The sequence below is a fragment of the Mytilus edulis genome, chromosome 1 (genome assembly GCF_963676685.1).
Source record: "Mytilus edulis chromosome 1, xbMytEdul2.2, whole genome shotgun sequence".
NCBI classification, from domain to species: Eukaryota; Metazoa; Mollusca; class Bivalvia; order Mytilida; family Mytilidae; genus Mytilus; species Mytilus edulis.
The window spans coordinates 104,912,181-104,984,269 of NC_092344.1; the positions used below are offsets into that span (position 1 = coordinate 104,912,181).

The window sequence follows — 72,089 nt, forward strand, 5'->3', positions numbered from 1 at the left end:
TACAATTCATTCTGATGACGGAAGTAAATGTCGAAATCAGGTGCTGCTGAAAGCGTCATAGACTCCGCATGTTTTTGCATGAAATCTTGAATGAAAGGTTTTACACTAGTCATTTCTGGGGCCCTTTATAGCTTGCTATTTGGTGTGAGCCAATGCTCCTTGGTGAAGACAGTATACTTTGACCTATAATGGTTCACTTTTTACAAATTGTGACTTGGATGGAGAGTTGTCTCATTAGCACTCATACCACATCTTATATCTATGTATAAGACTTTGAGTTGATAACTATCCTGTTGGATGAAAGAAAATATTGCGAATTAAAAGTCTCGGAGGCGAGAAGCTGTAAGTATATTGATTTTCTGTTACTAAAATGTGTAAAATATGAATAAAAGGGCAGTGCTATACCATTACAGCTCCCGGTTACAGCTATATTGAGATCTATAGTTAAGAACAAAGAACAAATAAGAGAATGATAAATAAATTGAAATACATGTACAAAGAACATTTGAATGAACAAAATGTACAATCCTAAAAAATTGTAGAATGAATGAAAAGAAGGTTCCATGTCCAAAGCGCCTATGCAACAGCCTGCATATATATTTATTCAGGACAAGTTCACTATAAAATCCAAAATGTTAGTTCTATAAATTTGGTGGACCGGCGTGAGAAGGACAAGAAATTTAGACTGCCAATGGAAAAGGGATGGTATATTAGATATTTCAAACATTGTGTTGTGCAACAAGAACACATGGACCCTTCAATGAGTTGCGAAAGTGTTTTCGTACGTGCATAGAGCATGATTGTATACATACACCAGGCAACCTCATGTCACTGTGTACGGCATACATCCAGTACAACTCTCTTTAGTTTCACTACACTGACAACATTTCAATTTCCCATTATAAAATAAAAGTCGCTGTCACAAAATATTATAAGTATGTTCAGTTATTTTAGATAGATGCATTCCACATTTTATTCAATAGGTTGCATCGCAATTGTGTCCCCTGTCCTTGTAGTGCAAATATCATTGGTAAGTATTTCTTTGAACGAACCAGAATTTATAATTTTAGTTAGTAAAATGGAATAGTTGGAATTGGTGTCTTTACAGCAGAATTTTCAGTTCTGTAGGAATTTGCAAAACGAATAAAAGGAGGTGTGAAGCATATGTATATGAGACAGATACCTAACCTCTTAGATGGAAAGGGGTTTGAACAATGACAGGCGGCAAATCTAAAATTGAGATTGGAAATGGAGAATGTGTCAAAGAGACAACAACCCGACCATAGAACAGACAACGGCAAAAGGTCACCAATAGAATATGTCTTCAATGCAGCGAGAAACTTCCGCACCCTGAGGCGTCCTTCAGTTGGCCCCTAAACAAATATATATACTATTTCAGTGATAATGGACGTCATATTAAATTCCAAATTATACACAAGAAACTAGATTAAAAATCATACAAGACTAACAAAGGCCAGAGGCTCCTAACTTGGGACAGGTGCAAAAATGCGGCGGGGTTAAACATGTTTTTTTAAATCTCCCCCCCCCCCCCCCTATACCTCTTGCCAATGTAGAAAAGTAAACGCATAACAATACGCAGAGTTAAATTCAGTTCAAGAGAAGTCCGAGTCTGATGTCAGAAAAGGTAACAAAAGAAAATAAACAAAATGACAATAGTACATAAATAACTAGTAGTTACTGACATGCCAGCTCCAGACCTCAATTAAACTGATTGAAAGATTGTGTTTTCATCATATGAATATCAGGCACAATCCCTCCCGTTATACCATCATAGAATATATGAATATAAATTCATGCCAAGAACTGTTTTTTAAATAAATGTGTTTAATTCCGATGCAAAGACCCTATACATGTAAGTGAATCAATATTAAAGCCAAAATATGCAATCTTTAATGACCTGACAACAATATCGTAACTATATCCCTTCTTAATAAATCTGTTTAAAGGTTTTGTAAGCTTCTGAGGTGAATACTGACATTTTTGTGCTTTGTAAAAAATATTACCATAAAAGATTGGATGTGAAATACCTGAACGTATATATAAGAAGTCTGCATTTTGAGTTATATTTACGAATGATGTCCTTGTACCGATGATAAAATTTAGTAAATGTTTTGACTAGTTTATGATATTGAAAACCCTGGTGTAATAATTTTTCAGTTATACATAAATTTCTCTCGTTAAAATCTAAAACATTGTTACAGACACAAGCGAATCGTACAAGTTGAGATATATAAACACCGTCAACTTCCGAAGCAAGGTTGTCGGCTCTCCGAACATTCCCGAAGTCCTGCGTTTAATTGATTGCCGAGTTTATGAGCTTCGGTCCTTGCTTGGAAGTTGAAACACCGTAAAATGGTGACAAGGGAACGTCGCCATCTTAAAATGGATAAGTTAACGATAGGAAATGAAAAATCATCTCTTTTATCATAATTTTTTGCATTAAGCTAACTGTTTGTGAACAGTACATGATGTGAGGCTATACTTTTCGGATGATATCGTATAGGGACTTATAGTTATAGTCTCAGCAAGCAGTTTGATCGACGCATTGGTACTATGTACTGAAACTAACACTATTAGTTATCTTGGTGTAATCAGGGGTGTACAGAATTTTACACCGTTGTTGAAAATTCATACACCCTGAGGCGCAAGGGTGTATGAATTTTCAACAACGGTGTAAAATTCTGTACACCCCTGATTACACCAAGATAACGAATTTATTTCTTATGAACAATTCCTTTACTCATTTTGAAACCAGGACGTAAAATTGTAAAAATGGTAATGAAAAATTTCCAGCGTAATATTATTTCAATGTCCATGTTGCTGCACATTGTCAAATACTTTTTTACTTTATTATTGGAAAAATACAGAAAATTTTTGTATTCTTTTGAGTTTACAAAAAAAAAAAAAAAAAAATATTTAAAAAATTTTTTTTTTTAGCATTTTCTTCTTTTCATTTTTTTTCTAAATTTTTTTTTTTTTTTTATTTATTTATTTTGGGACAATTATATATTTTTTTTTTTTTTTTGGCAAAATTTTATTTATCCCCGGGTGAACAAGGGTGGGGTGTTATTTACACCGGGGTAGTCAACCAATCAGATTGCAGTATTTTTGCTGCATAAGAAATAAATTATTTTATCTGTACACAGTCTGTCAAATTGTTTTGTAATATTGAATACTATAACACTTTGCGTGTTATATTCTAAATTCTGCAAAGTGCTGTTTTCATATTAGTAAAATCATTTAATCTTTTGAAACCGTAAATTAATGTCATACTGATATGAAGTTTAGCAGCATTGAAAGTTCTTGAACCAAGACAGGGACGGGAATTAAAGAACACATGGGGTAAATAGCTAGAACTAGCTCGTTCTTACTTCTACCGTTTGATTTGAATTTTCTACTTTTTTAACTCTTTTTTAACCTTGGTTTTGAATATAATTATAGTCTCAAGATTGTCATCAGTGGTTTCATTTCGTATTTAAAGGTTTACATTGAATTTTAGTATATATTACGCAATATTTGTCAATTTCTAAACTAATAACAGATCAAGTGTCACACTTACAAAATGAATAATAAATTGTATATGAGCCAATATCAAACACTCCTTTCATTTAATATCATCTACACACGCAGTTTTCTATAAAGCTATTTAATTAATGTATTTGTTCATTTAATACTAATACATTGATTTGACAGCTTGATAGTTCATGAAAGAGTATGCATTTTCTATGAAAGTATTGGGCGATTAGAAGACGTGATTAGAAGGTAAGATAGTAGTCATATACAATAAGACAATACTGACAAATTATCAACGGCTGCATTTTGGTCCATTTATGTATGGAAATACGTCGAAATTAGCAAGAAATGCCGAAAGAATCTTTAACGTTACAGATATTGTACCTGGTAATGTAGAAGTAAGTTAGTGTTACATATTTATTTTTTGGGCAACTACTAGTACTTTGAAATTCGTTGTCAGTAGTATCCATCAGGTAAGAAAGAAACGGGGTGTATACGGTTTTGTTTCTCTAATTTTTGTGCTATTTTCACATTTCCTGACCGGTGTGTGAAAAATATTTCTTCTCACTAGTGAAAAATCTGTTCTCGGCAAATGATTAGTCGAAATTTGATTATGACGTCTAAATGTTTTGTTTTCTTCTGAATTTTCCTATTCACCGTGTATCATCAGTACAGCGGATATAGGTACTATACCAAGCGGGCGTGATCGATTTTGACCTCACACGATAACGAAAACCTGTGTTTTGTTCACATAATATCAATGTGTACCTCAATTTAAACATAATTGTTGTTTTAAGAAATGATTTGGTCGTAGGTTGATGATTACATATGTCTCATTATTTTCCCCAAAACAAGAACGATTACCAAAAACATGTGCAAATACTTGTCAAAGAAGTTGGCACTCGTCTCATCCGATATAATTCTATATTCATTGTAACTCTTTTTCTGATAGAAGTGCGTGTGTAATAAGTATAGTTATAGTAATAATTGGCATTGAAATCTTTCATGCATATGTTTTTTTCGAGATTTTATTCCGAAAAGAAGCGTTGTGCACGGTGTTTAGCTGACCACATAAAGCCTTCTGTACGGTGCATAGTTAAGTTGCTGTACACCGTACACAAAAACAAAATTTTCATACTCGTTTATTACGCAAAAAGTTTCAAGGAATGAGTAATCACAGTTTATGATTAGTAACTATTACTTTTGCCCTGTATTAGCTTTCTTTCAGGTAAAACATGTAAATGTCTCAACAATTGTATCGAAATTGAAAGTTGGTGTTGACATTCACAACTATTTGCGCATTTACAAGTTAATTGTTCTTATAAGAATATAAAAGTTGTCTTATAAATAGGAAAAAATCGATGCGAAAATCATTTTGGAGCAAGAAATTCAGATGTTGAGAAATGTACACTGAATGATGATAAAACAAAACAAAGATTTTCGTTACAATGTCAGTTCAAAATCGATCATGCCCGCTTGCTTAGTACCTATATCCGCTGTACGATGTTACACGGTGCTATTGTGACGCCATGAAAAAAGGCGGCAATGCCTGATGACGTCGCATATAAAGAACACAAGTTTCTGAAAATCTTTGAAAAAGAAGGTTAATAATCAATAGAGAAACAGATTCCGACACCAAAACTCGTGTATTACGATATTTCTCCACTCTCGACAGTTAAATTTTAGTTATTTAAAGAGCTCGGCAAGCCTCGCGCTTTAAATAATAAAATTTAACTGTCTCGAGTGGAGAAATATCGTAATGCACTTGTTGCAGTGTAGGAATCTATATTTCTCCCTCTGGGAATCAAATATAAGTTGAGTAGATGTTATTCGTGAAGTGTTCAGTGAAGTGTTCAGATATGTTTATTCATATATCTGTTCCGCATTAGAATTCCCAATCGTTGTTTACGGGAACTTCTTTTACTGCTGCTTCTTTTATGTGTTTATGAAGCAACCCCAGTCGCTTCAGTTCGATATTTACATTGTATTAATATCGTCTCCATTCTATGACAACAAAAATCACTAGTTATCGAGTTTGATAAGTGCTAAACGCATCAGTGAATTATTAATTTGAAATATTGGTTTTATTATATACATTGCATCGAGGAACGACATTTGAAGGCAGACTATTTAATGAAATATTGGTTGTAATATTTACAATTGACAGGTTTGTTGCTACTTTTTTATTTCTTTTTTTGGTTACTCCATATTTGAACAAGTATGATAAAAGAAATACTATTGAAGAAGAAAATGATTGAAACAATTAGATATGATCTGAAAATTCAGCATAGTCTGTAAGAAATATGAATTTTCCCTGCCTTGTTCGTTTATCTAGAAAAATGTTTCCTTCTTTGTTTTTTATGAAAGTATTTTGTGTATTCTCTGAATTACTGTAAAGGACACCGTTCTTAAAAAAAATGGTCGAAATTAATTATTTCTTAATTATAATCGAAGATTCCCCCCCCCCCCCCCCCCCCCCCCAAATAGTGCTTAACTATAAGCTTATTTATATACACGTGGAACACATATATTGTCTTATTTTCATTATTTATATATTAAGCCGGAGTATAAATGCAAGAGAAATACGTTTCATATAAATTGAAGTGATACATGTATATTACGAATTGTAAATCTTTTCTGCATATTTATAAAACAAAATGAAAGCCAAAGAACATATTCATACATCTTTCGGCATTCACCAATTAGATGTGTTTAACACAGTCTTGTCGATCCTTCATATATGTTATATCCGTTTTGTTGATGGGGTTCGTGTTGCTTAGTTTTAAGTTTTTTATGATGTGTTTTATATATTTTTTGTTTGTCTTTTGGTCGTTTTATTTTCGTTTTCTGCCACGGCGTTGAAAGTTTGTCATCGACATATATGAGTTTGCTTTTCCCCTAAGAAACTTCTGCATGCCTCTCTTTTACACATACGTATAGGCCAACACCCAATAGACAAATAATTTAAGACCAGTACGTGATTCCCATAGCAACATTCGGTTTAACTAATTTTACATAAAGCTCATACAGCAAGCTGTTCAAACCATTTGCAAGAATGAGAGAGAAATGATAACTTTATTTTCATGTTGATTATATCCTCACTATATTAACTAGAACGCCGGCTTCTGAATTTAACCACAGGGGTAATTCGGGTATAGAAACATGGCCACCTTGGTCAACTTCAGACTTGGGAAAAAATCTTGCCAAGTGGGACGTCCGTTTTACTGTACATGAAGTATCAGGTACCTTTGATCAGATCCCTCCCGTAGAGAGAGTCACACTTAAAAGAACCCTTGCAACAACTCGTTCAGAGATTCCTAGGTTACATTCTGAAAGGCAAAATGTCCCCTATCCAACATAACTTTGTTTTTTACAGTCCACATTCCCCATCCTTTATCCATATCGTCCAACCTTGCAGAGTTTACATATAATGAAACGTTTTGTTATGAATATGCGGCATCAAATAACTGCCACTGGACGTTTAAATGTATTCAACAATTAACAAATCTTTTAAATTTATAATCCCTTTCGCTTCAATGCAGAGAACGTGCCATACACTGAGTTATATTTGTCAGTTTCTTCAAAGGTTATAATTAGATTTTCCACTTTAGAAGCAAATTTTAAAAATGCCACGGTCAAAAGTCAGGGAAGATTTCGTTGTTATTTCAATGCTAATATATATATACTTTTTAAAGTTACATGCTCTCAGAATAGTCCAGATTGTCTGTTTTTTTTACGATTGACCTCTGAAGATCGTCAGATCAATCTTGGACAATATTCTTTAGCAGCTCAGTGCCCTCCCTCCATCAACTTGAGCACAAAGATTGACAGCATTTTGATATGCAAAAATACCAACTTGCATAACATTTTAAAAACGAAAATGTAAAGGTTACTGTGTATTCTTTCCAATTAACGCTTTTGGACAGGCAACCTAAAAGGCAATATCAAATTTTACAAATTCATTTTTGAAATATATATCATATAATAAAATCAATGAGAAAATTCATTCATCCAATTAATCGAATTCTCTGTACGTGTGTCAATGGCAACACTAATGAAACTAAAATTAAAATTTCATTGATTTGTATGTAGTTTTTTTATTCAAAATGAAACATCATGAATGTCTCCGATATCCTGTTACAAGATACAGCATTGACTATAAAGAATAATTTAACAGTAACAATGTGATAAAACAGAAATATCTCCGCTGTAGACTTTTATTAAAATCGATTAGACTTTTTCACGCAATATTTTGCGCTGCTCGATATCATAACTTTTCTATATGTACTGTTTTGTGAGCTGTTGTTTGTCTATGCTTCTGGAACTTTTTTTGTCATGGAATTTAATTGACCACAAGGTATATTCTTTCTTTTTTAAATTTAAGTCATAGTTTGTTAGTGACACCAAATATTAGTATAGTAAGACTATACAAAGTAGTGGTGACAAAAATTTATTCAGAAAATACAAATTTCAAAACCTTAACCGCCACGAACGACAAACAGATTATAAGCATGATACAAACAGTATAAAAAATGGAAGTGCAAATCAAATATTTGTTCAGTCAGCTGTTTGCTTCTTTTGATTTGAAAGATCTTACTTGTTTGATAAGTTTGTTTAACGCTTATTTTTACGATATTCTAATGTTAATGTCTTTTTGGTTGTTTGATGACATTTGTGCCCTTATATTCTTTACAAATAAATTTTTAATCTTTGCTCATGAATATCACTTATTTTAGGTCTTTGCTGATAGTGTGTTAAACGTATTATCTGTACTTTACAATTCAGTCAGTGGCGAATCCAGAAAAATATTGGGGTGGTCCCAAATGAATATTGAATGGTATGAAAAAGGTTAAAAAAAAAACCTTCGACATTATGGAAGATCATGAATTTGGACAACACCATGCAATGCACATATTCCTAGGTAAAGGAATTTAAAGACATGTAAAACTGATTTTTATTTAAGACTCTATACAATATCTTGCAATCTAAAATAGCACAACATACAACTGTCATCTGAATTAGGCAAGCTGTAAAAAAAGTTCACATAAATGTTCCGAATCGGTAAAAACAGTTCTACGTAAAATTGTTCAAAATTTACTAATTTAACAAAGAGTCGTTTATCAGGTCATTCAACATCATGCGTCGCGGGTGTTTCCTTGCAAAGTTATCTATAATTTGTTTTATGTTTAGTTCCAAACTGTAGTGCACATGCATCAACGCAAGTCCGTTTAAACGCGATTGTCCCATAGTTGTTCTCAGGTTGGTTTTTAAAAGTGATAACTCACTGCTGGATCGCTCACATTCGCAACTCGTCACCCCCATGGTATCTATGGTATTTAAGATAACAGAAATATTTGGAAAGTCTGTTTTGCAACATACTTTCAGAGCACTGGCTACAGTTTCTGGTTTTGATAGCATTGACAGTTACAGTTCAGGCCTGAGACTACTATAACACAGAGATTGGTCACTACCGATAGTCTCAGTTCAGGCCTGAGACTACTATAACACAGAGATTGGTCACTACCGATAGTCTCAGTTCAGGCCTGAGACTACTATAACACAGAGATTGGTCACTACCGATAGTCTCAGTTCAGGCCTGAGACTACTATAACACAGAGATTGGTCACTACCGATAGTCTCAGTTCAGGGGTATAGAAAAAAAATGATCGAATTTTCTTATACTTTGCCAAAATGAAGGTTTTACTGTGCTTTTTTCAAAAAAAGGATAAAAAGTATTGGTCTAAATATAATATTACGCCATTACTCTCACAGGGACGGCGTAATACTTATTAGTCTCTCTTATATAAAATGTATATATTCATATTACGAGTCTAAGAATTTTACAGATAAATAATAGTAAAATCCTGTGGCTATCGCTTTATGAATAGTATACTTTTCTTAGTTAGACACCATTGTAATGGTCGTATCGTTATTCTACTAAGCTAAAATAAACAAAACCACAATGCATCAAAATGGTTATATAATATTGACGGTTGTCTAGTTGGTTAAGCTACCTACACATGTGCGACAAGTGAGATTTTAAGGTATATAATCTGCCGTTTTGAAGTACAAATATACCTAATTCCTCTATAAAATTGTGTCCACTTTTAAAGAATATGCAATATGAATTATCATTCAGTTACCATTAAATGTATCATTAATATCAAAAAGGTAATTTTACTGGCTTCCTTTTCACACCGTAAATAAAAGTACATTTTAGTTTATATAGTTGTGTTTAAACTAGAGTTTTTATTATATAATTAGTTGATTAAATGTATTCTTGCCTACGTCAAACCAGGATGTCAGTTTTGATATCGACATTTAAGTTTAAACAATTATTTTTTGTCGAAAGGTTTTGATTTTAAATAACGAATATATGTAATGTACATATATTTTTATTACAACTGATCACTATGAAAATAAACATTCAATATTGTGGTGTATTGAACAAACAGGTTAGCATTCTTTGGCACTTTGTCAATGTCGGATAGAGTTCGGGTGTACTTTGGTCATTTAAGTTTTTTTTTACGATAACGACGATTAACAGCATATTATGGCAAGCCGTTATGCTATTTATTCTTACTCAAGATATCTCTTAAACTTTATAAGATATCTTATATAGTTTAAAAGATATCGTATATAGTTTATAAGATATATCATATAGTTTAGAAGATATCTCATATTATTTATCAGATATCTTATATAATTGTCTTTATAAGATAGCTCATAAACTATATAAGATATCTTATAAACTATATGAGATATCTTATAAACTATATAAGATATCTTATAAACTATATAAGATATCTTATAAACTATATAAGATATTTTATAAACTATATAAGATATCTTATAAATTATATAAGATATCTTAAAAATTATATAAGATATTTCATATACTTTATAATATATCTTATAAACTATAGAAGATATTTTATGAAGTATATAAGATATCTAATAAATTTTAGGCGATATCTTATATAATATATAAGATATCTCTTAAAAATGAAATTATATAAGATATCTTGTATATTATAGGAGATATCTTATTTATTTTATAAGATATCTTATTTGTTTTATAAGATATCTCCTAAAGTTTATAAGATATTTCCTAAAGTCTATAAGATATTTTATATTATTCCATATTGGTATTATTTTAGTAGGTTTTTCTATATGAATTGGATTTTGAATAAAAAAGCATATTCACCTGAGAAAGTGTTATTCACCGCGGTAAACGTCACGCGCTTTTACATGCAACGTTATGGTGAAATGTTTCATGTAAAAAAATAATTGGTATATGTTTGTCATTAGATACATTTTCTTCTCTCGGACTATGGAATAAAACAATTACTGTCTTTTGTTTCGGTAAATATGCGGTTTTATTGACTTTTGAAAAACTGATATTCACTTCGGCCGTCGGCCTCAGTGAATATCATTTTTTCAAAAGTCAATAAAACCGCATATTTACCTCATCAAAAGACAGTAATTGTATATAGTTTATAAGATATCTTATAAACTATAGAAGATATCTTATGAAGTATATAAGATATCTAATAAATTTTAGGAGATATCTTATATAATATATAAGATATCTCTTAAAAATGAAATTATATAAGATATCTTGTATATTATAGGAGATATCTTATTTATTTTATAAGATATCTTATTTGTTTTATAAGATATCTTATTTGTTTTATAAGATATCTCCTAAAGTTTATAAGATATCTCCCAAAGTTTATAAGATATTTTATACCGTTTATATAGTTTATCAGATGTCTTATATTATTGTCTTTATAAGATATCTCATAAACTATATAAAATATCTTATAAACTATATGAGATATCTTATAAACTATATAAGATATCTTATAAATTATATAAGATATCTTATATAAAAATTGTTTATAAGATATATCATATACTTTCTAAGATATCATATAAACTTTATGAGATATCTTATATAACATTAAAGATATCTTATATAACATTAAAGATATCTCATATAACATTAAAGATATCTTATATAATATATGAGATATCTTATAAAAATGAAATTATATAAGATATCTTATATATTAAAGGAGATATCTTATATATTATATAAGGTATCTTATATATTATTGGAGATATCTTAAAATTAGAATAAATAGTAAAACGGCTTGCCATAGCATATGGATTGTAGAGTGTATTCTCCCCATTAAGAGGGCATGATGATGATAACAAAACTCAATCCATTTTTTCCGCTTCAGAAAAGCTAACTACAATACACAATGAAATCGTAAAGATGATTTTTATTTTTATTTCTTTCCCACTCCGAAGGATCAATGTCAAAATTTAAATCTGTAATGTTTATAAAAGTGCAATATTTTTTTTGGTACATTTTGACTCTATTGGATATTCCTGAAGAAGAAAGAAAAAAAAACACGGACAGAATGGACTTAAGGTGGTACCTAACACCTGAACTAAAATTAATTTGGCTCGTTTAATTTTCTTAAAAATTTGACAAATTAATTACTTTGACCCTTTAACAAAAATATAAAAAAAATCAAAAAGATGGAACTAACCGTTTAATCAGAAAAATTACACTGGTTATATAGCAGTTTGACAAACACTTATTTTTAAAACGTTCTGCTTATTTTACAGAGTTATCTCCCTGTAGTGTTAGGTACCACCTTAAATTTTGATACTTGAAGATTTTTGTACTAGACAGATTGAAATGATATCGATTTTTATATGATAAATATATAGGAGTGTATGCTGGTTGCTGCATGGTAAAACAGCAGTAAAGTATGTGGTATAATTGCATTTAATTTTCTAATATCAGCAGTAGTGGATTAGAGGTAAAATAAGCTTTTAAACTGAAGCATCGCTAACCTTAACTCTTTAGCTAGTGTGTATTCATAAACAAGACAACCTTTATATTTTATTAATGCAGTGGCGGATCCAGAGGGGGGTTCCGGGGGTTGGAACCCCCCCTTTTTTACGGCCGATCAATGCATTTGAATGGGGACATATAGTTGGAACCCCCCCCCCCCCTTTTTAAAATGGCTAGATCCGCCCCTGTGATAATCGTAATTTACATATGTGCAATGTAAGTCAAAGAATGGCTTCAATCTATTAGTATTCTATGTGCAGGTGGAATTGACAATTCATAGTGTTTAACAATTTGTAATGTTTCTTTTAATGCTTTTGTTGTATTGTTATCCTGAATGAAGAATAATTTAAATATTTTTACTATTTAAGGACTTTTGATATATGTACTTTTTCGTTGGAAAACAAATATCAAAACTTATTTTATGGATATAGTTTTAGTCCCTACTAATATAAAAACCAATTGCAACATAAGATCAAAGCAATTTAAAGCACGATTTTACATTACAAATTTCAACCCCGTTTAATTCATCGGTCAACGTAAACATTCGGTTTTATGAAAAGAATTAACAAAAGAATTGATACGTTTATAAAAGTTAATGGTTAGGACGGATTTAAAACGTAACATGTCTACGTAGGAATGAGGGAAGTTTAAAGTAAGCTTTATACACCTGGGAAGCTTGATACAGGTGTAGGAAGGCAGGTAGAAAGCAGCTCAAATTACAGGAGGTAAATAATGATATTGATTTTAAAGCATGTCTTAGTTAAAATACAAATATTTCACAATGGGGCGTTAATATTTAATCAAATTCAATAAAATAAACTCAAATTATTATCTTAATTTTCTTGTTTTGTAGAATTTATATTGATTGGAGTTGGTATGGAGAGGAAAAACCTATATTAAAGGAACAATTATTTTTTAATCAGTCTTGAACATGGCTTATATTTGTACACCACGTAATCTCAGTGATGCAAGATCACTCAGAAGGCTTATAGAAACAGAGGATCCAATTTATTACGGACTGAAAAAATTAAAAATAAGAGGAAGAGATCTAAACGAGTTGCCCAGATCTATATTTAGTATTTTGGAATTAGAAGTTTTGGAACTGAGTCCGGAGCGAGAGGCATGTCTTGATTTTAAACTTCCAAAACTTCCTCCGGCAATTGGAAAATTGATAAACCTGAAAGTGCTTATTCTGGATACCAATGAAATGCAAACATTGGCAACAGAAGTAACATTATTGGTTAGTTTGGAGAGACTTGCTCTGAGTAATAACCATTTGTCTAGCTTACCAAATGGATTTAAAAATCTAACAAATCTTAAAAGTCTACATTTGTCTAACAACGAATTTGAAGACTTTCCCCTCGAACTTTGTGATCTTGAAAATTTAGAATTTCTAGATATGTGTGACAATTTGCTTGAAGAACTTCCTCATCAGATTTCTAACATGAAGAATCTTCACACATTGCTTCTGTGCTTTAACCGCTTACGAACACTTCCCGACAGTATCTGTCAAATGACCGAGTTACGTTGTTTGTGGCTTGGGAACAATATGTTGCAATCTCTGCCTAAGAACTTTGGTCAGCTGAAGAATATTGACTGGGACTGGAGATATATTTCCTCGTTGCTGGAAGGTAATCCACTTGTTCGTCCACCAATAGAGGTGTGTCGTCTTGGAATGAATGCAATTGACAAATATCTAAATCGGGACATGGGAAATCTGACGACGCGCAGTAGTGCTTCGTCTGGTAATAGTTGGTAAACTTTTGCTCGTAATGCATATACATGTTATATACAATAATATTCTTAAACTTCTTAAACTTCTTAAACTTTCATTTTTCTGCATTTTTTTTACTATCATATTTCTTATTTTATTTATAAACGGATAGAACTTGAATATTATTTTAGTTTTGAGAGTCCAATATGGCTAAGAATAATATATCGGATATCTGTTTTTTTTTATGTAGAATGTATATATACTAGAATGAACATTGTATATATTTATCATAATGTTCGCCTCTGATATGAATAGATAAAAACAGCTGACTTTTGCAAATTACGAATATAGAGATAATTTTTATAAAGCAAAAAAATAAATTACACCATCAACAACACCAGAGAACTAACTAAGTTTAAAGCGAAGATTGCGTCCAGTGGCAAATATTCCATGCATGTTCTGGACGACCAATGCAAGGTTATAAATGTCCAGTGTGCGTTTTTGTGTTTTCTTTGATGCATTTTATATCTTTATTCTTCTGATGAGTTAATTTTCGTTCAACTGATTTGTCAGTATAGCCCGCCACATTTTATATGTGCCTGTGCCAAGTCTGGAGCCTGTTATTCAGTGGTTGTCGTTTGTTGCTATGTAACATAATTGTTTTTCGTTCATTATTTTGTACATATATAATTAGGCCAATAGGTTTCTCATTCGAATTGTTTTACTTTTGCCTTTCTGAGCATTTTATAGCTGACTACGCAGTATATGTGCTTTGCTCATTTTTGGAGGCCGTCTGGCGACCTATAGTTTTTAATTTTTGTGTCATTAGTTGTCTTATTGGCCATCATACCACATCTTCTTATTTTTATATACAAGGCATAGACTTAAATGGGACTATATTTTTTTTTCTTTTCAAGAACTGTTATCTGTTCGGAGGACAGGTTTCGCCAAGTAAAACAGAAATACATAAATGGTTCATTGCGTTCATAAAACTTTAGTATATTTTGTCTTATCTTCTCAATCTGTTCAACCATGATTTTAAGTTGATGCGTTTCATATCTTATGATAATGATATTTATTTAATAAAATGTATTTTACCTGTAATAAATTTTTGAATGACTTGTCAATTTGTCTTTTTTGTTTTAGCAACATATATTAAAACTGTTAGTAGTTTTATCACTTTATTTGGTATGTGTGACTATAAAAGCGATATGAATCGCCAATTAAAGAGTATTTCGGTGATTTGAATTGTCGATTAGATTAATATTAAAAGTTCAATAATTTAAACAAATATGTTTGTAAACAATATTGCACATAAGCTACTTAAATCTGAAGGTTAACGTCGGAATTAAAAGTTATCAAATAATTAAATACGTCAAAACAAAACAATAACTACAAATAAACAAGATTTGTCTACAAGCAAAGTTCAAACATAAAGCCATCTCTCCTGTATTCGATATAAAGAGCCCAGAACACCTTTAGTTCAAATGACAATAATTGGTACAGTCCTTTGTTTGTGTTGTTTGAAACTAAGAACTAATCCTCATATATATAAAAATCATGTGCCGAAATGCCTGAGCAAAATGCACCCTTATAGTTATGTACCATTGAAATATATTCACTGGTTGAGTGGACGTTTTGTTTTATTAGTGCACCCTAGTTATTCCGATATGATGGTATCCAATCATAAACAAAATGACTGCTGAGCTTAAATGTTTTCCTCATTGTATCACAGAACTCGGTATCAATAATTGAAAAGTAAAAAGTACACAAAACTCGACATAGACCGTCTTGTTTAGGTGGTTGCCCAAGCACTACGCACTAAAATGACAGTTCTCTTTTATGCTTAGAAAAAAAATTGATATATTTGTAAAGTTGAATTCTACGACATTTATCATCGAAATTCTGTTACATTTTCGTTGCACATGTATAGGTTATATGCAACTTGTTCTCAAATTAATGGGAAGCTGCAGAATGATGACGCCTTCGTCCACAAGTGACAATAAGTTCACATCTGTCCCATATAAATCATCATTAACAAAAGGCAATAACAAAAATACGCCACACACTTATCTTTATGCTTATTGGACTACAACCTGTCGATACTGATATTTTGGAATTGCACAAAGACATGCTTTTCTCAGACATTTTGACGCATTAACACTAAATCCATTGGATGTGTCCTGGTTGATTATTAAGAATTGGTTGGGAGGAAATGATCAAATAGTTATTTGCAATACGATTTGAACTATTCTTTAGGAACGGCGACTTCTTTAATATTGGTTGTATCTTTTGTCTTTTTCATGACCGTATTTTATGGTGTGGCAAGAACTTTCAAACTGTTTTACATTTTTTTAGGTGGAAGGGTGCACGCTCAATAACATGTGTTACTTCGCCAAAGTATGTATGTGCCAGTCTAAAGTTAGAAACCTATTTGTCAATGATTGTTGTTCAGTTCTATGTCATGTGTTTTATGTTAACTGTTTTCATAAAAAATCTCGTTTGAATTGTTTAACAATTTATTCCGCCCTGGCATTTTAGACCAAGACCTTCATATAGTGTACGGTATCGTATGAGTTTTGAAAATACAAGTCGGCGGTAGCACTGGTACAGTTGTCTCTATTGTTTGTCCAAATCGTTTTCATAGGTTCTCCCAGATCAAATGATACACTAGCAATGTTCTGCATCCAGGACAGTTCAGGTGTCTATATGACGATATGGATTGTCAACTTGCATGATCCGATATGACAATTACTTTTTCCATATAAAAATAAGGAGATGTGGTATGATTGCCAATGATACAAATATCCACCAAAGTGTAAATGAAGTAAATGTAAGCAATAATAGGCAACTGAATGACCTTCAACTATGAGAAACCCCTACCGTGAAGTCGGTTATTAAAGGTCTTGTAATGAAAAATATGAAACAATTCAATTGAGGAGACTAACGGTATGATTTATAACAAAACAATATACGAAAACAACCATTTTAGACATGAACCAACAACAACCACTGAACTACCGGTATAGGCTACTGATTTGGGATAAGCACATATGGAATTTGGGGGGGGGGGGGGGGGGGGGGGGTTAAACTAGTTTGATGACGCCAAACCCTCCCCCTAACCTGGGGCAGTGGTGTAACAGTACCACATAAGAACAAACTATAAAAATCAGTTAAAAAGGGCTTTACTCATCAGATTGATACAACAAAAAACATCTAACAAAAACACAGACTGTTTGAATAGTCTTTTTCATAGACTGCCTATCATGTTAAACATATACATATAGATTGAAGACCTATTGGTGGCCTTCGGCTGTTGTCTGTTCTATGGTCGGGTTGCTGTCTCTTTGACACATTCCCTATTTCCATTCTCAATTTTATATATTATCAAAAACAAATTGGATAAGGTATTTAAGCGAAACTGACTTATGAAGTTATGATAATTTTTCCCCATTTAAAACATTCAACAATCAAGATCTAATAGCATGTATACAAATACTATTATTCTACTTTTATAACTTGGACAGGAAATCGATTTTCAAAAGAAAAACTTAACATAGATTACAATGCGTTTGTGTCCCTGTGGTTATTTTAATACTATATATACATTAAGGAATCTTTCCGAACCTCTAATGAACTCAAAATAAAGGATATATCGTATGATTACCAATGATCAAACTATCAACCAAAGCTCATTTCACATGGATACAAGCAAATCGAGTCTCTGTGATCGTATCGTGATCAATATTATATTTTTTTACATAAAGAATTGGTAACATTTTGTAGTATATTGAGATTTGCCTTAGTATGACCAGAAGACCTTAAATGTCGACTTAGTATAGCAGGTTTGGCTTACAGTCAATACGGTGACAATTCATACGTTTAGGAAATGGGTCTCCTTATTCAAGATACAGTGTTTGTTGTTTTACAAGTAACTTGTTGCAGACTATGGTGTCTATACGTTTCTTCAATGTTTGCTTGTATCCACATGTAGGTCATCGACCGGGAGTATCCGTTGCTGATATGGGTACTCAGTATTTATTTAAAAGTCTTTCAGTGTGTGTTTCAACCACCCTGATTACACCCTTTTGATGGCGAGCCTTGCGTAGAATTAACGCACACATTCAACGCATTTTCGTAATGGTCGAAACATATGCGATTTAAGATTGAAAGTACACATATCGTGCATCAATATACTCTCGGATCTGTACTTAGTGTCTTGTGTGTGGTTTTTTTTTAGCTTTGTATCAATCTGAGGAGTTATGCCCTTTTCAGCTGAATTGTATAATTTGATTTGATGTACTCTGACACCACTGTCCCATGATAGGGAGACGGATCAATCATCATTCATTTGACCTCGCTGCATTCTGTATATGCCTGTCCCAGCATGGAGCATACAATTCACAGGTGGCCGTTTGCTACTGTATACCATATTTGTTTTTTTCTTTATTTTTTTCTCGTTTTAATTGTTTTACATTTGTCATTTCCTAAGTTGTGTACCTGCCGTATGCTGAACTTTAGTTGTTAACTTCCTCTTCATTTCGTTTCTGGTGGAGAGTTGTCTCATTGGTAATCATACTACATATTCATATTTTAATATGAAATCATGTTAATAATGATAGTAGTAGCCACAACATACTGGTATCTACGTAAGTAGGTTCATATATATCAATTCATATATCAATTTTAGCCAACGAGCTATTGTACTTGCATCAAAGTGGAATACAGAATTGCTCGAAAGATTAAGTAAAAAAAAAGTGTCTACAACTGAAATCTCAGCAGATTAAACAAATATTCTGAAACAAAGACCTCTTAGATCGTTTTGCATTTAATAATCGACGTCATATGCTCTAAAAGAGACATAAATAAGTTGATCTAAGTTATCAGGTATAAAATTCAATTTCCTAAAATATCACAAGTACAAAGAGATTATAACATTGAACCCAAGCTGGACATGGGGTAAGGATAATTTCATCAAACTTGTGCATATCCGAGTCATTTGTTTAAATATCGTTGCACTTCAGATATAAGACTGAAATTATCGTCTTTGTCACACTATATAACCTCTAAAATTAAAAACCACTTTATAGTTAACGTATGAAAACAATTATAAATTGTTGAAAAAATCAAGTCCTAGGTCTTTTGATAGTGTTTAATCAATTTATATACACAATTGAGCGTAAAGAGGAATATATTTCCCGGTGAATCAATTTCTCCTTTATTTAAAGATTATTATCATTATTAGGCCATTATAGAAAAATCGATTGAAATATTTGACAAGTAAAATTGGTTTCTATTCTTCAATATGATTTATCTAAGGATTACGCACTTGTGTTCTTTTGACAGTTTCTGTTTAGATTTTTTTCTTCGCTGGTAAGTATTTTAGATGAATTCTATATTGATAATCGAAATCTGAAAATAAACACTAGTGCTGGTGTAATCATTTAAAACAGTTTTGTAGTATAAACATGGGGAATTATGGTGTGATCACCAGTGAGAAAACTATCTAACTGAGACCAAGGCAACGAAATGATGAGAATCTATACTATTAAACGAGAAGACCTCATTTTTGGTGTCGCTTCTCTTCTTTCCACAATAAATTAATCAACACGCCTCTGTGTCCTATAGGTACAGTGCATAGTCGCATTTGTCATCCATTCATATGATTATTCAGATTGAGTTATTTTAGGAGAAAAACGAGAAAAAAGGCATCCGGGTATTGTCCCGTCATTGTACGAAATTTTAAGTCATATTAGACTTCCGGTTTGCGTTTTTCTGTATACTTTGAACATACATAAATCTACGAATAAAGTGTATTTTCAGAATTTTATCTGCTATCATTTTCAAGTTTACTATCCACGGCAGTCACAGAGTTTATTAAATAGAGAGGGTCTGTATACTATATCAATGATCACCATGGATCGATTTATAGTAAACTTAGAATTGAAAGTAAATACGCTTTATTTATATAGTAATGAATGTTCATAATATACAGATAATCCACAGGCACTTGTTTCTATCCATACCAAGGTCGACTATCCATATAAATAGAAGAAGGTGGCTAACGAAATTTTTTTTAGGTCACGACAGTCTCCGCTTGGGACGCTTTTTCTACCCTTCAACTTAATGCTAAAAATCCCTACCTTATATGAATCGATTCAGTGAATATTTTCCTTTAACACTAAACTAATTTCATAATCCCCACAGTGTTCCTCTTCACGGTAATCTACTCTCAATTCACTAAACCATGTCCAAAAGTTCAACTACCATCTTTCCAATGTATCTACTTCCGGTTGACATCGCAGTAAATTTATTTTGTTTTCATTGACTCAGTTTCTTTCCCCTAATTCTGATACGTTTTTTACCTCCAAAATAAAAGATCGATGAAATTCTTTAGAGTTACCATATACATTCGGAATTCTCTAGTATTATTTTTATCTGCTATCATTTTCAAGTTTACTATCCACGGCAGTCACAGAGTTTATTAAATAGAGAGGGTCTGTATACTATATCAATGATCACCATGGATCGATTTATAGTAAACTTAGAATTGAAAGTAAATACGCTTTATTTATATAGTAATGAATGTTCATAATATACAGATAATCCACAGGCACTTGTTTCTATCCATACCAAGGTCGACTATCCATATAAATAGAAGAAGGTGGCTAACGAAATTTTTTTTAGGTCACGACAGTCTCCGCTTGGGACGCTTTTTCTACCCTTCAACTTAATGCTAAAAATCCCTACCTTATATGAATCGATTCAGTGAATATTTTCCTTTAACACTAAACTAATTTCATAATCCCCACAGTGTTCCTCTTCACGGTAATCTACTCTCAATTCACTAAACCATGTCCAAAAGTTCAACTACCATCTTTCCAATGTATCTACTTCCGGTTGACATCGCAGTAAATTTATTTTGTTTTCATTGACTCAGTTTCTTTCCCCTAATTCTGATACGTTTTTTACCTCCAAAATAAAAGATCGATGAAATTCTTTAGAGTTACCATATACATTCGGAATTCTCTAGTATTATTTTTATCTGCTATCATTTTCAAGTTTACTATCCACGGCAGTCACAGAGTTTATTAAATAGAGAGGGTCTGTATACTATATCAATGATCACCATGGATCGATTTATAGTAAACTTAGAATTGAAAGTAAATACGCTTTATTTATATAGTAATGAATGTTCATAATATACAGATAATCCACAGGCACTTGTTTCTATCCATACCAAGGTCGACTATCCATATAAATAGAAGAAGGTGGCTAACGAAATTTTTTTTAGGTCACGACAGTCTCCGCTTGGGACGCTTTTTCTACCCTTCAACTTAATGCTAAAAATCCCTACCTTATATGAATCGATTCAGTGAATATTTTCCTTTAACACTAAACTAATTTCATAATCCCCACAGTGTTCCTCTTCACGGTAATCTACTCTCAATTCACTAAACCATGTCCAAAAGTTCAACTACCATCTTTCCAATGTATCTACTTCCGGTTGACATCGCAGTAAATTTATTTTGTTTTCATTGACTCAGTTTCTTTCCCCTAATTCTGATACGTTTTTTACCTCCAAAATAAAAGATCGATGAAATTCTTTAGAGTTACCATATACATTCGGAATTCTCTAGTATTATTTTTATCTGCTATCATTTTCAAGTTTACTATCCACGGCAGTCACAGAGTTTATTAAATAGAGAGGGTCTGTATACTATATCAATGATCACCATGGATCGATTTATAGTAAACTTAGAATTGAAAGTAAATACGCTTTATTTATATAGTAATGAATGTTCATAATATACAGATAATCCACAGGCACTTGTTTCTATCCATACCAAGGTCGACTATCCATATAAATAGAAGAAGGTGGCTAACGAAATTTTTTTTAGGTCACGACAGTCTCCGCTTGGGACGCTTTTTCTACCCTTCAACTTAATGCTAAAAATCCCTACCTTATATGAATCGATTCAGTGAATATTTTCCTTTAACACTAAACTAATTTCATAATCCCCACAGTGTTCCTCTTCACGGTAATCTACTCTCAATTCACTAAACCATGTCCAAAAGTTCAACTACCATCTTTCCAATGTATCTACTTCCGGTTGACATCGCAGTAAATTTATTTTGTTTTCATTGACTCAGTTTCTTTCCCCTAATTCTGATACGTTTTTTACCTCCAAAATAAAAGATCGATGAAATTCTTTAGAGTTACCATATACATTCGGAATTCTCTAGTATTATCGAATTCATTCAAAATAGTTTCTGACTTTCTGATTTTTTTAATAACAACAATAAATGTACTTATTTCGGTGAAATTTCATCTTTAAAAATATATTGATAATGAAAATAATAAACTGGTAATTTTACAGAATCATTTCGTTTTTAAAAAGATAGCATTCTGCCCACAACCGGAAGTAGATACATTGGAAAGATGGTAGTTGAACTTTTGGACATGGTTTAGTGAATTGAGAGTAGATTACCGTGAAGAGGAACACTGTGGGGATTATGAAATTAGTTTAGTGTTAAAGGAAAATATTCACTGAATCGATTCATATAAGGTAGGGATTTTTAGCATTAAGTTGAAGGGTAGAAAAAGCGTCCCAAGCGGAGACTGTCGTGACCTAAAAAAAATTTCGTTAGCCACCTTCTTCTATTTATATGGATAGTCGACCTTCGTATGGATAGAAACAAGTGCCTGTGAGATAATCGCTAAAATTATTCATGTGAACTTTTGATACTTTTTTCTGAAATTCTCCAGTCATTAAATCTTTTACAAAATTCATTGATTACAAAAAAAGAAGATGTGGTATGAATGCCATGTTGAGACAAAACTCCACAAGAGACCAAAATGACACAGAAATTAACAACTATAGGTCACCGTACGGCCTTCAATAAAGAGCAAAGCCCATACCGCATACTCAGCTTCAAAAGGTGTCGAAATGACAATGTAAAACAATGCAAACGAGAAAACTAGCGGCCTTATTTATGTACAAAAAATGAACGAAAAACAAATATGTAACACATAAACAAACGACAACCACTGAATTACAGGCTCCTTACTTAAATAAATGTTCATAACATACTAAATGTATGTTCATATTGAAATTGATAGAAAACCAAAAATTGGGAACTTTGGAAATAAAGGTGGAGGGTAAAAAAAACAACACTTTACATACTGTTACTTTAAACTACGCTCTGAATGCCCGCGATTTCGCGGGTGTGTTCTAGTATAAATAACTTGAAGATATAGATAAAAACAGGAAAACGTACAGCCTTCAACAATGAACTAAACCAATAATAAACAATAAGTTGTATGAGGTTGAAAAAAAAAAGAAAGATTAAAAAAAAAACTGATTTATTCTGAAAACAATACACGCATAACAATGGTATCATTCACCCATGTATAATTCTGCCTCTTAATGTATGTGTGTGTCTGTTCTAAGCCAGGGGCCTGGGCACTGTAAGTAAATGGTGGATGCTGGTCTAATCGACTTCATTCGCTGATGAAACACTCCGCTCATTAATCTCGCTCTGTTTCAACATTTCTATTATCAAATTAACACATACTAAAATTGCAATTCCCTCAGGTAAACGTTAAATTAAGAAGGATTCTAATATTTTAAAATATCCTTTACAAACACGACTGCGATAACAAAGATATTCAGGCAGTTTGATTCAAGATGTTAAAGAAGCAAGTTGGCATATTGGTTCTTATGGGAGATGGGGGTCTTAATTTAACCACGTTATCAAAATTATGCAAAATTGTAAAGAAGGGTGACCTGAAGAAGTATTCAATGAATCTAGAAAATCTAAAACAACAAAAAGAATTTAAAGAAATTGCAATCTAATTAAAATTGAGGAAATTGAGAGGTTTGTGTATGTAGTTTTGTTATCCAGGACACTCATTTGTTTTGTTCACACATTGTTGCCAATATATAATGGTACGTTATGCGACCGTCATACAAGTGAGAGGTTTAGCTAGCTGTAAAACCAGTTTCAATCCATCATTTTCAACATAGGAAAATGCGTGTACCCACTACCCAGTCTTGAATATGACAGGTGTTTTCCGATTGTTTGATATGTTTGAGCTTTTGATTTTGCGATTTGATAAGAGACTTTCCGATTTTAATTATCTATTGAGTTCGGTATTTTTCATATTTTACTTCTTAAATCAAACCGCGGTTCCTTCACCATGCTTTTTAATTAAATCTGTACATTTTTTTCTAAGTTATTCTCAAAACCATAGTTCTATATTATTTGCCTAATTTGATGCTTCCAGGAAAACACAATCGGAGTGATACAAGTAAATTATTATACCATTTTACTTATTTTAACAGATCATTTCTTCTCAATAAAAATAAGACAAGGAACAACATACATTACATTGGGCAACATGACGTTCAGAGTAAACTACGAATATTACTTTAAAAAGAAGAAGTCGTTTAATGATATTTTTAACTGCAATTTTAACTGTTGTTGGAATAAAATTGAGAATGGAAATTGGGAATGTGTCAAAGAGACAACAACCCGACCATAGAAAAAACAACAGCAGAAGGTCACCAACAGGTCTTCAATGTAGCGAGAAATTCCCGCACCCGGAGGCGTCCTTCAGCTGGCCCCTCAACAAATATATACTAGTTCAGTGATAATGAACGCCATACTAATTTCCAAATTGTACACAAGAAACTAAAATTAACTTAATACAAGACTAACAAAGGCCAGAGGCTCCTGACTTGGGACAGGCGCAAAAATGCGGCGGGGTTAAACATGTTTGTGAGATCTCAACCCTCCCCCTATACCTCTAGCCAATGTAGAAAAGTAAACGCATAACAATACGCACATTAAAATTCAGTGCAAGAGAAGTCCGAGTCTGATGTCAGCATATGTAACCATCCTTCTCTAAAAAGCTTAAATCTAACAGAGAAGACTATATTACATGTAAATGTGTTTTTCAACAGTTAGAGTGAGTCCTGAAGATCAGCCGTATTTACCAGACCCCACTTCTGGATAAGGAAACTTGATAGGTTTAATATTCTGAATTCAAAGTTACTTTATTAATCAGACCTCATTTCCTTATTTTCAATTCAGCTATCGCTAACATTGTATATCTCATGTTTAAAAACTATAATTATAGATTCGACGTTGTTGTGTTCTGTGTATGACGTGGTATGGTAAATTGTTTTATTTTTTTGTGAGTCTTAGGCAATATATTCCACAATTTCATTATATTTTTTTCTCGTTCCCAATCATTACATTTGAACCTTAAGTTCCATTAAAACTCAAAACCCCCAAAGTTTAACACTACCAAATTAGAACTTGTTAAGTTTTACTGCTGTAGTATTTGTCTTTTTTTTTTAATAAATGACATGAATCAAATTAATGAATCTGTAAAAATGAATGTTAATGAAAATAATATCATAACAAAAACAAACTGCTTTTATTGATGCTTTCTCAAAGTTACAGTAGTTCTATAGAGGTCAGGGGCGGATCCAGTATTTTAGAAAGGGGGCGAAGTTTTTAAAGATCGCCGAGCGTAGCGATGCGAAAAATTTTGGGGACCTTTTTGGGCTAAACACATAAGATAAGTGTAATATGCACTTTTTAAACGGTTTCTGGCATTAAGCATGCATATTTTGTAGTTGCAGTAAAGTTGGACATTTTCGATGCTGTATTAATTGTCTATCATAAAATGATAGTATGGATCCAAAGCTATGAACTGATAAATTTGATTTGGGACTTGTCAATAAAAAATAGACATGGAAAAATCTCGCCGTTTTGTTGTAAGTTAAGTTATCATAACCTCACAAATTTCTTGTTGTAAACAAGATATACACCGGGGTATTCTATGAAATTTACAATACAGCCGATACCAGTTAAAAAAGACAAACAAGCAATTTTCATCCAAATGTTTGGTTGATATGTTTCACCCAACAAAATTAAGGGAAGTGAGGGGTTCCAAATCAACCAAAGGTTACAAATGAGTCTGAAATGACAACAAATTTATGAATGACGGTCGACAAATGGAGACATAAAGGCCATACCCAGCAGGCAGGTTTCAGTCTTGAAAAAAGTATTTGATATATCAGTTCGGTGAAACAGACATTCCTGTCAGACATGCAAACCCCTGCCACAAAAAAATATGCTGTTTTTGTTTATCATGTCCATTTAATGCTAAATAATTCTGTTGGAATATTTTGTTTCTAATAGCAAAAACAGTGGACAATATTATTGTTTTAAATCCAGATACAGGCAGAATTTGTATGTTTAAGGCAAAAATCAGAGTATTTTTTTTCTCTCAAATATCTGAGATTGTCACCACATATCAAATGGTCCGTATACCTTAGACTTTAAATATATTTAGAATATACTGAGTGGGGATCATTATTCAGCTATGTTATTTTAAAATAGGCTTGGGCGTTTGGGGTTAAACATGACTGTTTTCGTAGGTAAATAATATTGCCGTGGAACTTTATTTCATGAGAGTGTAATAGTCTATAAAGTGTTTGGTGGAATAGTGAAATAGAAGTTAATACGTTCTTGCTCAATCCCGTGTCGCTTTGACTTGGTGTCATAATTGTTATCCTCAGCCTAAGCAATGTGTTACTGTAATTTGAATTTCAAAATGACTAAGCGACGTTTTTTCCGACTTACGGGTCAACTCCACCATAGGGAATCACATGACTTTGACAATACAATCAGTAAATTCCAGCGAAAAATATCTTCATAAGTTAAGAATTGTCGCATAAGATTTAATACTACAGTACGCGGGAAACGGCAAAGTTCACGTAAGTCTAGTCTGATTAATCCTTTTACAAAAAAAAAGCCCGAGCAAAAGGAGGTGGCGTACGCCCTCTACGCCCCCTCTGGATCCGCCACTGGAGGTTTGTAAGGGTTATCACCCCCCCCCCCCCTTCCCAAAAAAAAATCATCTTGAACCCTAAATTATTGTATCAATAAGTTGAAATCTGCAACATGACTAACGAATCAAAAAAGCAAATTTCAAAACCCTTTGTACATGCTGTGCTGAAACAAATTATGTCATTTTTACCTATATGACCATCAAATATCAGTAAACGCACTGTTAACTTTAAATCCGAAAGGAAAAGACCGATTTTTACCTTAAAATCATTGCAGTTTTCTAGAATATTCAAGTACTGTATAAAGGGAAACAATTCAGATTCGAATGAGGTATATTTTTTCCTTTACACCATAAATTGCTTACAGAAACTATACCTAAAAGACTTTGGATCCGAGGGTTGATCAAGTTATTTTTTTGTGAGGTTTGATGAACCTTTCTTTGTTCGGCAATCGTCTTGACTTTCTTTTTATATATAAAACGTAATATGATGTGCTTAAATTGATATAGAATATATATATTTAGTAAAACTTTGCTCCGCAGATTGTTCCAAAAGTCATAGAATTATAAATATACTACCGACTTTTTTTTTTAATTTACAGTCAGTCCAAATGTTCAGGCCATACATTTTTGGCGACACTAACTTGTTTATTTTTTCACGAAAGTAAGATTTTTGTGTATACATGACATTCAAACCAGAAATTTCGTACAGCACATCTCAATGGACACAAAACGTTGCGAATAAGGTTTCATAATTTTAAGAGTGTCATTTTATATTTAGTCGTTAATATAATATATAGTGTTATGAGGGCGTATGCAAATCATATGTGTCACCTTGGGCTTGTTAAACCACTGATTCACCTTAAACTATTTTACTGTTTGAATGACGACGTTGACTTTAAGTCAATTTATATTTTCTTTTAAAATAAATTGTTTTCGCAAGTTCATATCTATCAAATAGAGAAAGATTGATACATAAATTCACCCGGCATAGAAATATAAAAGTATAAATAATCATGATGACCAATGCGGACAAAAGATGGTCGTATTATTAAATTATGGTTACTTATTTTGCGGACTAATTGCTTGTTAGATTTAGGAAGATGTGCTATGAGTGCCAATGAGACAACTCTCCATCCAAGTTACAAAAGAACAGATGATGCAACATTTAAATAAAATACATGTATCACAGTGATTTCTGAAATTATTACGATTAAGTGCCTGACACCCTGTTCAAAATCTACATTTATGAATTTTATTCTTACCTTCCATAGGTAATGATATATCTATCAGGTATTCAGGAATAGAAAATGTAAATGTGATATGAATTTATACTGTTTTGCACAATCTTGATTTTCGTCTTGTGACCACGACCTTCGATTTAGAAAGATATATTAGGATTCTTTCAAAATGTCTAACTAGTAAGTAACGACAAAGACATTTTATTCTTACCTTCCATAGGTAATGATATATCTATCAGGTATTCAGGAATAGAAAATGTAAATGTGATATGAATTTATACTGTTTTGCACAATCTTAATTTTCGTCTTGTGACCACGACCTTCGATTTAGAAAGATATATTAGGATTCTTTCAAAATGTCTAACTAGTAAGTAACGACAAAGACAATTGTTGACTTTCTGGCATTATTCATGAAGAGAATATAAAAAAGAAGATGTGGCATGATTGCCAATGAGACAACTCTTCACAACGGAGACCAAATGACACAGAAATATACAACTATAGATCACTGTACGGCATTCAACAATGAACAAAGCCAATACCCCAACAGGTTGTTGGACGGATCTTTGTCATTATTTAGACATATGTTTCCCACTGATGGTTCTGCTAGATAGTCAAGATAAAATATCACATTGATATGCCTACTAGATATATATTGGTAACAATCAATAGACCTTTGCAATAGTAAAAAAAAAATCATGGAATCGGGTATTTTGCAAATCATAATTGGGAAAACGTTAGAATATCTATAATACTAAAATTACGAGGTCCAATTTGTCAGCCGTCATCGGGTAAAAACGACAAATCAAAGAATTCAACTCTACTAGAACACACCCGCGAAATCGCGGGCATTCAGAGCGTAGTTTAAAGTATGTAAAGTGTTGTTGGAAGAATTTTGTAAAATATTGAATGACTGGAGAATTTCAGCAAAAGTATCATAAGTCATATAGGTTATTTGGGACAGGAAAATGCTTTTTTTTTTATCCCTCCTCCTTTATTTCCAAAATTGCCAATTTTTGGTTTTCTATCAATTTCAATATGAACATAGTTTTCATTTAGTATGTTATGAACATTTAAGTAAGGAGCCTGTAATTCAGTGGTTGTCGTTTGTTTATGTGTTACATATTTGTTTTTCGTTCACTTTTTGAACATAAATAAGGCCGCTAGTTTTCTGGTTTGAATTGTTTTACATTGTCAGTTCGGGGCCTTTTGAAGCTGAGTATGCGGTATGGGCTTTGCTCGTTGTTGAAGGTCGTACGGTGACCTGTAGTTGTTAATTTCTGTGTCATATTGGTCTCTTGTGGAGAGTTGTTCACTTTTTGTACATAAATAAGGCCGCTAGTTTTCTGGTTTGAATTGTCAGTTCGGGGCTTTTTGAAGCTGAGTATGCGGTATGGGCTTTGCTCGTTGTTGAAGGTCGTACGGTGACCTGTAGTTGTTAATTTCTGTGTCATATTGGTCTCTTGTGGAGAGTTGTCTCAACATGGCAATCATATCACATCTTCTTTTTTTTGTAATCAATGAATTTTGTAAAAGATTTAATGACTGGAGAATTTCAGAAAAGGTATCAAAAGTTCACATGAATATTTTTAGCGCTTATCTGTATTTTATGAACATTCATTACTATAGTATTAATGTATGGACTTTTTCATATTGGCCCTGTAACATGCCCGAGGTGTTAATAATGGCCAAGGATGGTTGTAATGGCCCTGAGGCAACGCCGAGGGCCATTACAACTGTCCGAGGCCATTATTAATATCAAGGGCATGTTACAGGGCCAATAAGAAAAAGTCCATATATTGATACTTTTATTAACCAACTATAAAGGCATAGATCTTCATCATGTTCATTCGAGAACAGTCTTCGAGTCTCGGATCCAAAATATTATACAGCTATCCACAAACTACAACAGGACCAACACAGAAAAGCCCGTTTCATAACATTTTTATTAAATTGTTTTAATTCTTCGATTAAACAAAGAGTAGGAAACTTACCGTGAAGAAGATACAGGAAATTTTTTTCATAGCTGAACTTCTACTTGTCTTTTCGCATTCAATTTCGCATGGAATTTTGGTCAACATTGTGACTGTCAGATGTAATTTCTGATTTCTCATCCAAGTACTTAATTTTATGCTATTAAAATTCATTTCATCTAGCAAATAAAAAGTAGCTGGGAAGAATAAATCAGACAGTTTAACTATTCTTTAGTCTGCAATCCGAGGATTGAACAACGGAAATGAAACAGTGATAATAATCGAAAGTCGTACTCGAAAAAGGCTGTGAAATATTTCCGTTTCAAGTCGTTACAAAACAATGTGAATGAACATCATTTAAACTTGTTTTTATGATATTAAGTTTAAAAAAAACAAAAAAATGTCACACTTATTTAAAGAAATAAACGACATTTTGATTTAATCGATGTTCCGTTTCATCTGTTCATAATGCATGACTGTGATTTCGTAATGCACGGGTGTGATTTCGTAATGCATGACTGATATTTCGTAATGCATGACTGAGATTTCGTAATGACTGGCTGTAGCAATTTTTCCGTTCATAATGACCAGATGTTGAAATTTTCCTTTAATAAAGCATGGGCATTTCTATACATATTGTAGTAAGTTGGTTAATAATATATAAATATAGTGTATTTACTTTAAATTCTAAGTTTACTAATCGATCCATGGTGGTCATTGATATAGTATACAGACCCTCGGTATTTAATAAACTGTGTGACCGCCGTGGATAGTAAACTTGAAAACGATAGCAGATAGAATTCTGAAAATACACTTTATTCTTTGTATATATATGTTCAAAGTATACAGAAAAACGCAAACCGGAAGTCTAATCCGACTTCAAATTTTGTCCAATGACGGGACAATATCCGGATGCCTTTTTTCTCGTTTTTCTCCCAAAATAACTCAATCTGAATAATCATATGAATGGATGACAAATGCGACTATGCACTGTACCTATAGGACACAGAGGCGTGTTGATTAATTTATTGTGGAAAGGAGAGAAGCGACACCAAAAATGAGGTCTTCTCGTTTAATAGTATAGATATATAACTAATATAGGACAATGGTGTAGATTAAAAATTACACCACTCCAGACCCTTTTGTTTTCCACATAATTAATATTGCCAATAATTAACACTTTCCGGGTCGAATCCGATACCGATACCAATAGTATATTCACCTGTTAGCTATTACCTTATCTGTACGTTCCGCATTTGACAGGCGCACCACCAAACGGTGTATTTGGGATTTTGCTATATACACGGGTCATAATCAAAGGGCTGACACTAATAAGTTCAATCATTGTCAAATTGTTCCCTATTGTAGTTTTATTCAGCAATCAGCAAGACTTTCTAAGATAACTAATATAGGACAATGCTGTTGATTAAAAATACTCCATTCCTGGATAGCCAGGACCTTTTGTTTTCCAAATAATTAATATTACCAATAATTGATAAGTTCCAGGTCGACGGGTTCAAACAGAAAGATTTGAAAGCAGAGAAAACTTTGTATCTTATAATCGACATGACTTTATCAGATGACAATACTAATTACTAAAATAAGGCTTAGGCATAGTTATATACTTTAATTCAGTCACGGGCCCGCGATATCACGGGTGTGTACTTGTATTATTTATTATTCCAATGATTTGAAATCTAACATAAAGCGAGTGAAAAAAACCAGACAACAATCTGTACTTATTTTTGAAGGAATGAAAATATGTGTAAAGTGTAAATCGGTGCTTAGGGGACGACCATTTGATATTCTGGGTTGGTGGGTGGGTGGGGTTTGATCGGCTATTTATTTTTTTAAACTAAAAGGACAGATTATTCATTTTCTGCACTATTGAAGCAAGATTTTTCCATTTTCATTAAAGCAAGGGACTGATTATTAATTTTCTCAACTTTATTTATGATATTCGAAAACATACAATTTTTAAATGATTTGTTTATTATACATAATAATACATGTTTAGTCAAGTCATTATGTACCATTTAATCAGAATTAATCATCATCCTCTGCAGAAATGAATCTTTTATATTCGCAACTGCATATAAATGTATTGCATAGATACATAGTATTAATTTGGTTGTAACTAGCCTCTTTTAAAAGTATTGGCAAACATATTTTTAAATTTTTTTAAGGGTTTTGATCCGGAGCCACTGAAGGTCCAAGAAGCTATAGAACAAATGATGCAAAATCATGCTTTATGGGTGTTCCGAAGACCCTTTCATAATCTGAAAATGCAAGTTTTGTTTTAATATTTTTTTGACAATATTCTGGTCTTAAAGCAAAATGTATAAATTCAGTGTCAGACTTTTAAAAGTTTGTAGGGACAATTTCAAAAGACCAATATGCATGATAAAGCAAAAATGGAATTCACATAGTTAAGTCTGTGGCTGTAGGTTTTTTTTTAAACTCATGATCAAGTTCATAACAAAATTACTAGTTACAAAAGGAATGCAACACTCAGGGGCGGATCCAGCCATTTTAAAAAGGGGGGTGCCTAACCCAGGACAAAGGGGGGTTCCAATTGCATGTCCCCATTCAAATGCATTGATCGTCCAAAAAAAAAGGGGGGGGGGGTTCCAACCCCCGGAACCCCCCCTCTGGATCCGCGCCTGACACTAACAGAATACAAAAGTGCAATCAACAAACAAAAGACAAATAAATAAGAAACATTGATCCCGAAAAACCAGGGCCAGGGCTAGTAGCCCTGGTTTTTCAATACAATGTACATATAACGGGTACTAGCATCATCAAGTCATGCTAAATTACTGAAATCTTCACAATTTTAGCATTTTAGTTAAATTTTAGACGGTTTCTGTCTTAAATGAAAGTGGCCGCATTTGTGTTCATTCTTAATATTGAAATGTAAGTTGAATTTGATGATAATACATAACATACATGTATATAAAGATTGAGGATGAACGAGGATGCGGCCACTTTCATTTTTGACAAAAAACCATCGAAAATTTGGAACTGTGTCGAAGTGTTTGCAATAACTTATTTTCATATTTAAGCTTATAAAAAATGAACTCTTATTTAGGTTTGAATATTACAATGGGAAAGGATAATTTTGTAAGGTCACTTGAAAGTGTGAATATGTTCTAAATTGGTCAGACAATACTTGGTCATGTTTTATGACCAAGTATTGTCTAACCTATAATTGTAAGGTACTCGCCGTGAACACAATTTGATATGGAGACAAGCGTTTTTGTAATTTCCTACATGAGGCATTTGCCTCAATGTAGTTACGCGGCCCTGTTAAAATAAAAGTGAGGTAAGGTTTCCTGAGAAAAATACCTAAAGTTAAATGAAACATATTTTCTGACATTTCAAGTATATTTAAATAATATTTATACTTTTATTATTAAAAAAATGTATTTCCTGGGGTTGTTTTTTTTTTTTGGGGGGGGGGGCGACACTGAGATCGCGACAGTTAATGGTAGAAGCGGTTTTTTTTTTTAATTTAAATATATCTGAGACTACTATAACACACATGTGTTATAGTAGTCTCAGAATATATGCAGTTTCTTTATCTATAATCAATTTTTCTGCTAAGTAACATCCAAAGAATTTGCCGCCTCTTATTTTCCAAGTCGAACTCGCAAACACAAAATAGTTGACCTAGCAAGGTGTGTTCCGGACACTATTTTGGTGTCTGTCAATTATACAGTATGTTGCCCAATTCCGCATCAATTCAGTGGGTGCTAGAGGTGTCAGACCACCAATTAAAAATCCCTATCTGTTCAACCAAATTTTGCAATTTTCACAGCTTTCTAAATATTTTACCTTAAGTTTAACTTCAAGGAAACCAGGTATATCCTGAATTGTACATGTGTCACCTTTCTACATGCCAATTTTCAACCAATGTTTAAAGTCTTGTAACAGATTTCTGATCTTGAAAAGACAGGTACTACCAAAATAACTCCCGGTTTTCTGGAGATCTTAAATTAGTGTACTATGTAGCGCATTAATCCTGAATTTTTAATGCAAACTCATAGACAAGTGAATTTTGGCTCAAAATGGTCTAAATATATTTCCCTTTCACCAAAAGTTTCATTTCTGCAAATTTGTGGGTTAGTTTAGGTAAACAATGACATCAAAAGCACTATTTTGTGTTAGAGTAGGACTACTAAATTGGAGGGAGTAATTGGTGGTCTGACACCTAGAGAGTGGGTGTTCCGTGGCTTCAGTGGAACCCCCCTTTTTTTTTCATTGTGTTCCGATGGTTTGAACTACCCTTTTCAAAATGGCTAGATATGCGTCTGAACTGTGCATTTGTTTGAATAAAATATTTACTAACATATGATAAGATAAACACAAGATAAACACAAGGTTATTGGACAAATTCAATGAATAATCCTTTTGAGAGAAGTCATCTTACACACTTAGGAATTTTGCGAGGTCACAGTAGTCTACAAGGAAATATTTGACATATGATAGATAAACAGTGTCACACTTGTGTCACACTGTAGTATGAATTTTACCTTTTAACTTGACCTTTGAACAAGTATTATGAGATCTTATGAAAGTTAATATTCGGATGTTTGAATCTTACTTCGTGGTCAGATAAGATATACGCAGACCGAGAGACCGAAGAGAAAGGGTGGGAGCTGTAAGCATAAGGACGTGATAATATAAAATTTGTATTATTATATATGTCATAATAAGACATTGATAAATGTATTATGATGTTATGTATCCTGCCCGACAAGGGTCCATGATTGGTAAAATAAAATAATGTATAATGATAATAAGTTATATGAGACAAAGAAAACCAATTTAGAAAGACGAAAAGTAAAAGAACTTGAAGGAATAATACGAAGGCACTGGCTACGGTTACATGGAAATGTAACAATAATAAAAATATTATTGTTACATTGGAGACTAAATGCCGGAATGCATGGTTGGGTGAGGACCTGATTAATTACGAATGTAACAATAACTATTGAGGCTACGGTTACATAGCGTTATTGTTACATGAAAAACAGCAATGTACGATGGGGACTTGTAATATGTACTAAATAATAAAAGTTTAAGACATTTATTTTATATTTACAATACATACAATGTCTTTATTTTTTTTTTAATTACAATGACAGTTTATAAATATCCAGTAAGTGGTTTTTGGAGCATGTTTAAGTCCGACACATCATTTTGACGAATCCACTCCATGCAGCCACACACCAGTAATAAGGGGGCAGGACCTTTTTCGGGATGCGGGATCGGGTGTTTTTTAAGCTCGGGATATCGAGATTGATCTTTCGGGATGTCGGGACTTCATGTTTTTAAGCCCGGGATTTCGTATTGTCTGTATCGCATACCGTGCAATTCAATTCTGCGATATTCCTTTTAGAAGATAAGGAAATCTTTAATGTTACAAATGGAAGTTTTTAACGACCTTGACTGGCTATACAACCCTTGCACGGTCGGTCTTTAATGTTTGCCATGCTTTCGGTGAGAAATACTATTTTACTCTCGCAATGTTGATATTCTCATCCGATCTTTTGGTTGAAAGCATGTGGTGTAGTTTCATGTTGTCTTTCAATATGATTGCATTGCCGTCCATTACGGATGTCAGGTTTACCTCAGATTTCAGTATCCAACTTAGCAGTTAACAAACTTTGCTTCCGTTGATGTATCATTTTTTTAGAGTTGCTTTTGTATAGAGCTATAGCTATAGAGCTGTATGAAATTTGTGTCTTGATATTGTTTTATTTTCGTTTCAAACGCATCCCAAGTTTTTCATCCAAAACTAAATTGGTAAAATAAATCTCTTCATCCATTGTTCAAAGTATATAATGACAGTAATAAGAGAAGGTGTGCAGTTAAATACTTCAAAAAGTGAACACTTTATCAGCCCCAGTTCTCAACAACAAACTATATTTTTCGCATTAATTTTGACACTGCTAATCTGAGGTATTTTTATTACCTTTAAGATTAATATGTAAAACTACTTAAACATCATTTGTTTAATAATAATACTTATTAATTATAATTATTACAAGTATTAAATAGTACATATGAAAGAATTAAGCAACACAGCTAACGAAGATTTAAATTTAATAAATTTAGCGTACATTGCTGTTTTTCATGTAACAATAACACAATGTAACCGTAGCCTCAATAATTATTGTTACATTCGTAATTAATCGGTTCCTTGCCCAACTTTGCATTCCGGCAATTAGTCTCCTATGTAACAATAATATTTTTATTATTGTTACATTTCCATGTAACCGTAGCCAGTGCCTAATACGAAACCTGGACTATTATAGTTACATTGTGGTACAAATTCAGAGCAATAGAAATACTTATACACTAGTTATTATTCAGAAAGTAGAAAAATGCTTGTTTTGGGCCCCTTATTCCTAAATGGTTGGGACCATCATCCCCAAAATCAATCCAACCTTCCTTTTCTGGTATTGAACCTTCTTATTAAATTTCACAGAGATCCATTTACTTTAAACTATAGTTATTGTCCGAACACCAAATGTGTCTTCGGACGACGACGCAGACGACATCATAACATCATACCATTATATGATATCAAATTTTGCAGTCATATGAAAATGGCTTCATCGACCCTGGCTACCTTAATAAATGGAATTGAATATTTTTATCTAAATTCACATTTCGCCTTAGTTCAATTCCCATCTGGCCTTAGTATATTTTTTACCTGTTTTACCTGGAATTCACAGCTAAGGCGAAATGAGAACACACCTTTGAAACATGTCTTTATGAATTTGACATAATATCTAAACATTAATGTTAAGACTTCTGAAATCTTGCGACATTAGCTTATTTATATTTTATATAACTTTGCCTTTGATGGATTAAAGATTTTACCTACAGACTATGTTCCCCCTAAATTCCCCCTTTTTAAGTTGGCATGTCTTTAAAGTTCTAAAGTGCTATCACAAAAGTTCAGAGATACAGTGGCGGATGCAGGAATTTTCGAAAGGGGGGGTGCTAGCCCAGGGCAAAGGGGGGTGCAGGGGGGGGTGCAAACATATGTCCCGATTCAAATGCATTGATCGGCCAAAATAAAGGGGGGGTGCGGACCCCCGGAACCCCCCCTCTGGATCCGCCACTGGAGATATATGTTAGTACAGATTTCAAACTCCTGCTTGATTTGGTCAATGAGGTTATATAACCTCCTTGATTTGATGAACTAACTGATTTTTCACCAGAAGCTTCGAAGGTGAGTGGAAAAAGACCATAATAGAATAATATTAACCAGTTTTGAGACTTTCTATCGTGCAGCACAAGTGGAAAAAGTGTAGCACTTTATGGTTGTTCTTCAGTGTTGTAAGAGTTGTGTTTTATCCTCCATTTCCTTTTTCCAGATGTTTAATTATTAGTACATTACCTTTTCACTTTGACACTGTAAGAGGTGGGGTGATCTTTCATGTTTATCGATACCTTGTTAACAGGATCCTATAATATTTCTTAATGTGTTTCCTAAGGAAATCATGAGGACTGATATTTTTCAATTTTTTTTGGTACAATGTGCAATGTATATACTATATATATAATTCTTGGGGAAAAGTGCTGGAGTGGTTTGGAAGAGGTCTTTATATTAAATATACAACAAAACTGGTAAAAATGTAATCAATTTAATTAAAGAAATAAATAAATAGTTTGAATTGCATCAAATTAATAAATAACATATATCTTTTACAAACACACAATAAAAATCAACATGAACACGAGACCAGATAACTTCAAAATGGGACCTAAATCTGAACATTGCATTGATATGATCATGGCTACAGCTAAAGTAAGAATATGTTATAATTATGATGGGTTCTTCAAGAAACACAAGAGTAGAATAATCAGATCAAAATAAAACTTAAAAGTAAACCAAACAAAAATTGAAACTAGGAAAAGATCTGTAGGAGACATTAAAAAAATTTGAACTCAAAAGATATTTCTTGCCTGTTTTCAACAAAATTTAAAACAGGAATCTTATAAACTGTCATATCACTTGAATAAATAACTTTCAACCTCAACTTTTCAGAACTTAACGCTTATCACTGAATTTTTAAAATTCATTAAAGCATGACAAAATGGTAGACCAAAATCAACTTAAAAAAGATACATTCAGATGGCAATAGAAAATTGGTTATTACTGGTATTCATAAGTATACACAATCAAGAAAGATTTACAGTACAACAAAAATATGTCTATTTGTTTCTGGCCTAAACAAAATATTACCTCTGATCGTTTTTTTTTAAAAATTACTATATCAATGTTTATAAGGATGCTTAGGGTGCTCAATCAAAAATGGTTGGACATACACAGTGCTTAACCAAAAATGTCCAATTAATGTTTAGGGTAGGCATACAAATTCAGTGTTTGTATGGAGGCAGGAAACCCAAGAAAACTATGTTTGTTGGCCTAAGCAATTTATTTTACATGCAAACTGCTGAATTTTGAAGGACTAGTAAGCGGCTTAGTCTACTAGAATATGTGCAATTAACATGCATAAATGCTAATCCAAATACATGTTGCAAGTACTTTTTTGTCAATGCTAAAATTAGAAACTTCATATTTGAAAAAAAGTCCAGCCATCAAAACATACATTTTACCTTCTGGAAAATTGCATAACATTCTGGTTGAAACTGGAATGCTCAAATGCTAAAACCAAAGCAACCCATATACCTAGTATTACTTGTAAAAATTTTATTCATCAAGATACCTTACAGAAAATATAAAAACTTGACAAAAAATTTGCTAAGAGAGACTAGAAATGAATGGATACTTAAAACATATTTTATAGTATTCCTTCACAAAATTCTTTACATTGACATTACATAAACTGAAAATTGAACTTCTGAATTAGTTCCTGAGTTTTAAGAAAACATGAGTACAACATACAAAAGATATATAATGATAACTTCTTGAAACAGTACAAAGTATTTCATAAGCAATTATCTTTTCTCAAACTCATCATGTATTGAAATGATTTTACAAGATCTTTTTAAAAGTTATCTTTTCTTTAAATTCAGAAACTGCAGCAAATTACATGTCTTAATATTAGGCCACTTTTGAATGGACTGACATTACATACTAAAAGGTGTATTTTTGCTGATAATTTTCTACTTAAACATGTTCAGGAATACCATTAATTACTTTGATTATCTGTCAAAGAGATGCAACAATAAATGCACACATTCATTGACAAAACACAATGTCTATTACAGTGTCCAGAGCACTTCCATATACATGTATTTTCGTTATTTCACTTATTTTGTTACTAGCCCTAGTATAGTTATACTGATAAAAAAAAAAAAAAGAAACATACTTTAAAGTTTACACTTCTGAAAAAGTAATATGAAGGAAAGGATATATAGATAGCACCATCAATTAATATGAAAATCAAAACAAAAATAATGAAAAACACACAAGTAAAAAATACATTGATAAAGAAGAGATATGTCGGTGGCCATTAAAATTTTACATAAAAAAATGTCTTAATGAAAGTGCTTGTAAGCACTGATCTTTACCTAAAAAATTAAATTATTAATCTTATCAATTTGAGATCAGTTCATAATGTTCATGAAACCAAATTTGCCATAACTTAAAAAAGCCATAATAGTTTACTTTGATTCAGTTTAACTTCATTGCCATTTGTGTTGAACTCAACATAAACTATTATGGCTTCAGCCTTGTATACTTCAGGGCATAAACATTTTGTAAATTTAAACTTAAGAAACTTCAGAAATGATCTGATTGTTGACTACAGTATTTATATTACACAACATTTATGATATAATTATACAATATACAACCATTTAACAACCTTACATACACACATATCTCACTCAACAACTAATTCCATTTTGTCTAGGTAAAAGTACAAAAAACTTTCATGCTTAGACTATTTAGTACATCAAAATGGTCAACAGATTTTTTTTTCTGATGAAACTTTTATTTAGTCTCTTGGTCCTTTAATAAATCTACGAGGATTCAATTCTAGTGTAAAAATTTCCAAAGTTGTGGGAACAGCAAAGAAAGCACGATTCATTTTATACATATGTATATTGGTTCTTTTCCAATTAATGCTTTCCTTACAGGAAGTTCATTTATGTTTAAACCTGATACAAGTAAATAAACTTTTTGATATAATGCCTCTTAAATGTGGCATTTCATTTTTCAAGATATATAACATTTACAATGTATATCAAATATAAATTGATTAAATTGTTTCAAGATCCAATACAAGATTTTCCCTTAGATTAAATCTAAACAATTACCATTTATGACATTTTAGTTTGATATTTTATCAGTCATTTGACAAAACTATTACCTGCCTCTGGCAATACATCATTACCTGAACAGGTACATGAACTTATTTCTGTCAGTTTTTAAATATCAAATAACTAGATGTTGTTTCTTATGCCAACAATTGAAACACCAAAGAATGCACATTAACATTTACACAAATTTCATGTTAAACATGTTAAACATGCCCGTATTCTCTGTCATGGGAATATACATTGTATGCCGTAATAACTTTTTAGTTTTGTTTAAAACAAATCAACTTTTCAAAGAAAGTTTGTTAACATAATCAAACATTCACATATTCACAAATTATTTATACAGAAAATATTGCTTGTTTTCACTGGGATAGTTATAAAGACATAAATGATCATTACTACACAGTCACTTCCATGGGTGTTACAATAATGTCACCACACCCACTTCCTACTGATGAGGAATCATACGAGTCCACTGATTGGTTATCATCTGACCTATCCTCATCATTTTGCCATGATCCTGAACTCTCCTCTGATACAGATGAATGCCATGTCCTGGTCGATGATCTAGATGAAGTCCATGACATAAGTGAAGCTGAACTATTGTCTGATGATAATGATCCTTTTTTACTTGCATGTCTGCGTAAATGTTTAGCCAAATGATCACTTCTCATAAATCGCCTTTCACAATGTTCACATGTGAATTTTTTCTCTCCTGTATGTGTTCGGCGATGTCGAGAACGTTCATCTGACCTTGCAAATCTTCTATTACAGGACTCCCAATCACACTCAAAAGGCTTCTCACCTAAAATTATAACATATAATTATAATGGTTTATATACATTTTAACTCAGTGTACTCAAACATTATTTAAAGGAAGTTTGATATTGAATGTGTGTATTATAGCCTCCTATCTTCTGCTGTCTTGGAGTCAGAATAACGTGTCCAAATAGGGCGACATGTCTTCCTGCAGACTGTTACCTTATAAACTAGCAAGTAATAAATCTGACTCAACATAAGCAGGGTTAAATTAGTTTCATTAACATGTTCTTGTCTTCAATATGCATTCAATTTGCTGCTGGATTTTAAAAGCCATTTATCACTATCATCAAAGTTAACACAATTTGTAAAGTTGGAATTGAAAAATGAACAAAATGATAATGAAGGTATCAATAGACTTACTGAGTTTTTACCTTTTTTTTATTCAATGGGTTTAAGTGCATGTACATTTTGTAATTTTTAGTGCATGCTGTTAAAGGTGCATATAATAAAGTGATTTACCTGTGTGTGTCCGAAGGTGGGCTTTGAGATGTGAACTCTTGAAGTATGTTTTTCCACATTTATCATATGTACATCCATAATTCCTCCTTCTACCAGTGTTAGAATTAATGATATCGTCCACAGTCATGTTTCCTGGAGGTGGAGCTGGTGCAATGGGACAAAGTTTATCTAACCAGGCTTTACATGTCATGGCTTGCTGCAGTGGCTGAACTGTATTGTTGTTAATGAGAATGACCTGAACAAGTGGCTGTGAAGAATTATTGATGACCGTTGATTTTTTGGGTAGATTAGTACTCAATGTATTAATGTTAAGTGGACTATTTCTCAAAATGTTGTTGTTCAGCACTGATTGAGAATTCAATGCATATCCATTGTTTGTCACCTCAGATATCTTGGAATTTCCAGCCTCACTTACAGCACTGTTCACTATTTTCGGAACAAGACTTGGACGATCAAATGGAAGTTCGTTGTCATTTATTTTACCTTCCTTCAAAAGCTGAAAGCAAAAAATAACATCATTTTAACAATCTACAGATTTCTGTGCTAAAAATCTATCAAAATGATTTTAGAAATCATAACACCTTGAAAGCATTTGTTTCATTGGTTTGGTATAAAAAATGATTCAGTTAAAAATCCCTCTTTTATTTTTTGAGTGAATTGTAGTGAATTAATTGATTGGAGGTGATTAATTACTATCAGATAAACCACCCATGAACACAATTCATCATAGATTTATTTCTCAGTGAAGAAAATAAACATTTTGGTTAGTAAATAAATGGCAATCAAAGAACAATTTTGAACAAACTTTTGGTATCTAAATAAAATTTGAGTGGTCATCTTGAAGGTATTATCTAAAATTTAAAGCTAACCATCATCAGATTATTTAGCCCATACATGCCATATGGTTAAACAGCAAATTTGATTCTTCATTAGAAAATTCAGAGCTTTTTTCTGTATAAATGTTATGTATGAACTTACCATGGCAAGTTTAGATTCTTTTTTGGGTGAAGGAGTTGGTTGTATGCATGTCTTCGTAGAACCTGTTTGACGTGCTTTGTACACTTCACAGTAATCTTTTGAGTTGAGAACATTGCCTATTGATAAAAGTGTCTCTATAGCTTCTCTCTCTACTGAATTACTGCATTCATCAATGCGCTGCTTCAAGGTACATTGAATACACATTTTTAGTCTGAAATATGTTAGAAAGAAATGCAAATAAAATGCCACAAAATCCTTTTTTTTCAAATATATATATATATACTATTAACTTTATTTCCTTCTTATCTAAGATTTTGCAAGCATTAAACAATTTTTGTACAATAATAATAAAACACTCATAGATTGAAGGTTTACCTTTACCTGTAGACAAAAATGGACAAATTAGCACCCCAAAATTACTCTTAGAGTTTAGACCCAAGTACAATACATCTGGGAAAGTTTCAGGGCATTGCAGAATTATCAAGATTTACAAAAATCAGATGGCACTTTGTTTAAAATTTACAAAAACTTAAATTGATTTAGCTTCACATGCTCTTTTTCATCTTTGCAGAAGCTACATGTACCTTACATTTTTTGTATGTACCAAAATAATGAAGGATGTTTCCCCATTAAATGTAATTATTGGGACACTTGTGTTGTGTATTTATTTTCCATCTTCTGCTAAATGGCAAAAAATGCAAAGTTTAATCCAGTAAAGTTTATAATCTTCTATAAAAGAAATGGCATATGAATTTCATTAATCAAATTTTGTTGAGTTTTAATATCTATTTATAATAAACACACATGTTTCTATTTATATACTAATAGTTTTCCCAAAGTTAGTCGATCACGTGACACCGTCTAATGCTTTCTCATCGATGGCATATAATCTCAGATATATTATTAAAACACTACTTTTTTGTATGATAAATCAATTTATCTCATTAAATCAAGTTATTATAGAACACTATCAGTAATATAAACGGTGTATGTCGTGTGTTTATAATTTAACATTGAAAATGGGTGAAACTGGTTCATGACCGAAATTTACACATTTAGGTCAATGACACACCCCCTAACCTGGATAAGCATGTTTCTTTCACAAAACTTAATTATTTCGCAAGAAAATAACAAAATATTCATTATGTTAAAAGATCAATATGTATGCAAATTATTTTCAGTTGTAAAGAGCCATAATATGATGATTGTGTCGAACTGCACTTTGATCGATCAGCTGTCAAAATCATGATCAGCAAGGGAAATAACTCCTGATAATAAACAATGAAGCTTTCATAACAAGAGCATTTCGTTCATTTATTTCGAATATATATATTAAAAAAAATTAAAAAAATTGACAGATAACGTGCGAATACATATAAAATAATCATGCACATTCATTATTTACACTGAAACAAAACCAGATCATGAAACACTGTGCCAACAGAGAAAAACAGCAGAACAGAAGTCCAATTTTTTTTTTTTTTTAAGAAAGATATTGAAATAAGTTAAAGCAAATGAACATCGCTTACCTTTCACATCGAATGTATCTTAGAATTATTTCCTGATGTAAGAATTAAGAGGAATACACAAGCCTTCCTTTCGTTGTGAATATACAATTATTTCCAAAACACATCATTTGGGTGAGGGCGGGGATTTCTAAGCCAATGACAAACTCTATTTTCTGAGTGTAGACCAATCAGATGAAAGTGATCATGCATTCCATGACTGTATTCAGATGATCTTGCACGTGGATTTTTAGTGTTTATTCTGTTAAGATGATGTGTATTGCAGCACGTCTTAAGGTGGTTTTAGTATGATTGGAAATCAAACGGAGTTAAGAAATACATAATGTTACCTTCCATGTACATCGAGACTGTTGGAAAATTATCTGAACGTGATATAAGGAGCGTATAAATGTTTATAAATACAGAATAGTATATTCATCCCTAACTTGAATCTACATGGGCATATCTCGAGGGGCATAGGACATAGTTGACACTATAATGAGTTTATTTTTAGACTATATATATACAACTTTGTTGACAAATTTAAATTTACGCCAATATTTGTTGTAGATTTTAGAGTTTAAACGACATTATATGATTTTGAGTGTAATCATATGGATATGTGATCATATGTTATCATAAAAATTTAATTTTGTCTGATAGTTCGAGACATTCACTGTTTGAAGAAACCAAGGATTTGTATACTAAAAATACAAACCCTGGTATAGACTCGGTATTTACTTACTTTAAAAAAAAATCATTTGGGTCATTTCCCATACGAATACACGAATACTTTATTTCTCATAAAACTACAATTACATAGTTATAGAGGAGGAACTGGACAGGGGGTCAGTTTCTCCCTGCTCCCTCCCCTCTTCTCCTTTCTCCCGTCCCTCTTCTCCCTTCTCCCCCGTTTCTCTCTCCATTACCTTTTCCGACATACATTTCATTAAAATCCACTAAAGGGGCACTAGCTACGAGATAATCGAAAGTATGATTTTTTTGTTTGTTCAATCATTAATAAAAGTGAAAAAGTGAAATAATAATTTGCTTTTATCAGCTAAAATGGTTCAATTTTGTCAAATTAAGCTCATAAACATTGATAACTTGCAAGTGAATAATTCGACCTGATTAAGGGAGCTACCATTTGATTTTTATGGGGAGGCTAGGATGAAATTTGAAAAAATAGGCAGGACAGGAGTTTTGAGTAAAAAAAAAGGCAGGATGAGACACTTGCAAAAAAAAAAGTCAGGACGACAATTTAGGTAAAAAAAAGTCAGGATAAACTAAAAAAAAAAAAAAAGGCAGGACCGAACAGAGTGAAAAATAAAGAGGCAGGACAGAGATTACAGCTAAAAAAAATGCAGGACAAAATTTTTCATCCTAGCCCCTCCCCATAAAAATCAAATGGTAGCTCCCTAAATCCGTATACATGTGAACTCCAATTTAACCCCGTAGAAGGAGATAGAATAACGCATGCATTGTCCGGGTACGCGTATTTAACGGAAAAGAATGTCCACATTGAAATTAGTGAAACAAAGGTAAATAGTTTGATTAACTGATTCGATCCACACACAGTCATTCTCATAAAGGTAAAAACGAGGATAAACATAAATTTTTAATCTATAATACAAAATTTAACAGACCTATAAAAATCTCATGCACGAGTTGCTTAATCTATTTATATCCATGTTTATGTTTACATCGCTTATATGGTCATATAAGGTCAACTCAATAGTTCACACGAAACGAAGCTACATCTTATTGAGACCATGCCCTGTAAATTGTTTATTTTATACTTTAAATTTGATAGTTTGGAAAAATGGTTTACAATATGAGAATTTGAGTCAAATCGGTGACCATGTCAGAATTTGACAGCTAGTGTCCTTTTAAACATTCAGGAGCAGTTGCGCTTAGCGGAAGATTAGTAATGCCAAACATTAAAGTAACGAGTATCTCCCCTGTAACATTTAGAGCTTTCTCGTGCAAATATTTCTTCAATATCCATCCAGTTCAGTGGCGGATCCAAGGGGGGGGGGGGGGGTCGGGGGGTTGAACCCCCCTTTTTTTGGCCGATCAATGCATTTGAATGGGAGCATATAGTTGGAACCCCCCCTTTACTCTGGGTTGGGAACGCCTCCTTTTTAAAATGGCTGGATCCGCCACTGAAGTTGTTCAGGGGGAGATGTGCTTAACAGATAAACATCGGATAGACAGATAGGGTGCAATATGCCTGCAACGTGACCAGACGCATACAAATTCCCATCTAGAAGGGACTTTCCAAAGCAACCTCCCATATTTTTGATTTTTGACAAATTTTAATCGGGAATAGTCCTGTCAAAGACGGCAGTAAAACTCGTGAATGTGACCCCAGCAAAACTCTGATGCACGCCGTTTCCCGATGATTTTTATGGCCCTGCAACGAAGTTGTCGGTGCTATATAGTTTTACCCTTGTCAGAAATTCCGTAATTCCGTCATTCTGCAACAAACCATTATACAGAGTTTTTTTTCTAAACGCCTTCAGCTATTGAGCTGATTTTTGATATGTTAGTTTTATACCAAGATGTGTTACAGCTTAAGCAGTTAAGTTTCGTTCTGCTCCGCTAATTTTTGTCGAAATTACGGGCTATGAACTTTGATAAATTGTTGAAAATCACAGTTATACGGACTTTTTTTATAATGCCTTCAGATATTGAGTTGATTTTTGATATGTGAGTTGACCTTGATGAGTTACATACCAAGTTTAAGTTTTGTTCCGCTCCGCTAATTTTTGCCGAAATTACGGGACTTTGGACTTTGATAAATTGTTGAAAATCACAGTTATACGGACTTTTTTCTAAATGCCTTCAGATATTGGGCTGATTTTTAGTATTTGAGTTAACCATGATGAGTTACAGATCAAATTTAAGTTTTGTTCCGCTCCACTAATTTTTGCCGAAATTATGGGCTTTGGACTTTGATAAATTGTTGAAAATCACAGTTATACAGACTTTTTTCCATACGCCTCCCGATTTTGAGCTGATTTTTGATATGTGAGCGTACCATCATGTTTGTGTCCACATGTGATATTCAAATTGCAGATTTTTCAACTTTTTGGGATGGAGCCATTCGTGTCTATTTTTATTTAAAATTTTAAAGTATAAATTTAAACTATAGAAACGCAGGATAACGTGTGAAATTACGGGGAATTTTTGTAACACTATAAGTGCAAGTTCGCAAGCAACCAATTCGTTTAAAATGGTTGCCGAAAAACGCTGCTTGCAAAAATAAAAATTAATTTCTTTTGGAAAATAATACGGGATATAATTTATCGAATATACGTAGTACAATCAGTCGTTGAAAATCAGGCAGAAAATGATTTTTGAAATGGAATAAACAAAGAAGAATAAAATTGTCCTTGAATTTGGTTATTTTGGTGAACAACTTTCCCTTTATGTTCCAAGTGTAACAAGTTTTGGAATATTATTGGACTGTACAGAAAATATTGTTCCGGAAGCTTGTAAAATAGATTGCCAATACTGTAGTCGTAAAAGCGCAGTTTACACAGGACAGCAACATCGGTATGAGGAAAAAGTTAACAAAGGCCTGTCATTTTGGGATGTCAACACTTAACATGGAACAGGACAGGAATTGGTGTGTTTTATTGTTGAGTTGGACATGATGCACAGTTGAGATTTCCCAACTATATTCCACTATGAGCTGCTATTCAAAAATAAATGTGGTCACCATGCTTTGTAAAATAGAACACAATCATAAAAGCTTATTATATATTTTGGTCCCTCGACAAAATGCTACTTTTTCTTTAAGGCAACTTTAAAAAAAATACATATATACCAAAAGTGCGCATATTCAGTCAATACTTTTTTTAGCTCACCTGGCCGAAAGGTGGTTATTATCTTGAATATTATTATAGATAGAGATAAACTGTAAACAGCAATAATGTTCAGCAAAATAAGATTCACAAATAAGTCAACATGACCGAAATGGTCAATTGACCCCTTTAGGAGTTATTGCCCTTTATAGTCAATTTTTAACCCTTTTTCGTAAATCTTAGTCATCTTTTAGAAAAATCTTCTCCTCTGAAACTACTGGGCCAAATTTAACCAAACTTGGCCACCATCATCATTGGGGTATCTAGCTTAAAAAGTGTCCGGTGACCCGGTCAACCAACCAAGATGGCTGCCATGGCTAAAAATAGAACATGGGGTAAAATGCAGTTTTTGGCTTATAACTCAAAAACCAAAGCATTTAGAGCAAATCTGACGAGGCGTAAAATTGTTCAACAAGTCAAAATCTATCTGCCCTGATATTTTCAGATGAATCGGACAACCTGTTGTTGGGTTGCTGCCCCTGAATTGGTAATTTTAAGGAAATTTTACTGTTTTTGGTTATTATCTTGAATATTATTATAGATAGAGATAAACTGTAAACAGCAATAATGTACAGCAAAGTAAAATTTACAAATAAGTCAACATGACCGAAATGGTCAGTTGACCCCTTTAGGAGTTATTGCCCTTTATAGTCAATTTTTAACCATTTTTCGTAAATCTTAGTAATCTTTTACAAAAATCTTCTTCTCTGAAACTACTGGGCCAAATTAATCCAGACTTGGCAACAATCATCATTGGGGTATCTAGTTTAAAAAAGTGACCCGGCCAACTAACCAAGATGGCCGCCACGCCTAAAAATAGAACATAGGGGTAAAATGCAGTTTTTGGCTTATTACTCAAAAACCAAAGCATTTAAAGCAAATCTGACGTGGGGTAAAATTGTTCATCAGGTCGAAATGTATCTGCCCTGAAATTTTCAGATGAATCGGACAACCTGTTGTTGGGTTGCTGCCCCTGAATTGGTAATTTTAAGGAAATTTTACTGTTTTTGGTTATTATCTTGAATATTATTATAGATAGAGATAAACTGTAAACAGCAATAATGTTCAGCAAAATAAGATTCACAAATAAGTCAACATGACCGAAATGGTCAATTGACCCCTTCAGGAGTTATTGCCCTTTATAGTCAATTTTTAACCCTTTTTCGTAAATCTTAGTCATCTTTTAGAAAAATCTTCTCCTCTGAAACTACTGGGCCAAATTTAACCAAACTTGGCCACCATCATCATTGGGGTATCTAGCTTAAAAAGTGTCCGGTGACCCGGTCAACCAACCAAGATGGCTGCCATGGCTAAAAATAGAACATGGGGTAAAATGCAGTTTTTGGCTTATAACTCAAAAACCAAAGCATTTAGAGCAAATCTGAGGAGGGGTAAAATTGTTCAACAAGTCAAAATCTATCTGCCCTGATATTTTCAGATGAATCGGACAACCTGTTGTTGGGTTGCTGCCCCTGAATTGGTAATTTTAAGGAAATTTTACTGTTTTTGGTTATTATCTTGAATATTATTATAGATAGAGATAAACTGTAAACAGCAATAATGTACATGTACAGCAAAGTAAAATTTACAAATAAGTCAACATGACCGAAATGGTCAGTTGACCCCTTTAGGAGTTATTGCCCTTTATAGTCAATTTTTAACCATTTTCCGTAAATCTTAGTAATCTTTTACAAAAATCTTCTTCTCTGAAACTACTGGTCCAAATTAATCCAGACTTGGCAACAATCATCATTGGGGTATCTAGTTTAAAAAAGTGACCCGGCCAACTAACCAAGATGGCCGCCACGCCTAAAAATAGAACATAGGGGTAAAATGCAGTTTTTGGCTTATAACTCAAAAACCAAAGCATTTCAAGCAAATCTGACGTGGGGTAAAATTGTTCATCAGGTCAAAATGTAATTGCCCTGAAATTTTCAGATGAATCGGACAACCTGTTGTTGGGTTGCTGCCCCTGAATTGGTAATTTTAAGAAAATTTTACTGTTTTTGGTTATTATCTTGAATATTATTATAGATAGAGATAAACTGTAAACAGCAATAATGTTCAGTAAAGTAAGATTTACAAATAAGTCAAATGACCGAAATGGTCAGTTGACCCCTTTAGGAGTTATTGCCCTTTATAGTCAATTTTAAACCATTTTTCGTAAATCTTAGTAATCTTTTACAAAAATCTTCTCCTCTGAAACTACTGGGCCAAATTAATCCAGACTTGGCCACCATCATCATTGTGGTATCTAGTTTAAAAAAGTGACCCGGCCAACTAACCATGATGGCCGCCACGCCTAAAAATAGAACATAAGGATAAAATGCAGTTTTTGGCTTATAACTCAAAAACCAAAGCATATAGAGCAAATCTAACATGGGTAAAAAAAAATTATCGGGTAAGTTCTTTCTGCCCTGAAATTTTCAAATGAATCAGACAACCTGTTGTTGGGTTGCTGCCCCTGAATTGGTAATTTAAGGAAATTTTGCTGTTTTTGGTTATTATCTTGAATATTATTATAGATAGAGATAAACTGTAAACAGCAATAATGTACAGCAAAGTAAGACCTAGAGAAGTCAACATGATCAAAATGGTCAATTGACCCCTAAGGAGTTATTGCCCTTTATATAGTCATTTTTTTTTAAAATTTTCACAAGATTTGTAAAATGTTACTAACATTTTCCACTGTTACTACTGGGTCAAGTTCATTATAGATAGAGATAATTGTAAGCAGAAAGAATGTTCAGTAAAGTAAAATCTACAAACACATCACCATCGCCAAACCACAATTTTGTCTTGAATCCATCTGTGTCCTTTGTTTAGTATTCACATAGACCAAGGTGAGTGACACAGGCTCTTTAGAGCCTCTAGTTTTAAATGACAGGTTGTTTAATTTGGTATTTTGAAAATATATAAAGGCACGCAGAGCAAATAGTCCGACTTCCTCCTTCTACAGTGTACAATTTCAAGGTGGAACTTTTACAATCTAATTAAAAACCGATCTCTCATCGCTCCTGTTTCTGATATGTCGCTCCCACGCGACATTTCAGAAACAGGAGCGATGAGAGATCGGTTTTTAATTAGATTGGAACTTTTATAACATGTATAATGTACTGAGTGTTTTAATTATAGAGGATGCATGTATGTTCTCAGATTTTTTTATTGTATCATTTTTCACGAACGACAGAAGGTTGAACTAACATTTAATACAGTTTGCAAGGTTTGTCTGCAACTATATATATATGCACACTACCCAAACCTTTACATCGTACAGATATTATACTATATTAAAAACATGTATTATTTATCTTTCACTTTTACAACTGACGGAATGTTTTTTTTTATCAGTAACCTTTTTCGATGGCTGCATTAGAAATGCGTCTTATAGACACAACAATTTCAAATTGTATTGTATCGTCCTGAACCAACCTGAAATATTTTCCACCGGACATTTGCAACCTCAAATCAATCAATTGGAATTGTACTTGAAATTTTTTTTTTAAAGTACGATAGCATAAAGTTTAAGTTGATTCTGCAACAAATGCAAAGCATTCTTGTTTAAACTGGTCTTTGAGTTTTTGCTCAATACATCGGACACCCATTTATCAGCAAACTGTGCATTCAATATATTGGACATACCACAATTATCAAAAATCTTTTTAATATATGATATCCACTTAGTGTCTATTCCGTAATCATTATAATATAAAAATACAAGTTTATATAAAACAGCACAGATTTTACTTTCTTTTCCATTAAGAAGTCTGCTCCAGATATTAGTCATTCGCAGTTTTACAGACACAGTAATAGGGTATCTGCCAAGTTCTGCATACACTATGAAATTTGGAGTAGACTATTTTAAATGTAAAATCATTTTACAAAATTGTAAATGTACACGTTCAAGTATATCTATATTTTCAAAACCCCATATTTCTGATCCATATATCAATATTGGTAAAACCATTTGTCAAATAAATCAAGTTGACATTCTATTGACAAATTGTTTTGTCTACCTTTTTTTTTTTAAACAGTATGCATATCTTTTGTAGCTTGTCCTTTTAATTATTTTTTATTTGATAAAAAGGATCCACTTCTAGAAAATAAAATACCTAAAGATTTGTATTCTTTTACAATTTCAATGTCGTTACAATTAACTGCGAACTTGAGATTTGCTGGCATTCTGCCACTCGAAAAGATGAAAACTTTTGTTTTATTTGTATTTATTTTCATTTTCCATTCTTCACAATATTCGTAAAAGGTATTTAAGATGTATTGTAGATCAGTGCTATGTTCTGCTAATAAAACAGTATCATCTGCATATAAAAGTTAAAATAATTTCAAAAGTACTATCAGCTTATTTTCGATTTCTTGTGAAATAGATTTTAAGCCTGTTCTATTTTTCTTTTCAAAACAAGTTTGAAGATCATTTAAAAATATAGAAAACAAAGCAGGTGAAAGGTTTTCCCCTTGCCGCACCCCAATTTCACAAGGGAAGAAATCAGATTTTTTACCCTGATGTATAATACGAGATTTGGCATAATCATACATGTGCATACTCTAAATAACACGAAAAAATTTCCCATTTACTTCATTCTGCAATAATTTGAACAGAAGTAAATTTCGCTGTAGAGAGTCAAACGCTTTTTCAAAGTCGATAAAAGCACAATGTAACTTTTTCTTTCCCAATTTCAATAATTCAAATAAAATATGTATAGTAAAAAAAATGTTCAGTCGTAGAATAATCCCTTCTGAAACCTGTTTGGTTTTCATTTAGTATACATAATTCATCAAGATAATTACATAATATTGTGTTCAATATTGAGGTAAAAAGTTTACCCAGAGTAGACAATAACGTTATAGGCCTATAGTGTTGTGGATCATTTTCCGAGCCTTTGTAAAACAATGGAATTACATTTCCTATTAACCATGCCTCAGGCAACAATCCTGTGTCAAAAATAAGATTAAATTAAAAACCAATTCTTCAGAGGGTGTCTTCCTCCTATTCCCACTTTTTAAAAATACTATTCTCTTCTGGGCCCCTTCTTGGCGATATCTTTTTGCGCCAAAAATTAAATCATTTGCGCCACAACTTAATTGCGCCAATACTTCTTTTGCGCCACCTTATTTTCAAAACTATAGGTATCATTTGCGCCAATAAAATATTCATCTAATTGCGCCAATTTTATTTATTTTTATTCATATATAACCACGGTGGGTATGGTTGTCCTGCGAGAGTACCTTCTTAATTCCTTTATGAGTCTTATGTAAACATAATTATGACAATAACTGTTGTGAGAACAAGATTCACTGCACACTTTTAAAGTTCTGCTTCATCAAACATTAAAATGTGAACTTAAGTTTTGAGACTTTTTTAATCTACACGATTGGGATTTTTGTATATGAGAACATGGTTTATCTAATAGTTGAAAATGCGGCTTTGAACTAGCTTTCAGTACCTGCAAGCATTCGTTATTCAATAATGTGTGTCTTTGTGTTATTATTTTATGTAATAAATTGTTGTGTTGGTACACTACTGTAACAATGAAGGAGGAAATGAGGAGGGTTGGTTGGGTGGAAGTGGGGAGGGGTATGCGGAGCGCTAACAAACATGTCTATGCGGCATTGGCTTTGATCATTGTTGAAGCATCAATGTAAGGGGCATTTAAAATATCTTAATAAAACTATTCTTATTTTAGATACTATATATTGTTATCTGATATTGGACGAAAGATGTTGCCCTTTTATGTAATTATTTAATACAAGTTACGATCATTTCAAAACACATATTAAACAGCCAAATGGATGCACAAGATCTAAAATAGGAGTCATAGATCCTATTGACAACAATTATCTGCCCAATTTTATTGATTTTGTAACATTTGTTTCAAATATGACCAACTTCTTATCCAAAATCACCAGCACCGTATCAGGACCCACCAGCACAATGACAGGACCCACCAGCACAGTATCAGGACATGAATAAATTGAGAAAATGCTAAATGTTAATAAATTGCAATGTTTTTTCACAAAATAGTTTTGTCGCGTGGATTGCGGTATAGAAAGCGGACTCTATGAGCATTTTTGTTTTATTTTTTCAGTTCGAGATTTTCTGAAAATGAGCATTTCTGTGTTACGCTTACTGAAAAAGTTTAGAGGGTCAACTTTTTAATGGTTTACATATGAACCCATAAGAAACAAAATTGAAAAATCTCAACCGTTTTCTTCCATTTTTTATGAGTGAAAACGTCAAAAATCATTATTTTCGTCTTTGTTTACATTTTTTCATTGATCACCAGCACCCGTCAGGACCAAATCACCAGCACAGTACGTTCTCTCGCAGGACAACCATACCCACCGTGATAACACTACATGATTGACTAGGTACCATCAGCAAAAACTTCTTCTGACATTGTAAACAGAAATTTTAAATTAGCCTCGCATCCTAATAAAATTATCCCGCTTTCTTCATAGTTACACAATACAAAGTCATCATCTTTATTTGTAACAACACCTATACCATCGAATATTCTGTGAAATTCTGCTTGATTTTTAGGTTAAGCCGGACGCAGTTTTCTTCTCTCTATATACATTAACTGATGCACGTATTTTAAATCTTTCTTTTCTAAATTTTCTTCTTCAATTTTGAAGAACTCTGAATTTATCATTTTTGAAGGTCGCTCTGACAACATATTGGTTGCTTTTCTTTTGCATGCAGTCCTCAAAATTTGACGTTCTAATTTCTGGACACTGATAATGAAAAATTTATATTTCTTTTTACAAATGAAAATATGGTATTTTATAGTGCCAAAATCTGCTATGAAATTTTAATAAAGCGAAAATATATGTTATACTCATGATAATTGACTTGTATTTGTATTATAATTTTAAGAAAAATTGTTTTATAGTCTCTCAAAACTCTTTATAGAGTGGCTCTTGTTGTTAACTTGTGTTTTAAAAAAGCTGTATATTTTATATGTAACAAGTGGTGAGACTTATATATTTGTCTTGTCTTGTACGTCTTGTCTTGTCTTGTCTTTTCTTGATATAGGTAAACCATGCACAGGTATGATATAGGTAAAAAATAATAACAGGTAAATGTGACGCAATTTCATTTCATTTATTGGCGCAATTAATACCATCAAAATAAAAGAGAGTGGCGCAATTAATACCTTTTCAAAACTGCAATTGGCGCAAATTGATGCTGCCCTAATCCCCTCTCTTCTATTCCCACTTGCAAATAACAATAGATGTTTTGATAAATAATTTGTTTTTATAACAATCAAGGTTAATTAGAATTTCACCTAAGATTTACCTGTATTTTTTTCAAAGCATAACATATTTGGTACACTGTTCAGGTATAATACCTTGTTTATTTGTAATATGTTTCTTTTTTCATCAAAGAAATCTTAAAAATAAAGAAAAATTATGATAAATAGATTGGAGTTAGATTAAAAAAAATTTGAATATGTAGCCTTAAGAAATTGTCTTCTGTACCAAGTCTACGCCGTTACACAAGGACGGTGGTTCTCCTACAATAGGAGGGAGCTACAAAAGAAGAAGAAGAAGACTAATAAATCAAGATATAACCAAGTATAATTTTAAGATGTGAAATAAGAGTATACTCTAAAAATATAATTACTTGGACCATTAATCAAAGATATAAAATAATGGGTGAACATGTTAACTTTACTTCAAAGCATTAAAAATAGATATAAAATGTGGTCCTTATCCAGTCAAGTCATTATTCAGTTACAATGGCTAATGCACAACTACAAGTAAAGTTTGTTACAAACAGACTCATGCAGGAACCAAAACCTTGTACACAGTTGGTTTAAGTTTGAGGCAAAGAACAAAAGGGGCATAAGAACTTACTGGAAGTGTTCAACTTCAAACTGTCCTGACACCATCAATACTTTGAACAACATACCAACCAAAATCTCAGCAAATTACAACCATGGGTCTGACCCCATACAGCTGAAATTAAAGTAGACAATGTCCTCCAGAGAATGAAAGTTCGCTGCACAAATGAGCTGACACCAATTCCAATCATCTACGATGAAGAACTAGTCACCTTTGGAACCACTACTTAACACAAGGACTAAGGACAACAAATCATCTAGACGGAAGGCGCACAGCAAGCTGAAGAAACAAGTCACCTGTGCACATCCAAACATCTTTCCACTAATTAAACTTCTGAAACATGGGGAAGCCTTCAATGCCCTGACCAGTATGCAGCCGTTGGGAAGAGAGTGGCCCCCAAAAAGAAGCATGTAGAAATCAACAACAGATTAGACCAACTTAAGGTTAGACACCGCAACCAAGAAGTCACAACAGTAGAAATTGGTGATGCAGCCTCCCACCTTCTTCGCGTGGAATAGATTGATAAACTTTAATAGACTGTCTAATGTTTGTGCTACAATGTGTGACTGGAAATAGTGCTGTAATATAACTTGTGTTATTTTATGCTTGCTTGAAACTACAGTTGAACTTGTGTTATAAAAGTAATAAATAATTTACTTATATTTGTTTTCATTTCTTTCATATTTATTTTATTTAAACAAAACCAGAATTCATACAGAAAAATAACTTATTACCTGTTCTAATAAAAAACACACTGGTCAATTAACACTTGATTAAAAAAATTTTGTACAGTTTAATCCTTTGTTTGCACAAGTTTTCCTCCTATTCCCACATGAAATTTTACCTTTTCTTACCAGATTTATAAAAAGTGGGAATAGAGGGAATGAACCCTTCAGAGAACAATTGAAGGTCTTTCCACCTCGATAATAAGAACGAAATTCAAAAAACGATGTTAGAAAATGTCACTCCTTGTTGATGTAATTTGGTTCTTCAAATTGATATAAAAATTAATAGGTATTTGCAGAAGACTTAATTGTTTTATTATGAACAGAAAATAATTTTTAGCAAAGGTCAAAAACTAGAACGTCAAATTGACCTTTGACCTCGACCTCCATTTCAAGGTCATAGGTCAGTGATTTCAAATCAAAAGACCCCAGGTCAATCATTTGTATGGTTGTGGAGAAATACTGATTTCAAATACATAAGGGGAGAAAACTCCTATAAGGGTTAACCAAAACACTTCGACTGAAATAGGTTGAAGTTGCGCCTTTTTGTAAACAGTAATTTGGCAAACAAATCATATCATTAACTGTAACAGTTTCCTTTGAATAACGATAACAAGCAAAATTTAAAATTTAGAACATGACCTTGACCTTTGACCTTGACCTCAATTTCCTTCAAATGGACCAAGGACTTCATATCAAAAGACTGTAGGCCTCTACGACTTATAACGTATGAATTTATCCAACAAATTGCCTATCTTAAATTTTCAAAGGGAAATAACTCCCATAAGATGTCTTCCGATCACTCAAGTCTCAAATAAACCTAATCATTCTCAACAGTAGACGAACAATTTGGTGAAAACAGTTTGCTAAAATCTTTTACGGTTTTAGAGATATAGCGATAACAAGAAAAAGGGGACGCGGGGAGATAACTCTTATAAGAATAAGTGTTCGGTAACACAGGATGAGTTTTGAAACCCCTATTACTGTACACCATCATTGGCCAAAAAATCCATTCGATATGCTGTAAGACAAAAAACATCTCAGACGGCAGAAGAAAAAAAATAATTAAAAATCAATTCTTCAGAGAACAATTGATGGTCTTTCCACCTCGATAATAAGAATGAAATTTAAAAAACGATGTTAGAAAATGTCACTCCATGTTGATGTAATGTGGTAATTCAAACTGATATAAAAAAAAGAAAAAAGAATAATAGGTTTATGCAGAAGACTTTAATTGTTTAATAATGAACTAGAAAGAATTTTTAGCAAAGGTCAAAATCTAGAACGTCCAATTGACCTTTGACCTTGACCTCAATTTTGAGGTCATTTGTCAGTGATCTCAAATCAAAAGATCCCAGGTCAATCACTTGTATGATTGTGGAGAAATATCTGATTTCAAATACAAAAGGAGAGAAAACTCCTATAAGGATTAACCAAAACTCTTCGACTTAAATATGTCGAAGTTGCGCCTTTTTGTAAACAGTTATCTGGCAAAGACATCAAATCATTTACTGTCACAGTTTCGTTGGAATAACGATAACAAGCAAAATTCAAAATTTATTACATGACCTTGACCTTTGACCTTGACCTCAATTTCCTTCAAATGGACCAAGGACTTCATATCAAAAGACTGTAGGCCTCTATGACTTATAACGTATGAATTTATCCAACAAATCGCCTATCGTAAATTTTCAAAGGGAAATAACTCCCATTAGATGTCTTCTGATCACTCAAATTAAAATTAATCAAATCATTCTTAAGAGAAGACGAACAATTTGGTGAAAACAGTTTGCTTAAATCTTTTACGGTTTTAGAGATATAGCGATAACAAGAAAAAGGGGACGTGGGGAGATAACTCTCATAAGAATAAATGTTCGGTCACACAGGGTGAGTTTTAAAATCCCCATTACTGTACAACATCATTGGCCAAAAAATCTATTCGATATGTTGTAAAACAAAAAAGCATCTCAGACGGCAGAAGAAAAATTAAAAATTAAAAACTTATTCTTCAGAGAACAATTGAAATTCTTTCCACCTCGATAATAAGAATGAAATTTAAAAAAACAATGTTAGAAAATGTCACTCCTTGTTGATGTAATTTGGCTCTTCAAATTGATATAAAGAATAAGATTAATAGGTATATGCAGAAGACTTAATTGTTTTATTATGAACAGAAAATAATTTTTAGCAAACCTATTTCAGTCGATGTGTTTTGGTTAACCCTTATAGGAGTTTTCTCCCCTTATGTCTTTTAAATCAGTATTTCTCCACAACTATACTAATGATTGACCTTGGGTCTTTTGATTTGAGATCACTAACCTATGACCTTGAAATAGAGGTCAAGGTCAAAGGTCAATTTGACGTTCTATGTTTTGACCTTTGCTAAAAATTATTTTCTGTTCATAATAAAACAATTAAGTCTTCTGCATATACCTATTAATCTTATTTTTTTATATTAATTTGAAGAACCAAATTACATCAACAAGGAGGGACATTTTCTAACATCGTTTTTTAAATTTCATTCTTATTATCGAGGTGGAAAGACCTTCAATTGTTCTCTGAAGAATTGGTTTTTAATTATTCTCATGTTGTTATTCTTACAAAATTGTATAAGTTTTCTACCGTATGTGTTTACAATTAAATCAGCACTGTGTCGTTTCATTGGAATACCCAATTTGTCTTAGATATTAACATTACTAAATTCATTAATATCTATTAAATTCTGTGCTAAAAAATCATTTGTGTCTACAAAATCATTAAAATCTTGTAAACTCGCTGATCTACTATTGAAATCGCCTACAAGGCAAATATACAAGTTTGTTTGTTCTTTGTAACTCAAAAAATTCTAATTCTATATCTGAAAGTAGTATCCCAAGTAGGGCCGCTTTAGCATCATAATGCACAACATTTATTTGGAGGGCCATACAATATTCTTATATTAATAAATTGAACTTAGTATCATTGTATTCCCTGTTGACGGGGCAAAGACCACCTCCCCCGTTTTCAAATTCAAATTCAGATGGTAAACTTAGAACTTATGTTACATTTAAATCAATTTTTGATTTGGAAGAGAGAAATAAAATATCTTGCCATTAGGGAGAATGTTGAACAGACGAAGCTTAGCTCAGAATTTCATCACACCACCATTTTTTTTAAAACAAAAACATAAGCAAAAACAAACAAACAAATCATTTTATTTGCCTATCACGGTGCAGAATAATAACTATAATTTTCAAACATAATATAAAGTAAATTTAAAACAGGTTAAACAAAGTACATATCATGTTTGATTTTGATTTAATTGATTAATACTAAATATCAAAGTATACCAAGTAAGAAATTTTAATATATTAATCAAATTGATGTGGCCTAATAATCAAAAATATATAATATGACTCATCGTCTAGTACTCTGGACCCTTTATTCAGCACATCTCATAGTAAACTCATAATTTATTAAATGTAAAAAAGAAAATGACTAATGTAAATGCATATATGATCATACATATATCGCTTAAGATTCTCTTAACGCAAGAGATAAACTGATATGGCTTATGAACACAGAAAATAAGTCACATACTGTTTTTTTTTTTTTTTTTTTTTTTTTTTTATACAGGAATGAATGAAACAGCCGCTTAGAAATGATTTGTAAACTTTTGAACAACAATTGGAAAATTTATACATAAAGTTGGTTAGCTTATGCTAGACTAAACGTCCTTCTGAGGAGGAACAACGAATCCACTACTGCAAAAGTTATCGACGTTTGCACCGCCATGCACGTACAGTTTAACATTGTTCCTTCACGTCAGTATCATTTCCTTCTCCGTATAATTGGCTAACAATTAAATATTTGTGTTCTTTACCAGTAACAAAGATGCCATACTAATTTTCTCGTAAAAAAATATTAAATAGATAATGCAACGAGTAGTGGTACAATATTCTTGACAGCAGCTTGATAGAGACCCGCTTTTGAATAGCATACAGGAGAAATTCGAGCGATAAAAATGCAAAGAGTTATTCTAATACGAAGGCCTAGAACGTTACAAGAAATGTGTTTTCTTTGTTTGTCTTCATTGGCCAGAATAGACAAACATATATACATGCTATACTTGCTCAAAACAACGACAAAAATATCCAAACTGATCTAGTAATCATGGACTTTGCGAAAGCGTTTGATAAAGTGCCACACAAACGCCTTCTTTACAAATTGAAACACTATGGCATCTCTGATCAAGCAATTCATTGGATCGATTCATTCCTCTCCAATAGAACCCAAACAGTACTCCTCGAAAACACAACTTCCAACATAATTCCAGTAACATCAGGTGTTCCTCAGGGGACTGTACTAGGTCCAATACTCTTTCTCATATATATAAACGACCTACCGGACTATCTAAAACACAGCCAAATAAGACTCTTTGCAGACGACAGCATAATCTATCGGCCTATAACCTGCCAAAATGATTGCATAAAGCTTCAAGAAGACATAGAAGCAGCTATAAAATGGGAGAAAGACTGGCTCATGTCTTTCCACCCGGACAAATGTAACATCCTTAGAGTATCAACAAAGAAAAAACAAATACATTTTTATTACAACATGCATGGTCATATCTTAGAACAAGTTCAATCTGCAAAATATTTAGGCATAACACTTTCTTCAGACCTCAAATGGAACAAACATATTCAACAATCAGCAGCAAAAGCAAACCAATCATTAGCATTCATCAGACGTAATCTAAAAATAAATTCTAAATTAGTTAAGGAAAGAGCATACCAAACAATAGTTAGACCAAAATTAGAATACTGCTGTACAGTTTGGGATCCATACACCTCAGAAAACATATATAAGTTGGAACAAGTACAAAGAAGAGCTGCAAGATATACTTGCAACAGATATCACAATACCAGCAGTGTATCTGAAATGATAGAACATCTAAAATGGCAATCCTTACAAGAACGCAGACTAAAAACCAGACTCCAAATGTTGCACAAAGTCATCAACAATGAAATTGCAATACCATCGCAAGATATACTCATAAAAAGCCAGTCTAAAACAAGAACTACCCATCAACAGACATACAGACAACTTCAGTGTAATAAAGACACCTTTAAATTTTCTTTTTTCAGCCAAACAATCAAAGATTGGAACAAATTACCACCCGATATCTCAAACCAAACCACTACAGACAACTTTAAGGATGCACTCACTCATGAGGTGCTCCTTAAAACATACTCTCATCTGAACTAAATGTGCTTATTGTTTTTATCTTATAGTTATAAAAAAAATATATATAAAAAATGTAAAAATTGAAACTAAAAAAATTGTAAATTTCATAAATAAATAAAAGTAATAAAAAAAAATGAAATTAACTTAAAGCGACCTCATACAGGCATGCGCCGGAAAGTAATCCTCAAAAAGTTGATGGTATTCCGTAACTAAAGAAGAAGAAGATACTTCTTGTAGAACGCCAATTGCATGCAAGCAGCGCCGGGTTCCTTTCAAGCACGAACAATCATATTTAGATTGAACATGGACTTTTTAATATGTGCAATATTCGTCTGAACATTTATATTTTTTTTCTGCCATATTGGCAACCCCGCGCCATCGCTATGAATTTCGAGGATTCCCTAGAATTAAATTTTTGATGAAATACCTATAAATTACTAGATTTCTGTTCAAAGGGAAAGCATTCATTTTTTTTTTTTAACTTTCCCTAGAATTATAAAATTTTCAATGAAATACTTATTTATTACTAGATTTCTGTTACAAGGATATAACTATTTTTTTTACAGATACATTGTATTAAGATAAATGACATTTTGGATTTTCTTCTTTTCTTTAAGTAAATTGTTTGAAGAATTTAGTGGTAGGTTTAAAGTAGAGAATAAGAATATTTATAATTCCAACCAGCCATTTGTGGGCAGCATGACATGCATACACAGAAAACTATGCATTGTAATTGTTACAGAAAAAAACCCCATTTGTTTCTACATGGAAATGAAATATTAAAAGTTCATATTGATATGAAAATGCTTCGTCTGAAAAAAAATCTTTCACCAGTCAATACTTCCCTCCATCATGAAAATGACAGAGACGGTAGAATTTTCCAGCAGGTTACAGTGGCGGATCCAGAAATTTTCATAAGTGGGGCCCACTGACTGACCTAAGAGGGGGCCGCTCCAGTCACGCTTCAGTGATTCCCTATATAAGCAACCAAATTTTTTCCCTAAAAGCCCCACCCCCCTAAATCCGCCTATGGGTAACGTTACGGGGAACCAACTGAGCACCTTTCCTCACCGACCTCTTCTTATTTTCATATTTATCAGTTCCTTCAGACACTCAAACACTTGCAGAAAACAAGAAGATCAAATAAACTAGTGTAGATTATTTTATTTCACATGCATGAATATAACTGACGATGTTCTCTCCGTTAACAATCCAAAACGTTTATGATTGTATCCAATTATGCCTGAAAATACAATTTTATTTTTGAGTGGAATACTACCAAGAATAGACAAGCATCATTTGAAGCCTTGCAAAGACACCATCATTGAAAGATCAATTTGAAATGAGGACCTTTAATAATTTATAACTTATAGTGCCTTTTCTTCATAATTATCTTTAAATTAAAAGAAATAGATGTCGAATTCCATTAAAAAAAATAAATATTTTGTTTATTGTTAAAATTAAAACTAACGCACTTCAAGGACGAACGGTCCTTGGGTCGAACATATTGTGGGGCGAAGTGACCCAATAGCGAAGAATGGCATCCAGAAAACCGGCAAGAAATCCAAAATTCGGATTTCAGCAAACTCGTGATGACAACCCTAAAACAGTTCACCCAAGTATTTTTAAACAAGCAAGAAAGAGTGGACAATTAAATTTATCTGGAAGATCATTCACAAAAGGTGCGGATAACAAATAAAACTATACAGGACAACTTTATTTATGACTATGAAATGAAGCACAGGAACTTGTTTCTATCCGTCGTCTGTGTAAATTATGAGTTTAGTAATGCCCTTTAATGTCAAGTGTCAAACGTCCGTTTTTAGATACGGTTAGCGTCAAATGAGCCTTAGGTTTTTTTTATCGTCATTCGTCAAACTCATTTTGTAGGACGTTAGATGCAAGATGAACAGTCAAACTCATAGATTGAAAATAAACTGACAACACCATGGCTAAAAATAAAAAGACAAACAGACAAATAAAAGTACAGAAGACACAACATAGAAAACTAAAGACTAAGCAACACGAACCCCACTAAAAAATGGGGTGGGGTGATCTCAGGTGCTTCAGAAGGAATCCGGGTCCATCCGCCCTGATTCTGGTTCGCCCTAGTTTCTGTTCGCCCTAATACCTGTTTGCCCTAATACCTGTTTGCCCTAATACCTGTTTGCCCTGAGTCCGTTCGCCCTGATTTAATTTTTAAGTGTAGTGTTGCGTTGTGTGTATACAATTGAATGTGTTGAAGTCGGTCTACAATTTCGCGAATATTTACGATGTACAGTGGCGGATCTACGAGGATAAGTTTCTGACTTAATTATACCTGACATAAAACAACTAAAGACTAACATGACTAAGTTATTTATATATTTAACTTTATTGATACATTTTAACAATTTAAAAATATTCAGTAATTATAAAATAAAGTGTAACAATTATGCAGCCAAGACTATTATTTAACATGTTTAATTAATATAAATTTGGCAAATATCCTGTATTTAACTTTTAATAGATATACATAAATTTTGATAAATTTTAATATATATATATATATTTTGTCATTGATGTAACATATACATATCATAAATGAATATAGGGCGAACGAACCCAGGGCGAACGGACTATCAGGGCGAACAAACTCAGTGCGAACGAACCTAGGGCGAACATGTAATCAGGGCGAACGATCCCGATACCCTTCAGAAGGGTAAGCAGATCCTGCTCCACATGTGACACCTGTCGTGTTGCTTATGTTATTGCAAACCTGGTAATTAGTCTAATTCGGTAGGTCACATTTGTGAAAAAGTAAGGGTATTGTAGTTATGACATACATGTAATGAACATGTCAGATATCATCAGTGAAACAGTTATTCCATAACAGGCAACCAACTCGTGATGGTACTTGACTGCTCGTCTAGTCCGTTTGTGCAACCTCAATATTACAACAGACTTGAGTGTTTAAGTCGAGGACTTTGCTATGCCCTACATATAGCAAGCAGTACAGCTCTGGAATATCATTACAAGTGACTTGCTTAATAGTGTACTAGATCTTATTTGACATTTATCATACTATCATGATTGAGTGATTGAAACATAGTAGGGACCACCCCGCTCTTAAGGTGTTCATAGGCTTTCATTTAGTTTTGTAGTAAAAAGTGGGACAGTGCATATAATTTATCTATGAAGTATTGGGTAACCAGACCCAAGACTACAGTTCTCCAGACAGTGGAGGAAAGATACACAACAACAACAACAACGATGGCGTTTGTAAAATTTACAAAGAGATGATTTTAACTTCACCATTTGGAACTCTGGGTTTAATAGCTTCCTTGTGATCAGCAATCCTTTATCAAGGAAATCATGATAGGTAAAACATGCCTTGGAATATCATATCAATTGGGAGATATATACTCTGTATGCAGGCGCTGCTGGAATGTTGCTACATAAATTTTTTGTTTTTTTTTAGTAGTAATGGCCTTTTTCATCAGGCATCAAAAGGTCATTTTCGGCTACCTTTAAATTTTTTTAAATTTTAACATAATACATTTGATATTCTTATCATGATTTATCTCAAATAATTATCATTACTGTTATTTACTTTTATTTTCTTGAAAGAAATGACGATGATTTGTTTAATATTTATAATGGTACAAAATATTTAATGAATAAATTGTGCAAGTTCAATAGTATGGTAAATATTGCCTTCAAGTATTTGATAATAGAATTTAAAGATATTTCTGATTTTAGTTCCAGATGAAGTATGGAGAATTAACATCGATGTACCAGAGGAATCTAAGACTGTATCCCTTGACAACACTGATGACAGATGGTGGGAACAGACCGATTTGACGAAATTGATTCTGGCCTCTAATTGGTTGACAGAGCTTTCGGAGGACATAAAAGAATTATCTGCCTTAAGTGTCCTGGATGTTAGTAAAACAATGTTATGCATTATAAATCTTCCTTAAATAAGTAATAGAGTATCCTCTACATCCATATATATGTGTACATGCCATGAGTTAGATTTTATAATTAATTGATCTTTTAAAAGACTTCTTCTGGTAATGTAAATACATGTACTACACACCTAGCTATTTTTGACAGAAATTTCAATTTTATGAACATATGCATCCCCAGAACAGTTCTGCCCAGAGCATATTTTGCATATGTCACACATCTTTTTATAAAACAAACCTATGTGGGTGGGTGGGTAAATAAAAAACTATAGAATTTTATTAATATAGGTTTTACTTTGCCAAAATATAGACTAGTATAGCTCTTTCTATTTTTAAAGGTATGATAAATGTTATGGTCGCAGAGCTTTTCTAGTTACATGGCGTCTTTAATTTACAGATGTTATAAAGACTATACATTACAATGTAACAAATTTATATACTTATTATTTATATAGAATTATTTATATACTGAAACATTATTTCATTCATTTTTTGCATATTCAGGAAATTGAAAGAAATATTTGTCAGTACACAGCGTGAACAAGGTGCTCTGGTAAATGTTAATTGTATTTATCTTATTTTTATAGTGTAAATTTTTTGTATGTCATTTTTATTTGCAGATTCATGATAACAGATTAGAAAGTCTACCACAAGCTATACGTTCATTAAGCAATTTAGTAAAACTTGATGTCAGGTTAGTGCTTGGCGTCTTTAATTGACTGAGTCTCTTAAAATTGATGAACATTTTAATAGTTTTACAGATTGTCAGAAAATGGTATTTTTATTTTCGAATCAAGATATTATAAGAACATGTGCCAAAACCTGTAATTTTATTCTTAAAAGACGCTGAGAAGTTTTATATTGTAAATAATAATTGAATACTTTTGTTGTATAATTTTACCATTCAGGTTTAATATTTATTATGTGCATATACATATTGTTTTAGTTGATTATCGTCTCTCATAAATCTGTACAGATTGGCTTATGTATCCAAATGTATCTTTTATAAATGTATTGTGTAATTTTATACAGAAGGTGAGAAGTAATTTAAATATTGAATTGAATTGAATTACTTATAATAAAAAGAGATTAGGGTCCCCATTTTATTTTGTGTTGCTTGCAATTCATAAAAAAAAGGGCAAATCAAATCTATGTTCAGAATAATTTATTATTTATAATTTATAAGAGTTAACAAATATTATGTTCTTTTAAACTTTTAAATATTTATAAGAGTTAATTTGATCTATGTTTTTTTTTAATATTTACATATATCATTTACTGTATACAGTATTCTTTCAGTGTGCATTTTATTCATAAAAATTATATTGGTAACATTCTAAGTAATGTTTTATTTCAGTCGGAATCGTCTTAAAGAATTTCCATCCTGCATAAGTAGATGTCACAGCTTGGTCAGTCTTCACATTGAACACAATGAACTCATTCATATTGGTCCTGAAATTGGTGACCTGAGGAAACTTGAGGAGTTGGTAGGTACATGAAAATAAACTGGTATATTTGTGCTCAGATTCCAAATGTCTTTTGACAGGTTCAGTCTAAGAGTTGTAGTTTAGTTCCATATAGTCTTAGAGTTGTCAAAGCAGTCTGAGAGTTTAAATTGTGAATAAAAAGGTAAATAAATGTAGTTTTAATATGATGGTTATGAATTCTACTTTTTGACATGAATGAGATAAATTCAAAATCATTGAAGTCATTAGAAGACAACATCAAGGCCAAAAATAGAAAAAGACAGTTGATCTCAAAATATTATGTTGGAAACTTGATATTGAATTGTACACTTTTTATAAACTTAAATAATCTTTGACCAGTATCTGAGAACAAGTCATACTTTCTCCTGTGCTTAAACAAATGATTTTTTCTGTAATGCAATATCTTTTACAGGATATATCTAATAACCAGTTAACAAATTTGCCACCAGAAATAGGGTACCTTACTAAAGTTAGCAGACTTAATGTTTCTAATAACAAGTTTCAAAGTTTACCACCAGAACTAGGATGCATGGATGGTGAGTTATTATTTTCTATTTATATGCCTATATGTTTAGATACTTGTTCCTTAAAGCAGAGTGTGGTTTGATTTCCAATGAGACAACTATTCACTAGAGACCAAATAACTTACAAGTTACCCACTTAAGGCAACCATAAGGACTTAAGCAATGAGCAAAACCTGTACAGCATAGCAAGCAATAAAAGGGTAATATGTGAGGCCCTGAGGTGACAAAATCATACATGTGATTCTTCCGGCGGGAGTTAAAATCTCCCGCTTTTCAGACCCTCTTCCGTCCCTCCCGTTAAAATTTGAAATCTTCCGCTTTTTGAAAATGTCAATCTCGAAAAAATTTCAGTAGACATTTCTGTTTACAAAATAGATACGGACAGGGAAAAAGTCCGAGAAACTCTAAATTGATATAGGAAAAGTCCGAGAAAAACGGAAGTTTCCTGTAATGGAATTTGTGTCAAAAAGGTAAATAGGAAAATAGCCTTAAGTAATCAATGAAGGTGTTAAGGATTATAGACTGTATATACAACAATAAAAGATGATTGGCATTTACCTAGTAATCAACTAGCTAGTTAAATATACATGTCTGGATGATTAAAAGTGATACTGACAATGGAACAGTTGTATAAACATCGACTTTATAAATTGTGATGCTATTGAAAACATGGAACAGACTTAGTTTATACTGAACCTCAAAGACAATAAAATCAACTCAAATATGATATTTATGTCTTGTCTTCTATCTAGGACAATGGAATACCTATATAAGTGTGTTTGTCTTATAATTTGACAAAATACAAACTGTACCATGTTATCATCAAATACATGTACCCCAGCATAATATTAAAGAAGACACAGTAATGAGTATCTAGCCAAATTTAAAAATGGTGCAAGTCCAGTGCCAAGGGTCAAGACAATGCTTACTACACTTCATGCAAAGCTGACTATGGGGCCCTAATTACTTGACCAAAAATATGGAGACAGCTACCCACCAGAAAGCCCACAACTCTATCAATTCAACACCTTCTTTTACAAACATGTTCAGTAGTGGTACTAAAGTTGACAATGTGGCTAAAGCAGAGGTACTTTTTGCCAACTATGTATGATGGCTGATCACTTTATCTTTGAACTATATATGATGGCTGATCACTTTAACTTTGAACTATATATGATGAATAAATATTTGACCCCCCCCCCCTTTATCTTCTATTTTACTAAGTAAAAATGGCTATGCAGGTGCTTGACGGTATGAAATCATTGGGCTTTTTTTAACAATAAAGGAAGATATGCAGTTTAAACACACACGAAAAAACCATTGCGTACGTCGATAAAAAATCTCCAGTTATGAGGCCCAAACTCCAGCTGAAAATTTCCAAATCTCCAGTTGTGGCTTGACAACTCTGTCACATGTATGCAAAATGTAAAACAACAACCTTTTCTATACTATTAAAAGAGAAGACCTCATTTTGTGTGTCGTTTCTCTTCCTTCACAAACTAATTAATCATCATGCCTCTGTGTCCTATAGGTACAATGCATAGTACCATTTGTCATCTATTCTTATGATTTTTCAGTTTGGGTTATTTTGGGAGAAAAACTAAGAAAAAATAACAATTTTATTTTGCGTTTTCGTGCAAATACCCCCTTTACTCTCCTCTTTAAACATAATTTTCATAATTTCTCAGGGACAAAACAATTATTTTCGCATTATTCTGCATGTATACTATGATTAATATAATCCTATAATACATAGAGACCCTCTATATAATACAGCAGTGATCGCCATTAAGAAGAAACTTGGAATTGATGGTTAATAGCAAATACACTTTATTTATATTACAAAAATTATATGTATGTTCATAGTATACAGAAACGCAAAAATCATGGAATTTGAAAGAAAGCAAAAAAAAAAAAAAAATAACGGACTTTAAAAAAAAGGGAAAGGGTTTAGAATAATTGCCCTGTCTCCAAGTGCCTATGACTCAGTTTGATACCTTTTCTGAAATTCTCCAGACATAAAATCTATGACAAAAATATATCCTACAACAGTTTACATACTTTCAACCAAGCTCTAAATACTCGCGATTTCGCGGGTGTGTTCTAGTATCTATTTACTCTTGGTGAAATTATGCTGGGAAAGAATAGTCTTTATATAAAATCATGGATTTTGTGGGCACAAATTAAAACTTTTAAAGAATTACAAATTTCTAAAGGGTTTAGTTTAAACATATTTTATTGTACAAAACAAATGGATTAGACAAAAGTTTTTCAATCAGAGCTCCAGATAAGAATTCACAAATTGGGTTTTTTACCCACCATTTTCTTATATAATTGGGTGATAAAGTTTATTGATTGCATTATCAATTCCAATTCACCCCTCATGTTAATATCAAATTGGGTTTTTCACCACCAAGCTCCTTAATGTATTGGGTTTTTTCATCAACACAATATTGAATATTTAGGCAATATCAACCCCAGATTTTTTTTTCCATCTTAAATATGTTTCTTTCTTTGTTTAGCTGTTTTATTTGGTTTAGGGTTAGGGTTAGAGTAATTTGTTAGCTGTTTTATTTGGTTTATTGACTGAGAAGCAATTGTAGGTTTAATTTGTGTTCCGTTTCAAACCTTCTGCCAGTTTTGTATTTTCTCATATAAACTGTAAAAAAACGGATATATATGTGTATTCACAAGCACTCGTCTTATACCTTTATATAATAAATTCTGAGACCAGTGCCTGTGTGTGTATTCATTAATTAACCGTAAAATGAAAAAAATAGTATATAAACTCTAATTATACTTGAATGTTTTTGTTTTATTCTAATTTTCATAAATCTGGGTTTAGGTGTCTTTTATTAGAACTTTTGGTTTCTGATGCTTTATCATGTCATAATTGATTTGGCCTTTTTCCAACTGATTTCGTTTTTGAGGAAACCCTGCTTTTATTAGCAATGTTTTCGTTAAGGTACGCACACACGCCTGTTTGTTCGATGGACGCTTCCTAAAAACACTGGCTGAGTTTTGTTATCATCATAACTTTCCCTAAGCTTTTCAAAAGAAGCAGAAAACATGCTTCTATTCAATATTTTTACCGGACATTCACTTTTGTTTTAATTCAATGTATGTTATGATAAATCCCGAGCAATGCGAAAAAAATATGACTTCATGACACACGCTAATTGGATAAACGCGGAGAAGATCGAAATGTTTTCAAAAACACGTCTACCTATCGAGCAACGGAAAACTCTAACAGGGACCCATTTCAGCTACTTGATGCAGGGATCTATTTTTAGAACGAAAGGAAATTTCCATATATAAATATTATAAAAATAGTTTACGCGACGACTGTAAACAGATAAGGGTAAATAACGCAAATGGTAGTCAATAAAAGGGTTGAGAACTCATGGTTTTGGAATATAATTGGGTTTTCCTTTGAATTAATTGGGTTATTGAACCCTGCAATGGGCAATTGCATTGGGTTTTTTATTATTTGTATTGCGTGATCACGCAAATACGCAGCTTATCTGGAGCTCTGTCAATTTAGTTCTGTCTTCTCCAAGGATTGTATGAAGAGTTTGCCAAAATCACAAAATTAAATATCCATGAATATGATAGTTTTCCTCAATCCATGATAATTGGTACCCACTTAGTTACATGAATCCACAGTATGTCAGGAAGTCCATGATTAAGATTGCACGACTATTTGAATAACAATGAAATTCATTGAAACATTTTCTCATTTCAGGCTTAAGATTTTTTGATGCTACACACAATCAGATATCTGTGTTGCCTTCAGACTTTGGTAATCTGATGCATCTTGAACAACTGTATTTACGACATAATAAACTGCAGTATTTACCACTACTGTCAAAATGTCAAAATTTGAAGGTAATAGCCACATATGATGATATTTATAACAATGCTTTATTTCTATTTAAACAGATGGATTATCTCCCTTTGAGATGACTATTTACAGTAACATTTTTTTTTTTTATGCCCCATTTATGGGCATTATGTTTCTGGTCTGTGCTTCCATTCGTTTGTCAGTTCATCCGTCCCGCTTCAGGTTAAAGTTTTTGGTCGAGGTGGTTTTTGATGAAGTTGAAGTCCAATCAACTTGAAACTTAGTTCACATGTTCACTATGATTTGATTTTTCTAATA

General features: G+C 32.5%; 3 protein-coding genes across 6 annotated transcripts in view; 2 read left to right on the forward strand and 1 right to left on the reverse strand.

Moving 5' to 3' along the window:
- The first annotated feature begins 3,686 nt into the window (after nt 1–3,686).
- On the forward strand, nt 3,687–15,250 carry LOC139517102 (malignant fibrous histiocytoma-amplified sequence 1 homolog). Of its 4 annotated transcripts, none has more exons than XM_071307808.1 (2): nt 3,687–3,783; nt 13,263–15,250. In XM_071307808.1, the coding sequence occupies exon 2, from the start codon at nt 13,341–13,343 to the stop codon at nt 14,166–14,168; it is 828 nt and encodes a 275-aa protein (XP_071163909.1). In that variant the 5' UTR covers nt 3,687–3,783; nt 13,263–13,340; the 3' UTR covers nt 14,169–15,250. The 4 variants fall into 4 exon arrangements, with proteins under 4 accessions (XP_071163909.1, XP_071163894.1, XP_071163902.1 ...); XM_071307793.1 differs by lacking the exon at nt 3,687–3,783 and adding an exon at nt 3,814–3,932; XM_071307801.1 differs by lacking the exon at nt 3,687–3,783 and adding an exon at nt 5,580–5,701.
- A 22,603-nt stretch (nt 15,251–37,853) lies between these two features.
- On the reverse strand, nt 37,854–44,756 carry LOC139517074 (Krueppel-like factor 10). Its single transcript, XM_071307734.1, has 4 exons — nt 44,305–44,756; nt 42,776–42,986; nt 41,798–42,293; nt 37,854–41,321 (listed from the first exon to the last, which is right to left on the reverse strand). Exons 2-4 carry the CDS (start codon nt 42,977–42,979, stop codon nt 40,915–40,917), a joined length of 1,107 nt encoding a protein of 368 aa, XP_071163835.1. The 5' UTR covers nt 42,980–42,986; nt 44,305–44,756; the 3' UTR covers nt 37,854–40,914.
- An 18,714-nt stretch (nt 44,757–63,470) lies between these two features.
- The window catches only part of LOC139517004 (leucine-rich repeat-containing protein 40-like), a 21,995-nt gene continuing 13,376 nt past the window's right edge, over nt 63,471–72,089 (forward strand). The window contains exons 1-6 of the mRNA XM_071307546.1: nt 63,471–63,648; nt 65,708–65,889; nt 66,537–66,610; nt 67,274–67,403; nt 67,816–67,939; nt 71,673–71,815. Of these exons, the coding sequence (XP_071163647.1) occupies nt 63,504–63,648; nt 65,708–65,889; nt 66,537–66,610; nt 67,274–67,403; nt 67,816–67,939; nt 71,673–71,815 (798 nt within the window). The 5' untranslated portion in view covers nt 63,471–63,503. The remainder of the gene's footprint in view (nt 63,649–65,707; nt 65,890–66,536; nt 66,611–67,273; nt 67,404–67,815; nt 67,940–71,672; nt 71,816–72,089) is intronic.

Bases quoted from the DNA above. Each gene is read 5' to 3' on its own strand.
- LOC139517102 (XM_071307808.1), top strand. From the start codon at position 13,341: ATGGCTTATATTTGTACACCACGTAATCTCAGTGATGCAAGATCACTC.
- LOC139517074 (XM_071307734.1), bottom strand. From the start codon at position 42,979: ATGTGTATTCAATGTACCTTGAAGCAGCGCATTGATGAATGCAGTAAT. The intron at 42,294-42,775 runs GTAAGTTCATAC...TTTTGCTTTCAG, and splicing joins AAGAATCTAAACTTGCCATG to CTTTTGAAGGAAGGTAAAAT. The intron at 41,322-41,797 runs GTAAATCACTTT...TTATAATTTTAG, and splicing joins CCACCTTCGGACACACACAG to GTGAGAAGCCTTTTGAGTGT.